The 72089-nt window shown below is 34.7% G+C and overlaps 2 protein-coding genes across 2 annotated transcripts; both read right to left on the minus strand.

The window, feature by feature from the left end:
* Window positions 1-4673: 4673 nt before the first annotated feature.
* On the minus strand, window positions 4674-5536 carry LOC149569623 (uncharacterized). The gene is made up of 2 exons (XM_089816957.1): window positions 4826-5536; window positions 4674-4733 (listed from the first exon to the last, which is right to left on the minus strand). Exons 1-2 carry the CDS (start codon window positions 5534-5536, stop codon window positions 4674-4676), a joined length of 771 nt encoding a protein of 256 aa, XP_089673083.1.
* Window positions 5537-6991: 1455 nt separating this feature from the next.
* LOC149569624 (uncharacterized) lies at window positions 6992-35263 on the minus strand. The gene is made up of 5 exons (XM_089816958.1): window positions 35059-35263; window positions 20413-20556; window positions 20070-20157; window positions 7556-7635; window positions 6992-7246 (listed from the first exon to the last, which is right to left on the minus strand). Exons 1-5 carry the CDS (start codon window positions 35261-35263, stop codon window positions 7194-7196), a joined length of 570 nt encoding a protein of 189 aa, XP_089673084.1. The 3' UTR covers window positions 6992-7193.
* Window positions 35264-72089: the final 36826 nt, after the last annotated feature.

A 72089-nucleotide genomic window follows, 5' to 3' on the forward strand; every position in this document is an offset into this window, starting at 1 on the left:
CCATTTTTAACTACCTCTACCTTTGTCTTCTGCTTTATAAATATTATTCTTATAAATATAAGAATAAATGTATCTATCAAATTAAGGCCATATGCAAGTTGGGCAAGTGGCATACACTGGTGATGAGATGTTGTCATGATTTTATAATTGTCATTCACAACTTTGATAGTTCATGCCAATGTTTGTATCTTTTAATTTGTAAGTTATCTGACAAAACCATTTGGAAAGGATTTTAAAAATTAGGATCTCTAAAACATATCCAAAAATCAGCTCAATCCAATAGTCAGATTGAAATATATGCCCCGTGAAATATAACTCATTTTATTATTATTATTTTGTGACTGCCATCGATAATTTTGATAGTGTTGAAGTCAAACATGGGTAACTTTTGATCTATTGAGAATCTAAAAAAAATTCTTTGGAGAGGATTTATAAAACTAGGTTTTCTCAATCATATCCAAAATTTAGCTCAATCCAATGGTGGAGCTAAAATATATGACCCTCATACTAAGACCCCTTTTTCCTATCAAAAAATATGCTATTACAAGTTGTTGCTCTTAAAATCTAGAGAGTTTGAACCTGCGAACTTGAACCTACACCTTCAAATCAATGAACTTGAACTACACTTTGCAATTGTGATTTTTGTAGGAGTTGATGAAATCCAACTACGCAGTCGCCAAGATCACCTACAGTGCAAATAGCTTACCGAAGAGAAACCTAAGGAGTACGAGCTTGAAGGAAACAAAGCAAGAGAAAATATTTCACAATAGGAAAATGAAATTGCTATGTGAATGGATGAATTTACAATGAGAAAGAGACCAAATATAAAGGCCTCATGGAAGCTTATAGAACAAGCTAGAAGGGAACAAACTCCTGTGTTGTCAACAACTAACCACTACAACTATTAAATACTAAATATTAAATAAATGCATTAACTTAAGTAAGCTTAACTAAATAGAATAAATAATTAATAATTAATTATTTACTCTAACAATTTTGAACTTTGAACTTGAACTATATGGTTTAAGGTTCAAGTCCAATGATAACTTGAAGTTGTTGGTCTTGTTTTGATAGGTTTGTACTTAGAGAATAATAATTTTTACATCTAATAAAGGTTTGGCAATCACTTTGGTGACAAGATGGAAAATTTGTCTCTCAAGAACATATTGAAAATGGAGAGAAATACAATGGTCAAATTTGCAAATATTACCCTTGCTTGTCAAGATTGTCATTTTGAAAGTCAAATTTTGAACCTTGAACTTCATAAACCAAGACTGCACCTTTGAACTAAATAACAACACCTTGAATCTGAGCCACTAATTTAGTGTGTTTGAACTTCAAACCTTAATCTTCGAGCTCCAAACCATGCATTTAAAACTTTCAAACTTCAAACTTTAAAGTTTGAATTGAACTCTCGAACCAAAGAATCTGCATTTAGAACTTTAAACCTTAAACCTTTGAACTTTTAGGTTCAAGTTCAAGTTCAACATGAGCATAAGACACTGCTTCTGCATAGTTTGAACTTTACAAAGGTATCATCAGTAACAAAAATCCAACCAAAGATTCATTTATGGGGTTGATATTGAAGTTTGAAAATGAGTGTTGAAAGCATTCTTACACTTCACACGAGCTCAGAGATATGCCCACTCAAAGATCATAGTTTGATGGTGTTTAGAGACCCTTCAAGACATTTTTATTCAGTGTGCTTGATAGCATCTGGGTGGTTTAGTAAAGATCATTGAAGGTCCAATATAAAAGTTATTATACATAATTAATCAAATAAGGTGCAAGAAAGAAGGATCGAGGGGTGTACACCATGAGAAAGCATTGTTGGAGGGTACAAAGTTGATGTAAGGATATACCAACATGTGATCTGCCTTAACAAGGGGTGAGTTTTTGAGTTGATGTTGATTATATATGTTTAATTTAAGGTTTAAATTGAAAGAATTAGTTTTGAAAGCGATGAGAGAGTGAATTTCTAGAAGGCCCTACTTTTTAAGAGCAAGTGGTGAGGATGTAATGGTTGGTAATGTAAACAAGGCCAAGTGGGCTTTAAACCTACTAAATCTATTGTTTTGACACCTAAATAGATATTGTACAAAGTTGGAGACTCAGGGTTTAAGGATAAAGAGTAGTTTCTTTGTAAAAGTGGCATATTTTAAGCCTAAAAAGGGTTGTCATAGTGTGATAGCAAGGACATGGTCCAAAACAACCCTATCCAATATTTTCATATGTTGTAAAGACACCAAATGGGTATCCAAATCTATAATTTATTTACCTGATTTTTTGGGAAATTTGGGAGAAAAATGCAAGAGGAAAGCCATCTAGGTGTCATTAGGCCTATTAGGTGAACTTTATATTTCCCTTGTAAATCCATATAAGTCGAAGATAATTGAATATTTTTTGAAGGAGATGTTATCATCAAACCCATGAAATAGACTTAAAGAACCAAATTTATAATCATAACAATAAATTTTATGCAAAAATTTATAACAATAACAACATATAAAAAATCTACAAAATTTACGTCTCTTATTAGTTTTATATACAAAATTTGGCATCTAAATATGCACATGTTACATCTCTTATCATATTTTTATATAAAGTATGTGTGCTTGATGTTTAAGGTGTTTTCAGTAAATGATTACTTCATGAGTGTGTGTGCTTTCCTAATGCATGCCTTATGTCTGATGTGTTTTTCAACAAGTTATTCCATGTGTTAGTACTCATACCAGTTTCCATGTCCATATTCTTGCTTTCCAATTAAAATAAGGTGCAAACACTTTTTTCTTAATACAAGAAACCTTCTAGATGTGTGTCATGCTTTTAATTCTCATTTTAATGCGTGGAAGCACACCCTTGCGACAATTCAAGGAAGTATCCGTGACATTATGTGAGAGAAAAACTATCTTAATAGTACAAACCTTACAAGTTTTTAATCATTAATTGAGACAGCTCACAATTAAATTAAAGACAAAGATATATGAGATAATATCAAAGTTGCGCAAAATCTAAAAATGTCACAAAGAGATCTAAGAATTAGTTAAGCAACCCTCAAATGGAAGGATTTGGATATCACTAACATTGCTTGAGGACAAGTAATTTTGGGAAGGGAGGCATGTAAAGTCCCCTTTTTGAAATAGGATTTAATAATAAAATTGAAGAATAAAAGTACAAATGATAAATTATAAACAATAAAATTAAACATAGCATAACTACAAGTTGGTTAAGGAACCGTCAAAAGACATAAGATGAAAAGTTGTCACTCCCTCAAACATGAGATATAAAAGGGAGAAGGCAGCTTCATTTGGAAGGGGGAGAGGAACAAAGAGAAAAGGGAAGGTGTGAATCAACAAAGAATTAATAGAGAAGAATATAAGAAGTAACTCCTTCAAAAGGAAAACGTTATGAACGGTCACAACTCTTTCAAAGGGCTGTAACCATGAAAGGTTGTGACTCTCTCAAAGAGGAGGAATGATGAAGGGTTGTGACTCTTAAGAGTGCTAACTGTGGAAGGTTGTGACTCTTTCCAAGGGGCATACATGATGGAGAGGTGTGACTTCTCCCTTGCATTGGAAGATATAAAGGGGAGAAGGTTGCATTTGAGGATGATGCAAGGGAGATTAGTTCGGGGGAATAATATATTATTCTCAATGGCAACAACAAAAACTGATGACTTGATTCTCATGAAAGGTGGTGACTCTTTCACCAATAAAGTACTAAGGAGCAATAATTTTAACCTAAGTCACAGTATTTGCCAAATTTCATCCATTAAGTTCAAATTTTGGCGAATTTTTTTCGTTTTCGAATTTCATCCGAATTTTGTGGAGTGTAGTATAATATTATTATTTATAAGAATATTATTTTATTTTAAAATAATATTGAGCTATTTAGTTTAACTATTTAGCAATGTCGAACTATTTTGACAATTTTGTGGATTTATTACTTATATTTATAAATAAATAAATTTATATAAGTTAAATTTAATGTCGATTTTTTTTCCAAATTTTTACCCTTTTCAAATTTCGTCCAAATTTTATGATTGACGGACTCAAATTCGAATTCGAACTTTGTGACTTAGATTTTAACCATTCAAGGGACTTAACTATCGTCACTCGCCAATACATCAAATCAGCACTCATTCAATCATCACTCTATGACTTCCCATTTATTCAGTTGTCATTCACTAATATATCAAATCATCAAATCAGAGGAAATAATTGAATCATCCATCAAACATCTGTTGGGAGTCAAGCAAACAGAGAAACAATTTCATCAATTCAACCAGTCTATATTGATCATTCAAACATTTACCAAATCAGACCATCGAAGAAAGCATTAGATCAATCAACACTTCATCTCAATACAATCTGAAAACACTATTAATCTGATATTTTGGTAGAAAGCAGAGTGCATTGCATTATAAATTGGTTAATTTGTTAAATTTCTTCATTTGATAAATACAGATATCCCATTGCCTCAGATATATGCACAATCAGTAATATAGTAGAAATGTATAATGATGATAAAGATTCCATGGCAAGTAGTATAAGGTCCATTTGAGTAGTGGTGACCTAAGAGCGACAAGAGACTGAATGGCAAGTGTCATTCCGTGCTACTGGGCTTGATGGGCAGGCTCGAGGCATCTTATGTGAGACATGGGATTGTCCTAATTATATATTTGGGCCTTTAATTGAAAACAACGATCCTTTTGCAGGTAACAAAGGCATGGGCTGATGCACAATTGCAATTCATAGACAAAAGATGTAAAGGAAAATATTAACTTGACAATGAGGAGATATATGAAGAAAGAAATGGGCAATACCTGATCACAAAAACTTAAATTAGCTATATGCACAAGACGGAAACTGCAACCGGAAACCTTCTTGCATTCTTTCTCTAAGACGTTTGCAACAATTGACACATTTTCAAAAGATCTGCTCCCTGTCCGTGCGAGAAGCGTCAAATTAACAACTTGGATCCCATCGATAAAGCGCTGTCCTCCAGAAGCACTACAGAATTTCGGTACCTTGCAGCGAATCAGATCAAACAACAAAATTCTTTTATCTGAGGACAAACGGCCAATTCCTTGACACATTACTACAGCCTTTTCAAAGCAAACAGGCCCATCACCATATTCTAAGGAATCTACTTCTACATGGCGACCCAAGGAAGCATCCATGATATTTGAAACCCAGGAGCCCATGGTCTTGACAAGCTCTCCCCAATGATAAAGAACAAATCTTTCTGGTGATGCACATTCATTTTCTTTGTACCAATTTACAAAACCTATTAATGCTGTTAAGCTGTGCCAGGGATTTAAGTAATCATAATAGTTGTCAGATACAAATGTCAGACCAGGAAGTAAAGTTGAATTGATTGGCAATTGCATCTTCCAGGCAAATCCATAGGAATTTTGGGTACCATCATGAGCATTCCTTCCCTGAAGACAAAGAATTCTGTCATCGGAGATATCTGATGGAAAGGAAAAAAACTCAAGTTTTCCATCATCATTTATTACTCTTAAAGTGCTCATGAACCAGGTGTGCTCAGAATCCGTAGCTTACTTAGATGTACCTCGTTATAAGATATGTGAAACACATATATTTTTATTGGATTGAACATAGAAACATGAGATAAGAACACAGTTTATCGTTAAAACTAATCAACCATATCAAGGTTAAAAGGGCATAGCCTCTAATTTCATACATATTATCTTACCTTCTAATGCGGTGAATGTGTTAACTCTTGAAAAACACAAGGACAATATTTTTAAGTAGATTGCTTCCCCTCTTCACTTTGATCTCCTTTTATGTGTGCACCATTCAAACTGTTTTCATCTATCTTGGCCTTTACAATTTATACTTTCGTTTGCAGATGTATGCTGTTGACTAGTGCCCAATTAACCGATTTATGTTCACATTGGTTGCATATAATTTGATCCTCTGATCTCCTCTCCAATTTGATGGTTCACTATCTGGAGTTGTACTAGAAATATTAGTCTGTCCATTTCCAACCTTCCCACCTCTTGAAGATCGATTGGCCTTGTCATCCATTCTCTCCTTCAATCTAATACACATCTCAAACCCTTCCGCCGCAGAGGAAAATCCAGCAATATCAACATTCTCAGTACTAAAGCTAAAACCGTCCATAGAATGTCGTCCTCTAATTCTGATATTTTTTTCACCGTCAAATTCCACTTGCAAATCTTCTTTTTCGTAACCGACAGCAAACAAACCACTATAATTAACATATCATAAATTCCAAATAAATTAATGGGGTGAACTGAAATAAACCTGAGAGTGTTAGGCCGAGGTCATAGGCATCTCTTTTGTCCACCGCTGCATTGGAGAGGAGAACTCCGGCATTGTCTGAACTAACAATAAAAGCGCGAGATACATGTTGTGGCTGCCAAATCTGAGATTTTGAATGCGATTTCTGTGGGCCATTCTTAAACATTACATATTAAGGAAGATATTAAACTTAAAATAACTTAATTTTAACTATTTAATACATTTAGTCGAGGATTCAAGCCTTAACATATGATGTTTAAGCTGTCTTATTCTTGTAGATACAAAGAACAAATGAATGAAGAAAAACTAAGAATACAAGTGAAAGAAGAGGTAGAAACTTATTTCTGAAGATGAAATGGAAATATTCAGTAGAAGAAGAAAAATGTCACAGATTTCTGTAGCTTACTTCAGCATCATGCTCGAAGACTTCCTTCTCAATTTTTCCTTCCTGATTGCTACAATTTTGATGTAGAGCCGCAACAAGAAAATTTAAAAGTATGTTGAGACTAGAGTGCCTTTCTGCAAATTTCCTGAGAAAAGCTTTTCTCAAGCACTGAGTTTCTGTATCAGTTAATTCTAATTTATTATTTGGCACACATTTCACTGAAATATCATGCACATCACTGCTTGCTAACCAATTATTTTCATTGGCATTTTCAAAATGATGGGATGATGGATAATTTCATTCAACTGATCCCTTTTCATATGCCCAAAGCTGGAGGAGTATGAGAACCAATATACAAGAGGTTATGTGAACATAATGGTTCTTAGAAGTTTTCTTGACAAATGGTTTTGCAATTGCCCTTAAGCAGCTAGTGTATTCCATATTGCCTCCTTGTACAAGAAGAAATTATCAGACTTCTTCTATATGCCTTCTTTAGTTGGCATCTGTTCCCAACATCAAATTATGAGCCTGCTGCATGCTCTTTGCAGTTGGCACATGTTTTGAATCACTGCACAGAAAATGAAAATGTAACTCAAGTCAGAAAATCTTGTATTGCTTCCTCTCAATGTTGTTCCGAAATGAAAATATCCCACAAAAGCAATCAGGTATCCCACAAAAGCTGCCATTACAGCATTTTGCTTCATTCAGTTTGTTGCAAATATTTCCAATAGCCAAAATCAAAAAACAAGATTGGTCAAAGAGAACAATTTGGCGTAGAGGACTGAATTAACTAAGCAGATAAGGTTACCAAAGCAACTCACCTACTTAGAAGTAAGCTGCTTTTTCAATAATGTAGCTAAAAAATAATTTCCATTACCCGGTGATTCTCTTTCTTTATGCAAGACTTCGAAGAGGTCTATTCGCTCTTGCTGCTTTATTTCTGGAAGTAAACAATATCTGTGGTAGTACTAGCACTATTCATTTTAGATTCTAGAAATGAAGTTGCACTAAGCAAGTTAAATCTTAGTAATTTGGTAAAAATAGCAAATCTAGCAATGTTAATCTAAGCTATCAGATTTCCACAATCCATGTAAATTGTTCTATTAGTTTTCTAGGAATGATTGTGTAAGTTTTTTTGTCATCAATGTTTCGGATCATACTACATGATCCATCATCAAGATGAGTTTTTTTGTCATCAACGTTTCGGATCATACTACATGATCCATCATTAGGATGCAAGAGAGTCAAGGAAAAAATGAAAAAAAATGATGATGATGAGAGTCAAGGAGTTTTTTTTCATTTTTCCCTTGATTCTCTTGCATCATGATGATGGATCATGTAGTATGATCCGAAACGTTGATGAAAAAAAAACTTACAAAATCATTCCCAGAAAACTAATAGAACAATGTTAATCTAGCCATAGCTTATCCAAAAAGATGCATTGAAGTTCAACTTTGCATAAGAGTTGTTAATTCAAACATAAATCAAATTATAACATCCACTAGTGGCTAAAGTGGCAGATAGAGCCATAGAAGGTACACCAAACAAAAATGTATAATATAAGTGTCTAATCATAATGTATCACCCACGGAATAGTAATGTCTAAAGATATGTAACAAAGGCAGCTGAAAAGAAATACAATAAACCATGAGAAAAACCAAACAAGTGAAAAGAGTAGAAGATAAAATGGATTGTAGTAAGAAAAAGGCTCTCAAAGTATTATCCAACAAAGATTTCTCGAATAAAGCATCAGCATCCTTGGATTTCATCTGTTTGCCTGATTAATTGTGGCAATGTGTTCCACATAACAATAGTTGTATCCAAGTGCTCAATGTGAAACAACTCATGAGAGACATACAAGCATAAATAACTATTAACCATATTTGCCTCCCCACCAAATATTTGAATTCAAATGATAGGTCCACCCAATGGTCACATCCCACTTTTTTTTAAATAATGCCAATGCAAATACGAAAATAAATGAAATAAAAACCTTATTATATTTCCATATATTCCTAAGTTTATTTCCCACGAGCCCGCAATTTCCTCTTTGTCGGATATTTTCACGATCCAGGGTCATTGCTTTGATGCTTTGTAGAAGTGCTTGTTCTTTATTTGAAGCAACAAAGCGACATCGCACCGCATGTATGTGTGGGTCCAAATTTCTTCAATGGGTCGTCTTTTGACTGTGCTGATGAGTCGGACTGAGTTGGCATACAAAAGGCTTTTGGTTGGTCAAAGTACTAACAGTTTTAAAGGTGACCCACATGTTTCATCCACTATCAAATCCTCCTGGATCAAAGATAATCTACGGTCGTCATTTTTTCGCTATGCAAAGCTACAAGCACTTTAATTAATGTGACATAGCGATGACTCAAAGCATGTATTTCAGTGGACCCCTCCCTGTCAAAGCCACTGGGCAGTTGTCAGAGCATGTTGGCAATTTGTTGGTTTCTCATTGGTTAAGGTATGACTGTGCAAGGTTTGGGCCAGTTCCTTTAGTGCATTTTACTCATTGTCAGATCTTTTCATGATCCACGGTTGTTGGTTTGTCACTTTGTGGAGTTGTACATTCTTTATTTCATGTGACAAAGCAACATCGCGCCACATGTCTATGTGGGTCCAAGTTTCTTTAGTGGGTCAAACACGTGAGACTCTGTGAGGTGGCGAAAAGAAATAATGCTATTGGTCCACAAGGCTCATCTTGGTTGCAGGACTTAGTTAACTTGATTGACCTTGCTGATTCGCAAGCTAGAAATGAAGGAAGATTGGGTTTTCTTGCACAATCTGATCTTCCTAATCAACCCCAACTACTCCAAGTTAATGCTAGGTTTTAATAGCATAAAGGACACTCTTCCCACTATCTGATCATCCATTTTGGGGAGTTTTAGCATTGATTGGTGTCGTTTCCATCACTTCAGGGTTTGCTCTAGTCAGGTTTTCATGATTTTCATGCCTTTGCAAGTGTACCAAGTCAGATCTTTTGTTTTGGATTGCCTTGATTGTTCTCTGAGCAATTAATGGCAGTAGTTGTGGAGTAACTTCAATTAGAAGTACCTCATTTATGCCTGAGCTATAAAGGTAAATTTTGTAATCTTTGTAAGGGTTGATCTTTATCTGATTCTCTACTATTGCTTCCATGTGTACTACTATAATTTCTCATGTCTTTGAGCCATTGTAATCCTTTGCTGAGTCTCTTTTAGCCATTGACACATTGTGCAAGTTCTCTTTTGTTACATTCTAAAATTTTGACCTAATTTTAAAACTTGCTCATAACTGTTGGATTTAACAAATTCTTCTTTCATGATCATGCGAAATAGGTAGTTATTTATATACATTGTATTAATTGTTAATGAACATGGTCGTTAACCATTAACTGTTATTTGATTTTAGCAGTTGCTTGATTTTGAAATTATGATTAGTAATTTAAAGTCTTTTAAAAATGTTTATATGAAATTATTATAGAATTGTTATTATGGTGGAAGTGTTTTTATAAGTGATTGTAGGAGAAGATGAAGGGGCGGGGGGGGGGGGGGCAAGCATTGTTAAATGGGATCATCGGAATGGGATGCTCACTTAGTTCAATCATCAGAATTGGCAGGTATGACCTTAAACTTCTTTGGTAAGGACCCGACGACTTGAACACAGGATACATTAGTGGGACCCACATGAGCTATTAAGAAAATAATCTAAGAAAACATAAAATAATCTAATTAAAATATAAAGCATACCTCAAGGGATTTTAGTTGATCTTTCATCATATTATTATAATATATATATACCCATACATATAAATATAAAAATGAAATGGCACCATTATATTATAATAACTTAATAAAATGATGTCACCCCATTGCTACATTTACATGAACATACGTATATAAATATTATAAAAATAAAATCGAATTATAATTTTTCCAACTCTTTCTTCCAACCTTGTATTTTTCCTTTCTTTTCAACCAATTTAACACTTGGCAATTTGAATTGACAAATAATCTTTTACGTTATGGAAGCCAAGAAGTCCCGATCACTCTCCATATATGGAAGCCGTGAAAGAGAGACAAATAACACATATTCCATATACCCGATGTTTGTTCTACTGTTACGTTTTTCAGAAATCTCTTTGCCTCCATAACACCTGACTTCTACATATTTACCAATAATTACTTCCGTAGATTCCCTGCAATATCGATTGTTAAGCCTTGTTCAGCAGTACGTTTTCTACTCCTTGCCGTGCAAGTATTTTGGCCTAGAATCAAAGATTTTATGCATTGAAGTGACGTCTCAAGCAACTAGAGGGAACTAAAAAATTTGCAAGCTCTTCAAACAATACTGAATTCTTATCAGGTCATGAATTACCATTCCATTGTTTTAAATACAATTTCTACAATAGACGGCTAGGCACTGGAATTTCTTTTTTATATCTATGATCACGTTATTTAGCTTGCTAAATAACCCTTGTCATTTATAATGAATTTTCTTCTTACTTTCATAGCTTCCATAATCATCATAAAGAGTTGAATAGTATCTCTTAAGGAAGAGTTTCCAAGTGTAATAAGGACTTGGATGAATGATACTAATCTCAAGAACATGTTTTATTTTGTCACAATTCATGATAAAAGATATAAACAATGATCAAGAGTAGAATGCTCATAACTTTCCAAACACCTGGGATTCACCAGCAATGTAGCCATGAATTGGTGAAGAGGTGCAAAGAGTAGAATGCTCATAATCTTCCAAAACACCTGGGATTCACCGGCTGTGTAGCCATAAATGGTGAAGAGGTGGAATAAATCTGCAAGAAAGCAGAAGAGAAATTAGACATGAATAAATTAAACAAAATATACTTAATAGCTCATGCTCATCCCTATAATGGAACCTGTTGTCAAGTCCAGCAGTGGTGATCGAGTCAATGAACCCATCTAAAATCCTTGGCCAAGATAGTTTAAGGCATGGTTGCCATCTAATGATCACTTGATGTCAATGGCACCAGTTATGCAAGCATGTCCGTTTTATAGATATGTAGACATTCTAAACACTAAGATGCTCAAGTGGATGGACTAAGAACATCCCAAGCCTGATCCCAAAGTAAGGAGGGCCATTCTAATTTAATAGAAAGTGTGGGGATAAGTATGGTCCCAGATTGGGAGGTTAAGCCTATGTCAATGATTCTCCTCTCACCAAAGCCGAGGCTTGCACAACCTACTAAAGATCCTCCAAATGAATCTTGTATTTTCTTTCCTTTTTTACTTGTTAAGCATTTACTTACTTGTATGACGAAAGGATAGTTTTCTTATTATTTCAGTTGATCATAAATGCAGTTATTTTCAGTTGATCGTTAAATTAGTTATTTCAGCTGATCATAAATACAGTTATTTTCAGTTGATCATTGAATTAGTTATTTCAGTTGATCATGAATATAGTTATGTTTTGTTAATCGTTAATCTAGTTTTTTCAGATAATTATGGATACAGTTATCTTCAATTAATCATTAAACTAATTATTTTCAGATGAACACTGATATGGTTATGGTTATTTCAGTTAATTGTTAAAAATAGTTAATGTTATATGAAAAGGATTTCAGTTGTCTATTTATGAATGTTGGAAATTCTTTGTTTAAACTATCTTTGTTTTCGATATGAAAAACCATTTGTTACATCTTTGCCTTTGGTTAAAGTTTCTGTCTATATTCTACAATTTGCTTGATTGTATCTACTTTTGACATTATTCAGTGGACTCTTCCTATATAGCATTCTTTTGTTGTCTAATCCACATGTGGTTGTTGAACTAAGTAAAGTTTGAATCTGTATTATTTGAGATTATAACTGTTTAATTGTGCATTTATGGGCAGAGATAAGGTCAAACACTATTTTGGTGCATCACTCTTAGGTTAGAGTAGGTAGATTTGTTTTCTATGCATTCCTTCTCCCTTTTCCTCTCCAAGAGTAATTAGGTGCACCTTGATAGTAAAAGAAGCTGGCCTTCTTCGGAGACTCAACCTCACAATTCAAATCCCACAACTTGGAGGTTGTTTCCATGTTTTACAAGGTTTTCCTTAGGTAAAAACTTTGTACAAGGGTGCAAACTTTTGTGACAACAATAACCAATGGCTTCTTCACAACTATTCAACAACTTATTCCTTTTAACTTCATCATTGGTTGGTTCAACATCAAGCCCATGAAAAATCCTATACAACCTCTTGATTCTTGGCAATTTGTTCATTTCAAATTTCCATTTAGAGTTATTGTATGCTGTTACATTGGAATTCAAGATTGCTCTATAATGAAACAAGAGGAAGAAACAATTCAAGAGAAATGCAACCACAACTGTAAGAAGATTTCCCCCTATATTCACTAAATCAATGTCCCCTCAACAATATACGATCTTGGCAGTTTATACTTGATGAAATTTAGGATGCCACAAAAAATAGTTAAGTGGTCAATTTTTTGACAAAATGAGATCAATCTGATCACACCATTGCAAAATACAAGAACAGTTATGCACTTATAGGAAACAATACAACAACAAAAAAGTTATTGTGTGTAGGAGTCCAAACGGAACCTAGAAGTTTCCAAAACAAGAATTGAATAGCTTCACTTTTGAAATTTTTTTAATTTCTATGAAAGCTAGACACTTAAAACAAGAACTAGCAACACTTCTGCAAAGTGTCCAAAATTTTGCCCCAAATAAAAAAAATTGCTCACAAAAAGGAGGTTGGATGATTAAGTTATGGCCTTCCAAAGTCTAACTTCTAAAAACAAGACTATGTTGAAGACAACAAGCCAAATTGGGGTTATAAACTGATGATGTCATGCTAACATTAGCATGAGATTAGCTGTAATATTCAGCTGCTTACACAAATATACCTCATTTTCTAAAAAGACCCAATTGTTTTCACAAAATTGCCTTCAATTTGTCGAAGTTGTCAATCATCGACGAAAAATCACCTTTTGGTGGTGACAAACCACTTAGTAGTGGGAAAAAAGTTGTTTTTGATTTGTGGGCTATTTTGTGGTTTTAAAAAAAAAAATTGAAGTAGAAATTTGTCAATTATAATCATCAGTTACAAGTAGGTGAGGTCATAGATACCACTACAATTGCAAGGCCACATGGTGCCCACAAAGGCAAGGGCATACCTTGGCGGTTTATGAATTATGCAAGATATGACCTTCGTTGTGTTATTTTTTTTTTTTTTAATTAAAAATTAAGTACATTATTTTACAAGTTTTTTAATGTACCTATTATATGACCTAAACAAGTACATCATAGGGCATCTTTTGCACAAGCATTGAGTAGGGTATATTTTTTGGATGTTTTTCTACTATGATCCATACGACTTTGGGGGGGAGAATGTTTCCTTCATGGCCCGAGGCAAAAGTGTCTAATTTGTTGAATTGACTATTGATCTTTAGGTTCTTGGGTCTTTTAGATCCCTGAATCCTCCAAAATTGTAATTAGCTTCTTAATCTAGTGATCCAACTTCAAACCCTTGTAGTTTGGCCTTAAATGTCTAATTTGGACAAGTCAAAAAGTTAAATTGAACTTTTTTGCTAAGTTACCGATTTGGATGCGAATTCTGAAGCAAATACGAGATGCGGGGATTTTTTTTGGATGCGGATGCGGGAGGAAATGTGTATATATATAATATAATATATATTTAAATATATATATATATATATATATATATATATATATACTTAAAAATATATAGGCTACATTCTATAGAAGTGGGGTATCAAAATGTGCCAGGATGGACTACTATAGTTGCAGATCGGGTATTATATATTATTGGAGAAAAACCTTCCTCAACGATGCTAGGTAATTTGATTTTAATCGGGCCCCAAGAAAGTTCCATTTGATAACCTAAGTATTGAGCTAGAAGTTTTTCCAAAGGGAAACCATTTATGTTTTCCCATGGGACATAAGGTAATGTTAGCCATTCTAGTTTCGTTTTTATTGCCGACTTGTCTTATGTTCAAGTTTCCTCCATAAGCTATGACAAGTCATTATTCCAACTTGAACGGTGAATGCTTGAATGGTAATAACAATGGTAAATGTTATTCAAGATGCCAACTCAGATCCATCTTCCTTGGATTACTGACCTGATCTGCAACTGCAAAATGATGTTTTATACTTTGTTTTCTTTTTTGTTGATGTATTGTTAATGGTTGCAGTCAGGCGACCTCTGCATGCACTGGGAAAAAGGGTATATTGATGAAGACCCCGGCACCATCTCATCTATAAGATAGTTTGTTGGTTACCTGGCTTCCAGATGCATCCAAAAGCCTATAGCTGGCTTCCGGCCAACTTCCTAGGGCTTCTAGTCGCATCCAGAATCCGTCCGCATCGACTGCAGAAGCCTAGCTCATTCTAGATGCATCAGTATCCTAGCTTTTTTGGCACCTTCAATTCAATGGTGAACTTGGATTTGTACCAACATGCTCCAATATAAACCAGCAATACAAAACCACAAAGAGGATCCCCCAAAATCTAGTATTTCTATAAGACTTTTTCTCTCCAAGTCAAAGAGCATACTTGATTTTTCAAGAAAATACAAGAATTGCACTCCTAGATCTCCCAAAATGACTAACCAAAGGCACTATACCATTTAAGATTATGCTATGGTGATAGCCACCCAAGATCTAGACGTCTAATATAAAGCACAATAAAATGAGAAGACCAATATGACAATCATAAACTATGTTTTTCTCAAGGATGCAAATAGAATGATCATATAGAATACAAGTAATGTATGGGAGGCCTGTTGATGTTAGTTTTGTACCACTACATAACATATAGCAATTGAATTCCTGATATGGAATATCAGACACTCAATCCCTCTCTTGAAAAGTAAATACTCATGAAGACATGAGAATAACTCCAATGTTCCTTACACCTATGGATACTAACTTAGTTATATTAATGTGATTTGCTAGTTAATCACATAGGCGGCCTTACGTTGTTCATTCAAGGATAACTTGGACTTTTGGTGTGATGGTGATGAATCTAGCTTTGTAAAATATATGAGCACCAAATGATGTTGATGGTGATGGGGGTGTGTCTTCCAATGGTGTTTCTCTTTTTCTAACTTTCTAAGAATGAACTCCAATTACTAAATTACTTGTTGCTCTACTCCTACTCCTATGAATGGAAAGATTAGCAAATGGATAGAGATCAAATCTAATGAAAGCTTACCAACGGCTCTACCTCCATAGATGCAATGATTTGAGGGGAAAAGACTAGATTACCACACAAGGTTTCCTAACAAGTCACTAGGATGCTAGTTTATAGATCTCTATCAAACATCCACTAATATCACCATGCAACTATCCATCTACTCTTACTCTTAACAACTTTTTTGAAATAAAATCTACTTTAACAACTTCAATGAAATCTAACTTTAACTATTGGAAGTAGAAACCATGCAATAACACAAAATGTTCTCAATCACCATGCAAGTCGCAACAATGATGAAGAGAAGCAATTTTGGTATTATCTTAGCAACAATTTTCTTCAACCCTTTACAAATGAGAGCAAATGGCCTTATATAGGGGCCAAAATTACAAACAAAGGTAGAGATTAAGAGGCAAAACCAACAATCCTGATTAGATCCTAAAAACCCTAATTAGGGTTGCCACTCCATTAGTCAATGAGAAAATGCCACCTCATCAATGAAAATGAAAAAAAAAAAGAAGTGGCAACCAATGAGAGGGCACCAAAAAGGTAGCTAATCAGAATCAGGCACCTATCCTACCCAAGAAGAAGAAATTGCCACTTGGGCTTACATCAAATGATCTTCTAATATAATTCTTCCATTTTCTTTCATCTTCTTAGCCAAAGCAATGAACTTGAATAGCCTATCGTTAACTTCCTCCATGGGAGGGCAAAGAGTGTGCTTCATCTTGAGCTCAACTCAATTCATCATGTTGCTCACCGCTTGCAGTGTCTTCTCATGATCCTTCTCATACTCTTTCACATATCCAATAAAGGCATTGAGAGAGGCAAGGGTGCCCAAATGCTTCTTCTTGATGGCAACCTTCCCTAACTCATCCAATCTTGATCCAAATTCTATCTCATTGACATTCTCCTCTTTTTGATATCTTCAACATCGCTCATCATGGTTGAAATGGAAGTGTCAATGCCTGGGCTGTATTGTGCAATCTCACTCCGTATCTCTTCAAGTATCCTCAATCTGATGGTCAAGGCAAAAGACCAAGACTCCACTGTACTCATTCCTCCTTCATCTACCAACTTGGCTTTCTCCAAATATCTTTCCAATAGCTTGATAAATACCTATAGCCTGGGAATCGCTAAGTCCTTGATTGGAAGGAAATCCTTCCACTCACCTTCAAATGTACTAAATTTATCTCTAATAGCCACTAATGACCTGAATGTCAAGACAAAAGAAGACAAGAAATTTCACCCATCTTGAATTGTATCATGGATCCAATCCTTGACTTCGTGCAGTTGAGCCGATACGTCTTCTATGTTGCTCCCGTTGTCTTGTGGAAGGGCTACTTGATGCAACTGTTGGATAGGCTAGCAATATCTCCAATACTTGTTTTCAGCCTCCAACTTCACAATCCTCTCGTTTTCCTTCCTCAACCTTTCTCTAATTGAAACCATGCCTTCTTAGATCTCCTCACATTCCATGTCATCCGTGATTTTTCCCAAGTTATGCTCTACTATCTCATACTCTTGAGTTACAATCTCATCCACTTCCTTGCTAACCTTTGGTATAGTATTCTGAACCTTTCGGTGACCCTCATCATCGTTCTTGATTACTTTTGCCACCGTTTTTTCAATTTGTTTATGTTTCTCGCTATCCCTCTTTTCCACTAACCCTTGAAAATCTTCACCTATTCGGGCAGTCACCACCTCACCTATTGGCATAAGCATTTGCCTTAACCATAGTGGTGCAGTGCATCTCCCCAAATCTAGATTTAGTTCAACTAACAAAGCATCACCAACGGCCTCAAGCGCCTAGCTTATTTCCTCAATATCAATTGGCCTATCCTCTTCTTCACTAGTGACCATCACATCATCTCCATGTTGGTTCTCCAAGAGAGGAGAGTACTCAATATTGTCATTGTAACCACTTGATTCTGAATCAAAGCTCACCTCTGCTGAGACCCTTTGTCCACTTGTATTAATCTCTTGGCTTCTAGCCTCAATTATGCTTTCCCTTGACGATGATGCATTCCATCTCTTTGCTGGAGGTTTCTGATGTTTTTTTCTTTTCTCAACCTCCAAACCTCTTTTCTTGCTCTTAACTACTCTTTGTTGTTGGCTACTACCCTCAACTTCCTGTCTGATTGACTCCTCTAGACCTTCCTTCAGTTTCATCTTCTCATAAGCAAGGCGTACCTTCTAATTTTGTAATTGCCTTAACTTCCCATTGTACCACGACTTGGTGTGTAGATCAACTATCCTTGTAACTGCCTCTAAGGAAGGATCCTGATGATCATCCCAATCCACTAGACTCAACTTCATTCCATCGACTGTATCATAATCTCCCCTTAGCACATTTTCATCATCTTCCAGGTTATTGGGAATATCAAAGCCTCTCCATCTGATTGCCCTCATCATGCCCACTGACAACCTTGAGAAAGCTAGCTTCCTCACATGAAAGTCATCCTATGCATTGGCCCAAAAATCTTCTGTAGTAGGAATATGCTTGAATGTGTTTTCATGAGGCCTTGATAAGACCATTAGGATCGAATCCTCGTCTTGCTCTATACCATCCTAGATGATACCATTTTAATTCTTTCTTCATAGCTGCAAAGGCGACAGGATTTGGGCAAGTATCATTGCCTATTCCAAATGAGCAGGTAATCCCTGTCTCACCTTTAAGTTTCATCATCTTGTCATAATGCTCAAGTTGCCTAGCCAACTCCATCAAAACTATCTTGTCAGGTGAGTACCTTGGAAGTCTCTTGGGACAAACTGTACTTCCTACCACTCTAATATATGTGAATTTCAGAAATTGGATGAACCAACTCTAGTACTTCTTTACTTTTCCTTTGGCTTCCGTTGAGAGTCTCCTGGCAAGTGTCCCTTGTAATATCCTTACCGTCTTCATGGCAAAGGCATCATAAAAATCTTATAATCTTTGGTGTTGTGCAAATGAAGCTGTGGATAACACTCATGCACCAAACATTGCCCCGACCCATTGCCAATCACTCCTAAGGCCTTAAGTCTAGGATTTTCATATAGTCTCACAATCAGATAGAAAAGATAGGATCCCATATAGAATTGCTTTTGATTTTGCATTTTTCTAAGTTGTAACTCTAAATTTTCGCTTATAATTCTAGCCCAATCAAATTTTCTCTTTCCATTTTCAATTTCATCAATAAAGAAGTACATTCAATTCTCGAATTGCATACCCTTAGCCACGCCCATGATTCAGCTAAGAAACACAAATAGATCGCTATACTCTGATTTGAAATCTGACCTGGTGAGCTTTGATGACCTAATAACTCCCTTCTTTCCTTCGTGTAATCAATTCTGCTTTAGATGAATGAAGGAAGCCTCCTGATTATCCTGAAATAACTTGGCCGCCTGATCCATCATTACCACTATCATGCCTTTATACTGGAGAATATTAAATACTTCTTCGACCACTTGTCTGGCGATGTTAGCTAACACTCTTTTCCCTTCATAAAAAATGATGGACTCAGTAACAATATGAAACCGGGATGCACACTCCGTTACCAATTCTAGACAAGGAAAAGTAGGAGGGAAGGCCGCCGAGTGTACAATTCCGCTCTTGTAGATCTTCTTCGCCATGAGGGATTGTCCTTCCTTCAATCTATCCTTCAACTGTATCATGTTCACTGTACCAATATTGGTATCACTTATTTGCGTCACTTTTGAGAAGAAGGTGGTCTTACGCATCATGTCTTCCTTGTCCTTTTTGGTATTTGCTCCCTTTGGGTTCTTGCTTGCACTAACATCTACCTTCCTAAAAATTTATTTCTACCCCTTCATTCTAAATGATATGGACTACACTTATCAATCTCCAACCTTCTTTCTATCGATGGAATCTAGCTTATTTCTACCTCTCCAAGTCCTATCTCTACACTTATCAATCTCCAACCTTATTTCGTAGGGATGGGACTACACTTATTTTTGCCTCTTCATTACCTTAGGATGAACTACACTTATATCTCCCAACTTCAATCCTAGAATGGTCTAGCTTATTTCTGCCTCTCCAAGTGTCCTATCATGAAATCTACACTTATATCTCCCAACTTCAGCCTATCAATGGAATGATGAAGTGGTGGATGATGAGTGCAAGAAGAAAATAAGGGAAATGAACCAAGCAAGACCAAGAAATAGAATATGCCTTTAAAACCAATCTTTACCTCTAAAAATGAGTAGAATTTTACCTTAAATCTGCCTTTACCAATAACCGGATCCTCTTCAAGTTTGGATCAAATCTTAAGAATTTCAATCCTCCTTGCAAATAATGATGCCCTAGCAAAAATCAGAATTTTGACTTCCTTGAGATTGCCCACACTTGCCAAAATCAAACTTTGAATCATATAACCTCTTCACCAAATAAAATCACCCAATTTTGAAAGGAGAAATCGCTACCAAAGATGGAGAAATCAAACCCAGCAAAAATCGCCCAAGTTGGAAAAAAATCAGATTTGCTCCAAAATCGCCCGAGGGCAAAAATTCATCCAAGCAAGAAGGAGGAAATGCCGCCAAAAAAGGAAAAAAATCTACCTCTCCAAAAAATCGCCCAAGCAAAAAATTTGCCTCTAGAGGAAAATTGCACATCCAAGGAGAAGGAAAAAGGAATGAGAAAATAAGAGAAGGGGAAGCCCCTCTTATACCACACTTTTTGCCTCTCCAAGTGCGCCGACTTGCCTAGAGGGAAAACAAAATTAAATTAGCCCTTAATTAATGGCCCAAATTTAAATGCAACATTAAAATTACTTAGCCCATGTGAAATTGGCCCATTTAATTGCGTTTTGATAAAAAATTGCAAAATAGAAACAAGGTAAGCCTAGGAGATGTCAAAATTTTCATTTAATAACGTTTTGGCAATTAAAATATCATTAAAATTGAATTTAGCAAGCTAAAATCAATTTTCAATTCCAATTTACCAATTTCCTTTAACATTTTTAAAATCTTCTAGGCAATATTTCAACCAAATTAATGTGATTTTGCAATTTAATCTAATTTTGATTTTGTAATACAATTTTTATTTTTTTATTTTTTTAACAAAATAAATCCTTTTCCTAGCAATCAAAATTCAAACTCCAGTTTCAATTTCATTAACAAAAAATTTCCTTTTTCACCAAAAAATTCAAGATTTTTCGAAATGACTAAATCTAACAAATTCATTTTGAAAATGCTCAAGCTTATACAATTATTTCAAATTTTCAAAAAATCATCTAAGTCCAAAAATTTGCAATTTTATCCTGTCAGTTATTCGTTTTAAACATCGAAAAAATGTTGTTTTTTTTTGCTTTTTGTTTGGCCTAAGGATAAAATTATATATTCCAAAAAAATCAAGTTTACCTCCAAGTGAAAAATAAACCAAATCAAATCCCTCCTGGCCTGAAGGTGTCCAAGGTGTAAAATTTTCAATCAAAAATCTCTAGACAACTCCAAAAAATTTGCCAAGGCAACCGAAAGAAAGGGGGTCCTCAAAAATTTTGGGGCAATGATGTGAAAACCTCACAACAAGGCCCTTGGTTAATAATGGTTATATAGGCCAAGGAAAGGCATATGATAACATAAGATTATAACAAGTGTATTGATCCTCTGATATATTGCATAGAGTGATAAGCATCCTATGTGTACCCTAAGTAAACTATACTAATGGGCATAGGACTTAAGGTAAACCAGTTAGGTAATATCCATGTTCACACCAACAACAATGCATCTCCAAACTTAGGTTTTGTTCAATATTGAGGATAGTGGATAACAATTTTGAGATCCAACAGTTGAAACCAAACCTTAGCTAGTAATTGCAAACTTGAGTAATCCAAGTCTCTAGAGCATAAAAGACTTCTGATCTTTAAACAAGCCAATACAAAGACGTTATGCATGTTGACACCTTGTTTTTGGTCAATCAATAGCCTGCTTAAAGTGTGACAAAACCTTGAGCAATATGAAGCAGCATGCAAAATCAAGGGTTTGGATGAATACAAGAGCTGAATTTTAAAACCAAAATCCCTAGCCGCTGCTAACCTAAAAATGTGAATTTTTTGGAAGATAAAACCTTGTTGTACGCACTGGAAATCACTTGAAACCAATGAGCAAACCTTCCAAATCAGTCACATCTGTTATAATACTAGAGATTTTGAGCTAAACGTGCCGTCTCAAAAGATGACTGTAATAGTCAAGATAAAGATCACTGATGAAATGGCAGAGACTGATGTAAAACCCTCTATTAAAAGACAAAGATCTCTGATGTGATGAAAAGTCCTGCTGTTTTACTCAAGGGTGAACTCTATATGTTGCATATGCACAAACTGAAATTAAAATCCAATCAATGCATACAAAGGTACCCGAATATTAAAAGGAGGTTTCCCTTTTGTTTTCAAAAGAAATGTCCCTCAACAGATAGGTGCCCCCTATGGATGGGTACCAATTTCATTTTTCAAAGTCCTCTTTTCACATTCTAAGGTGCATGCCATCGGTAGACTTGTGCAGCAAGCTCTCCATTTTTCAAAATATGTGTTTCCTTCTGAATGATGTGTGCTTAATGATGGCATTTTGTTCAAAGTTTTGTTTTTCCTCTTTTTGACATTACCTTGAGATCTTGACAACTCAAACCTTGCTAATCCATTGAAAGTAGCTCACTTGTGAATAAGATTGCATCTTTTTGTTGGTTGGCAATATGTTTGTGTTCAATAGGGTGTACAATAGAAAGTTTTTAACTTTATATTTTCTAATTCTCCTGTCAATTGGGTGTTATTCTATGTCACACAGATTTCTCACTTCAAAAATCAGCATTTACTCTCTTCTGGGAAAAAAATTGTTTGCAGTTTTAATACTTAACAGAATAAGGCAGTTTTAAAGTGATTGCAGAAGTAATTGTTATTTTCTTCTGGAAAAAGAATACTTACTTTGTAATATTATATAGCTGTCACAATCTAAAAGTAGCGAGAAGGAAAGGGTTTTTCCTTCAAATTTAAAATGCATCTCTTCATTGTTCCCTTCAGTGATCATTCTGTCAAGTTTTCATTAAAGGGAACCCAGAGTTAAAGTCCCTGGTTCTTGAACAGTCTTTGACGATCTCTTTGGTTTCCTTTGCATGGGCAGAAATACTAAAACACAATCTATCTCCTGTAATGTTTTGCAAGAAATACAAATTGATTTTTGTTTTCTACTGAAGCTCCTCACGCAGATTAATTTCATTTAACATCTACATAAACCAAATATGCCCCAATGATCTGCAAAATTAACGAAGGTGATAAGCATTACATGTGTAAAAGCAACTTCAAACAAAATCAGTGAAAATAAAACCCAAAATCAGGAACCTTAACCTGCAGTGTATGATTTGTAAATTATCTGCAACATCAAACTCCGTTATTAAGTGAAATATGGTCTGATTCGAAATGTTCATACAAGTAAATTACACACAATTTTCCCAAAACTTTTTACAGAAGTCTACTGAAACAATCAAATTCTAACCAACCATCATCTAAATCAGAATAAACGAGTCTCGTGAAAGAAATTTGCAGAATAGAGAAAGGTTTGCTTACCTCAAATGCCAGAAGAATGCCATTGCTGCTATAAAGTTGGCGTCGATGTTGTTAAAAGCATCCTATCGAATCTGAATAGGACTTGAAAATCGCCCATCAACATTATTTGAAAAAAAAAAAATTGCACTTCCACCCACAGTATGCATGGAATGTGGTGTTCATCACTTTCAGTCTCAATTTTCAACAATACTCTAACACGTGGAGTTTGACCCGAGGATCATCCGAAGTAGGTAAGCATTGACCATTGGCCACTACTAAATTTTAAAATATTCAAAAATAACTAAATAAAAACCTAAAATATTCCGCCATTGCTGTTTAACTGTATCGTACCGATTACAAAATTTTAAAATATTAAAAAGTACATCGATTCCGTGTGCGTTTCAAACTGTAGTATTTTTTTCATTGAAAAGTTATCCATCCGAAAGGAGCTTCCCTGTGCATTTCACATGATTCCGAACATAGTTGAATAAAAAATTGTTTTGTCTCGTGTGCGAGAAAGTGAAAGCCACGACAATATTAGAGTAATTTCCGAACTATATCTACCGGAATGAAACAAGAGACTTATCTACCAGAATGAAACAAGAGACGCAATGCTCATAGTCCCTGCCTAAAGCATAATGGTTCTAGAGTTGTAGATGAGTGAGAATCTAAATTAATATTATCAATGCATTAATTTTTGCGTAGAAATGCACTAGTGATCTGATAGGATTGCTCATATTTTATAGTTAAAATAAAATCATGGTTATAGTAAAAAATTAAAATATATTATATTTTAATTAATGAAATTAAGAGTTTAATTTTTATATTAAAACTCACATTTATATAAGAAAAAATGAAATGTATGTAATATAAAAATATTTTATAAGTAAAATAATTGTTTAATTTTACACAATTAGAGAAGGTTTACTATTTAATATTTTGTATTTCCAATTTTTTCATAAAATTAAGTAATTTTTAATTATAAAATAATATCTATATAATTTAATATGTACATTTGTAAATAATAAATAGATGTAATACATATAAATTTGATGTTGATGAATAAATATGTTGTAATAAATAAAAAATAAAATATAATTATTTAATTTTAATACATAGTTTATAAAAATCTAGTAATAATTTATGTATCTTTTAAAATTGAATTATTTCTATTTTGTGGTTATTTCTTTAGTATGTTTTTTGATATAAAATATAATTACTAATTTAATATTTAAATATATATTTAAATTTTAAATGTATTTAAACTAAATGATAAATTGTTTAAATAAAAAATATTAATAATAAAAAATAAAAAATTGTAACACTTATCAATTATACATATTACAAATACTATTATAAAATATAATTAAAAAATAATATTGTTTAATTTATTTTTATAAAAGTAAAATAATAGTAATAATTTAACTATTTTTATTAAAAAACTAAAATTTAAAAAAAATTAAAAATTCAAATACAAAGATATAACATATTGAAATTATATTAAAAAGACATATTTATTATATATATATATATATATATAATTTGAACTTATGTATTATATGAAGATTTAGGAACAAGTTATATCAAATAGTCAAAAATAAACATCAATGTAAAACTAATAATAAATATATTTAAAATAAGAAACTAAAAATATTAAATAGATTATGATAATTAATATTGATTATACATGTTGTGTGAGGTGGAAGATAAAATGATTGAAAAAAAAAATCTTATCAACTTGTCACAAATGTGGAAAAGATAAAGTTATAATTAATACATTCATTAATGTAAGATGAAGTTGTTAGAAAATATTTGTATTTTTGTTTGAAGAAAATTAATTTTCTCCCCCACCAAAAATAGTATGGACCAATAGAACGGATGAAAAATTTAATTTATAAAATAATGAAAAATTAGAAAAAGATATAAACATTTGAAATCTCATATAATCTTTTAAATTCTTGGATTTTATTAGTTAGTGTTAATGTCATATTTGGATTGACATGAATGCATAAGTATTCCTCCCTTGGCAGGAAATAATAATGATGCATTTTCAAAGAGTAACAAGATCACATCTTTGAAATGCCCTCATGATCAAAATCACATCCCAATTGAGGTCTTAACAGGTCTGTCCACAGAATTTTTTCTTTTTGCAAAATTAGAATCCATAAAGCATACTTTTTTGGTTCTGCAGTCATACTTGCAATTTATGACACTGCTGCTTGTTTTATTCTCTCAAATGTGGTCTTGGAAATCAGCGCTCCTTGGCGCTTCTCCACATATTTTATCCCACATTTGTAGACATGTTATCAAATGTTTTTGATAACTTCGTTGCAATGTTGTTATAGAAATTCAAATGATATGTACAAATTTCTCTACTCAATTGCTAAATCCAAAAGCAATGGAGATCCTACCAATTGATGCTTGTGTTGTTTATTATTATTATTATGTATATTGTATCACTATTGCTGGGATACTTTTTCTAGCTTTTTCTAGCTAATTGTCTATGTTTCTCATTTCATATATCTCAACATTTGTATCTTGAAGTTCTTTTAGCTGTAATTATTATATGTCATCAGCTCTTCATGTGAAAATTCCTATTGGAGTCACTGAGTATTGATCTCTTATTATAAACGATTATTAAACTGTTAAAAATAAATTCTTAGCTAACATCAAAAAATAACACAATTGTAACTTCACCAATAAACTCTGAAAAGAAATTCACAATACAAATAACACAATATTTTTGGACAAATCATTCTTGGAAAAACCCCTAAGGGAAAACCAGTTTTATAGATGAGCAATTATATTAACTTCAGCAAATCAAGAGATACAAAATTCCTTGCCTCTCATTGGGAGAATTCAGACAACCTCCTAATTTCTCCTACTGATATTCCCCACTGCTATCCCAAAAGCTATCATTGTGCTCTTGCTAACATTGCAAGATTGTTTGTTATCACTGCAAACTCATTTGCTAACGTTGCAAATGCTTCTACAACTTCTTCTTTTTCTCTGTTTCATTTTGTTCTCCAAATACCTCCATTGACCCCATTTTATACTACTTAATCAAAAGGTTTCTAGTTGCTTCTTGATCAAGACAACTCAACCAAAAAGTTTCTAGTTACTTCCTAACCAAGAAGTTTCTAGTTGCTTCTTTATTAAAACAACCTAACTAATAGGTTAGTAGTGGCTTCTAGAATGAGTCAATTAATTAACAAATATTTGTCGTAACTCTAACAATTATTTGCCAATCAATCATATATGGACAAAGAGTTGTCCAAGCCACCTAAACCTAACACTCCCTCTTAGCGAGGAAGTTGTTTTGCATGAGACCCAACTTATCTCTAAAGAAGATGAATTTTTCCTTCCCCAATGCCTTTTTCAAAATGTCTGCTACCTGCTCCTCTATAGGTATTTATTGTAGCTGAACAACCCCTCATTGTACACAATCTTTGATGAAGTGATATCTGATGTCTATATGTTTAGACCTATCATGAAATACTAGATTCTTAGACAACTTGATGCAACTCTAATTGTCGTAGTGTATCACAATAGTCTCAACCTTCTGACCAAAAAAGGCTATTAACAACTTTCGAAACCATATAACTTCACATGTCACCATGCTAGTTGCTATGTATTTTGCTTCTGCTGAACTCAAAGCCACAGATTTTTGCTTCCTATTGAACCAAGATACAACTCCTGTTCTCAAACTGAAACAACACCCTGAAGTGCTTTTTTTGTCTGTTGTACTTACTGCCCAATCTACATCAGTATAGCCCATCAACCTGATACCTTCACCTCAAATATATTTGATCCCATACTCAATTGTACCATGCAAGTAATGCAATACATGCTTGGTCATTGTCCAATGCATTCTCTTTGGTTCAACCATGAACTGACTAAGAGAGTTTACTGCAAATGTTATATTTGGCCCAGTGTTGACCAAATACATAAGTGAACCAATCAACTGTCTATATAAGGTGGGATCTACATCCTTCTCCTTAGATGTATCTACTATCCTATAATTTGTGTTCATGGGTGTAGACATGGCTTTGTAATCCTCCATTCTGAATCTCTTCAATATTTCAGTGCAATATTTCCTCTACCAAGGAAAATCTCTCCATCTATCTACCACACCTCCATGCCTAGGAAGTAGTGCATAAGTCCTAAGTCCTTCATCTCAAACTCTTCTAGAAGGTCCCTCTTGCAGTCTTCTATGAGCCCTAGTGAACCTATAAGAAATAAGGCATCCACATAAAGAACAAGAATGAGAATATCACCACCAACCACCAAGTAGTAGAGGTTAGCATCCACTTCACTCTTCACAAAGTCCATTTCCTGCGAGTAAGTGTCAATGCGCTTATACCATGCATTGTGAGCCTACTTGAGTCTGTACAATGTTCTCTTCAATTTGCACTCATGGGTCTCTTGTTGTGTGCTACAAAGCCTTTTGGTTGCTATATGTATACCTCCTCCTTTAACTCACCATTAAGGAATGTTGTCTTGACATCCATTGGATCTATTATCCCATTTGTGCTACGAATGAGATCATAGCTCTTATAGAAGCATACCTAGCCACTGGAGAAAATGTCTCCTCGTAGTCTATTCCCTCCTTCTAAGAGAACCCCTTGGCCACAAACCTTGCCTTGTATTTCTCGATGCTACCATCTGCATCGTGTTTTATCTTATAGATCTAGCATGATCCAACTACTCCTTTATCTATTGGTCTAGGAACTACCTCCCACACATCATTCTGCATTATTGAGGAATACTCCTCAACCATAGCATCTCGCCATACCTGATGCTCTATAGCCTCCTGATAGCTTGAATTTTCACTATCTACCAACTAACTAACTAATGCCACATAGTCATTCAACTTTACTAGTTCTCTTCACTCTCTAGTACTCCTTCTAGGAGCTCCCATAAACTCCTAAGTATACCTTTGTGTCTCTTGAACCTCATGATTCCTGCTGCCAACTATAGAGGATGAAATATCAACCTCTAAGTCTTCTATATGCATTTCCTGTTGCACCTATTGCTCCATGCTCTGTGAAACTTCACAACCCGAGCCTCCACTTGTATTGGTAACTGTACTTGTGCTTTGTTGCCCTTGACTAGGCCTTGGAGCTTTTGTTGGCTACTCACTCTGATCATATGCTAGCAAATCTTTGGACCTTCTAAATACCTTGTCCTCCATGAAATTTACATCATGTCTGATAATAATTCTTTTGGTCCCAAGGATAAAAATCCTATATGCCTTTGAGGTTTCACTGTACCCAACAAAGTACCCCCTCTCTGTACTCTAATCTAACTTGGTACATGTATCACCTGGAATATGACAATATACCAAACTCCCAAATATTCTAAAATGACTAACATCAAGCTTCTTTCCTCTCAACAACTCCATTTTGTTGTGGATTGTAAGGAACAATCCACTCTCTCTTGATTCCTTCCCTGGAACAGAACTCCTAGAAGTTATTTCCTTTGTACTCGCCTCCATTATCTGACCGAAGAATGTGTATCTTCCTTCATGTCAAGTTCTCCACTAGAGCCTTGAACTCTTGGAACTGATTGAAAACCTCATTCTTGGTCTTCAAGAAGTATATCCAGGTCTTTTTGGACAAAATCATTGATAAAAGTAACATAGTACTCATATCCTTTAATAAACTTTATCGACATTGATCCACATACATCTAAATGTAATAGATTAAGAACACCTTCAGATCTGGTGTCACTCCTTAGAAAAGATGCATTCGTGAACTTCCCCAACATGCAACCCTTACATACATCATCATGCTCTGTGCTCACTTGGGGAACACTTGTCACCATCTCACGAAGCAATTTGAGTGCTCCATGATGAATATGGTCCATCCTCCAATGTCATAGCTCTCCAAGATCTCTAGGAATATTGCTACTCATGAGTACCTTAGGAGTATCAAACTGCAACCTATAAAGGTGATTCTGCTCCTAACTCCAATAGCTATGGGTGATTTCCAATCCTTCTACTTAATCAACATATGTCCCTCTAAACAGTACATTATACCCCCTATCCTGAAGAACAGATACAGAAATCAAATTCATAACTAATACTGGAAGATGCAACACATCATGAACTAGAATTATCTTTCCATTCTCCTTTTGAAATTGAATCGTCTCTTTCCCAACTAGGTTGAGTTTGGACAAGTTTCCCATAGAAATCTAGATATTGGTGTTCTCCTCCTTATAACTGGAGAAGTACTCTCTAACTCTTGTCATATGAAATGATGCCCCGCTATCTATATACCAAATAGTCTGTTAGCTTGAGCTCACCATACAAGCTATAAGTGCAAACTCATCTTCTAGTCTACTGGAGAGTTCTTTTGCACTTGCTGAAGCTATCGCCCGCTTCTTTGCCTTCTTCATTTTTGGCCAATCAGTAATGTAGTGACCATAATCATGACAATCAAAGCACTTGACCTTAGAAAGGTCCTTCTTCTTCTTCTCACTTTGACAAGACTTAGTCTAAACTCCTCCTAGGTTAAATTAGTCCATAGTTTATCCCAACTAAATAAGGTATCTCGTCGACTGACATCTTGAACAAAGGCACTCCACCATTTAGAAAACTCATTTAGGGCTATTCTCACTAGCTCAGCATCCCTGGGACTATCTCCAATAGTTGGTAACTCGTCCTTGACAAGTCTAGGCCTGGTGAGGTAACCTCTAATGTCTTCTCCCTAGTTCATCCAAGTATTCTTTATCTTCTCTCTGAGAATCATCTTCCTATTGGTGGTAGCATTTTGGTACAAATTTAAAATGGCATCCCACATCTTCTTCATCGTATCTAGCTCCACGATATGTGGAACAATATGATCCTTGACACCATCAAGGAAATCCTCCTCGCCTTGGCATTGTCCTTCTTATATGCTACAAGTTGTGTTGCATCCATTGGTACAAGTACAACACTAGTAGCATAATCCTTGATACTATTCTCTTCCAACAATAAAGAAATTTTGGTCTTCTAGACACCAAAATTCAAGGCACCATCCAATCTATCCTGATCTCTCAAATTAGCTAAAGCCATCTTAAGGGATTAAAGCAATAATAAATCTAAAGAGATCGATCTAGATTTTATAAACCCTCAGTTTCTTTCCTAAAGAAAAACTCTTCTACCCTCAACACTACTCTAATACCATGTGAAAATTCTTATTGTACTCACTGATTACTAATCTCCTATTGTAAATGATTATTAAACTGCTAAAAATAAATTCCCAGCTAATATCAAAAAATAACACAACCGCAACTTCACTAATAAAATATAAAATAAATTCACAACACAAAGAACACAATGGTTTTGGACAAATCATCCCTGGAAAAACCCCTAAGGGAAAACTAGTTCTCCAGATGAGAAATTATATTAACTTTAGCAAATCAAGAGATACAAAACTCCTTGCCTCTCACTAGTAGAATTCAAACAACCTCCTAATTTCTCCTGTTGATATTCCCCACTGCTATCCCAACACTATCATTGCACTCTTGCTAACACTGCAAGATTGTTTGCTATCACTGCAAACTCATTTGCTAACACTACAAATGCTTCTACAACTTCTATTGTTCTCTATTCCATTTTTTCTCCAAATGCCTCCCTTGACCCCCTTTTATATGACTTAACCAATAGGTTTCTAGTTGCTTCTTGATCAAGACAACTCAGCAAAGATGTTTTTAGTTGCTTCTCAATTAAAACAACCTAACCAATAGGTCACTAGTGGCTTCTAGAAGGAGTCAATTAATTAACAAATATTTGTTGTAACTCTAAGAATTATTTGCCAATTAATCACATATGGATGAACAACTGTCCAAGCTACCTAAAAATAACAATTCATGATTTAGCTGCTGTAAATCACATCTTTGCAGTAGGGTAAAGATGTTTACTTTTGGCCATCGTGGAAGATGGGCATTGGATTTTTCATAATCCAGATTTGAATTTTTTTTGTCTTTGTTTCAAAGTTGTCAAAATGGAATTGGAATATCATATTTCTAATTTTGTTTCAAAAACTAGGCTATAAGACATCCCACTAGCAACTAGGAATTGAAAATCAAAACTTAATTATGTTCTTTGAGGAGTGTAAAAAAATTATATTGGACTATTTTTTGGAGCTTTCCTTCAACTCCAAGAATATGCATAAAAATATATCTTTCCATTCATCTTCGAAGTGAAACAAACAATACAAGTAAAATCTCAAAAATAGGAATGAAGATTTGCAAAACCTTAATTTTGCTAAATCAAGATTTGTAGAATCTTGATTTGTACAATGCCACGAACCAAATAGACCCTTTAGAGGTGTGTTTTTAGTGCACTAATGAGAATAGCAAGACTTTAAATATTGTTGTTTCTGAATGAGCTTTCCAGGATTGATCCTAGTCAATAAAAAAGGGATAATTTTGTTCGGATTCCAATTCTTGATAGGTGAATGTAAGTGAATTTTGATGGTCCTTTTTTGTTGTGTTGCAAGAGATAGTGTATCGTACATACTTGCAATCGAAACCATACTTGCAAAAGTAAAAATTTTCTTCAAGTACCCCAACCACCCCAATATTTGACAGATTTGTGGCCTCTCTAAACACGTGTAACCTCAAACTCATCTACTTCATCTTACAAGGTTTAGATTTGTCTTATATGTATATTTAGGTACCACGCATCCAATTCTCCTTTAACAATGTCATTTACCACAATCTGTGAATCACCTTTGAAATGAGTCTTATGGACCCCAACTTAATCCCTTTAGAATTCCTTCTATTATGATCAAACACTCTATTGCATTGTTAGTTATATTTACTAAATGCTTAGCTCGCATGACCAAAAATTTACCAGCATCATAATGCTCAACCCCACCAATACTCGAAGGTCTAGGTTGTCTTTTTAGTTGGCATACTCACTCCACACTATTAAGGAGAAAAATCATGTTCACTTGAGTCATTCTATGAGAATTTTGCATCCTTCAATTAACAATCTTAATCACATTCATAGGGATTCTAAAACAAGATATGGAAAAAAAATTGCATTATAGAAATGATTGTCTTCAGTATGAGAAGTTGACTAGCCAAAGTAAGTTGTTGCCTCTTCCATCCATCCATAGGAGAGAAGCATCCATTAACCAACTCTTTCCAATCCTTTGTCTTACTTGCACTTTGAAATAAGGGTGTATTGAATGCCAAAAAACCTAGTTATAGCCCATTGGGAACTGGTCGCTATCTTGAATAAAAGTAGCTCTGATTTGTTCCAATTCACGCATTTCCCAAACACAAAACTATAAGAGTCCAGAACAATTTTCATCACCCTTGCTTTAACCATCAAAGAAACCCTAAAAATGCAAGTCTCATCAGAAAATTGAGTGTGTTGTGGCCTCAACTCCCCTAGCAATAAGGATGTATTTCCACTAACTAAGCTCCCTTTTCCTAAAAATAGATTGACCCAATACTTTATCTAGCATTATAAAAGAAAAAGAAAAAATGAGATTGTTTTGGTGTATACACAAAGTAAACCTAGGGAATATTGTTGACTAAAATAGAGGCATGATATTTTGAGATCATCCATGCAATCCAACTGATCCATCATTCACCAAACCTAAACCTTCTCATTATCTCTATGAGGAAAATTCTATCCACTTTGTCATATGCCTTCCTAATATCCAACTTTAACATTATTCTTCTTTGTTTACTGGCCTTAGCAGAATGAATTGCCTCATAATCCACTATCCCATCTAATATATTTGTGTACTTGGAACAAAAACACTTTGTTCTAGAGAGATTAGTTTATTAAGAATAATATTTAACCTGTTCACAACCACTTTTGAGATAATTTTATAAATTGTATTACAAAGAGAGATCAAATAGATTTAATCAAAAGTTAATGGTTTCTCCCATTTCATAATTAAGGCCACAAAAGTGTTGTTAAAATCTTATAGAATGACACCATTAATCCTTGACTCCGCAACTAACCCAATAAGTTGATCTATTTTAATCACTTCCCAAAATTTATGATTGAAAAAGCTTAGAATCCATCTAGTTTAGGGACCTTATCACCTCTAAGACCAAAAATTCAAGCTTTAAGCTTGCTAAATGAAACTAATGCCATAAGCATTTGATTGTCACAAAGACACTAGACATGGAATGAAATCTAAAATTTCATCTTGAGCTAGTGCACTTAGAATAAGACAAGTACAAATTTTTAGGTTCTAACCTAAAATATAGGAAGAAAAGTGCAGAGGATGAATGGAATGAGGCTCTTAAGAAATCCACCAGATGACAAGTAGCAACTTATCTGTTCTTAGGGATGTTGCAAAGTTGCCAAGAATAACTTAATCAATCTCCTTCAATGTATGGACTATACAGATTAAATTTAGACCAATGCGACTCTACAACCAGCTCATAGAATTAAGGGTTGATAGGACCATGGAAGAAGCAGCTAAAGATGCAATGGAATTTAGAAAAGGGTAGAAAGAAGAAAAAACAAACCTAAACTATTACCCTAACCTTAACCTTTGCCTGACCATAATTAAAACTATGATATAAATCTTAAACATAACTTTAATTTTATAGTAAATTGTGATCCTAATCCTGAACAAGATCTTATCCCAAACTCTAAATACAATCCTAACCCTAATCATGCCTATCCATCTTCTCTTTAGACCATAAGTTGGTAAAAAAACCAACCACTTCTGTATTCATGACTTGTAGATCTTCTGAGACTAAGTCATCTGGTAGATTAATTGATAGAACTTAATTGATGCTTCTTTAAGTCTTGGCTGAGCTATGAAAAAATTTAGTGTTACAATCCCCTACTCTGAGCCAATTCACCCTAGACTTTTGCTTCCAATATATCTCCTCCCTCTAGATAATTTCCCCATGTCAACTTAACAAATCTTTGTCTATTGTAGAGTACATTCCATCAGCCAACACCTTACTATTCAAAACAATTAATTGTCCTTTCAACGCTCTTTTTTCAGCAAAGATATTCACAATATGCACTCGATTCTAGACTTTGAGATTTTGTTTAATAAATTATAGCTTTTAGAAAAAATGGAATGTCATCTTCTTTTGGAGCATTCAACCACCACTTGATTCCCATATCCATAAATCCTAGATCCCAAAACCACATAGGCTCCATTTTGAAAGGACACCTTGTTGGAACCTCATCTTGCTACACGAGTAGTGGGACAGGATGATGGTCTAAGCTTGAAATCCACATTACACTTGCATTAAAAATAAAGGGTAGGGAGTTTTGATTCCCTACTTGAAAAAACTTATCAACTTTTTTGGCTATATTTAAGAAACAAGATCTCTTATTTGTCCATGTAGATTAACCACCCTTTACCTTCACCTCCCACATACCATTCCCAATCATGAAATCCTAAAAATTATATTGCACCCTACTCATTACACTAGTGCTGGCCCTCTTTTCAGATGTTGTCAAAGTTGCATTAAAATCCCTCACCACAATAATCATTGGTGAAGGAAGGGGACCAAGACACTTGGAGTTTCCACCCAGACCATTTTATTTGGTCCATTTTAACTAGACCATAAACATTTACAAAAATAATAGAGAAACCCAAAGAAAGAGACCTAAATTTAACCAATTGTTAGTAGCTTACTTTTAGCACTGCCTTAATCTTCACTACCCTTAGGTTCCACAAGATACCAAACGCTCTAGACGCTCCAACATCTTCCTCAAAGAAACCCAAGCACTGAGAATGAACACCAAAAACTCTTACAACATTCTTTACATCCATCTTAGTTTCTTGCACACAAACCAAATCCACTTTCACCTTAGCAAGACCTCCCTTGACCAGTCTCCTCTTGTTAGAGCCATTGAGGCCCCTAACATTCCATGTAAGGAACTTCATGGTTGTCCCTCTATATTGCCAGCATCTCGTAACAGTTTTTGAATGGACCTTCTACCCCAAGACCTCTAACTCCTAAGGTTATCCTTGATTGATATAGCCTTAGACTACTAGATAAATATATAGTCCTATATACATATTTCCTCCAAGAACTCAAATAGATCCTCTCTTTGGCAAGTCTTAGTCTATGTCATTGCATCTCTATTGAAAGACCCTACATGGGAGGGAGACACATGAATATCCTTACAACAAGCCTCCTCCACATCCAAATCAAGAGCCATTTGTGTGTCCTCAGATGAGATGATATCCATTCAATTAAAAGCCTCAACCTTTTTAGGTAAACCACAACTCTGAAGGCCCAAGATCTTGGTATGAACAACCACAAGTTCTAAATTCCTAATAATGATACTTCCTCTGATGACTTTTCTTAGTCAATCTCAATTACTTCAAGAGTTAATTGTTGATCAAAGCTTCTTAGAAGAGCCCAAAAAGTATTATGCAATATATCACTATTTTGAAAGATGAGACCTTCACACATCCAAATTTAATTCACAACCAATGTCGATGCTTAACAATCCAAAGTAGAGTCTTCCACTAGATCAACATTCTTGAGAAGTAAGGGCAAACCAACTCCCAATGGAACCTCAATTCCTTAGAAAGGGCTCACATCCATAGACTGAGGGAAGTCCTTGAGATTGACAACACCATAAAAGTTTTGCCAATTTCTCTTCCAACACCTTATCCACCTTGTCTTTCCATGTCTAAAAAATTAAACAATATGACTCCTTATGACCCATTACAAGCCTTGTGAATTCCTCTTTTATGATGGCCTCATCCAAGTTAATAAACTTGTCAAGCTATTTTTTATCCCTTGAAACATCTCCTCACTCAAGTATTCATGCAGGAGGTTATACATCCTAATCCAAATAGGGACTTCATCAATAGGAAATTTCTTTAGGGGTAAACTAGGAACCTAATCTTTAATGTAGGAGCCAATCTAATTATTCAAAAAAGGACCATTGTACTTGATCCGAGATTTCTCTTGCCCAAACCCCATAATAACCAAAAAGAAATGTTGGTTAGCATTTTGAGGGAAACTTGAGGTCCTCAATCCTCATTCACCCACTTTATAATATTCTAAAAATTCATTCATCCACCACCTCACTTCATGAAAAAAGATCTTTCTCTTAACATTTTGACCAAATCCTTCCATACCTCTTCTCCACCCATAAGTCCAAAACCTTATCGTATGTCATTGAGGGGAACTCCTCTATCAATGATTACTTATATGGCTCTTATCTAGGCCACTATTCTATCTTTTCTAAGGGTTTAAAAACACCTTTTACACATGACGAGATTCGTGACTAGCGCCATTGGTTACGGGTTGGGCTCTATCATTTCTTAGAAAACCCTCCTACTAGCCTCATTGCTTCAAAGTCCCACATGTTGAATCCAACTCTCAGGGGTACCTAGGGTTGTTGCAGACCCAAAAAACACTCAAGGAAGCCTAGATACTATCTCCATTTCACCCACCACAAAACCATAATCATCTATGTCACTCCATCAACATGGTGCATATATTATTCACAAAAAAACTCTCAAATATGCTCTGGTAGAGTACTCCCTCTCTACCAAACATCATATTTGTTGGAGAATACCCAGGTGCTTTATAAAGAAGATGTCTTCTTCAAAAGGAATCTTATACAAGCTATTAAGATTTTCAACTAGCCATCCAAATTGAACCATGGTGATGGTTGACCTCAGTGCTTCTTGGAAACCTTTTTAAACTAGTCTCATATCAGAACAACTGGAAATTGTTACATAATCAAATCCAAAAACAAAAAGGTGCAAATAGACTATATATTCTCTCTTCATCCTTACCTTCTTTTTTGTGTTCCTTGGGTCCTTCACTTATCCCCTTGGTTCATTCCTCCCATTGCATTATTTTGGCTTCTCCATCCCTTACATTTTTCTCTTGTGGCTTCTGCACATTTTGCAAATATTTTGTTGTTTATGTGTGCTTAGGTGGTGATCTTCTAGTGCATTGGTTTCTTGTCTTTTTTTTGATGTTTTTATTTTTATTATTTTATTATTTCTTATTATTATATTGGAGCTTGATTTTCTTGTGTTTTCTTAATCTTGCCTATCTCTAGGCGAAGACTATTGTTTTCGCATCACATTTTTGGTATTAATTTACATCGAAGTTTCCATTTAAAGGAATATCAAAATTGAAATATTAACTAGAGGGGTGAATAAAAAAATGGTGCTTTTCTTGGAATATCAACAACCACACAATGACCAAATTATCAACAATCAAGAGCAAGAAAAATAAATAATTTTTTTTGCCTAAACTAATGTCACAACCTACCTTGCGACTTTCATTGTTTTTGCCTATGCGGCAATTATGTGGCAACCTTGTTGATTTCAACTTGGTCAAACCTTGATTTAACTTGGATTTAAGTAATGATTAAGTTGACTGCTGCTTTATGATGTGATTAAATGGATGATTAATGTATTGGAAGTTTTTGGTTATATCTTTCTATGTTAAATATGATTAGGCTTATAACATTATTTTATGATGAAGTAATGGATTTCTAGATGATGATGTTATAAGTTATGTTTCATGATGATGATGCATTTTAGATATTGATGTATGTATTATTACATTGTTATTATTATGCTTATGATGTCTATTAGTTATCTCTTAACATATATTTACTCAATTTTGTTTGTGAGTGTTTGAGTGGATGCAGGATCGATGGGATGAGAGTGTGGTTGAGGTGGAGGGGTTAGCCTCTTAGAAGGGGATGCATTGAATGGTTTTGCAGCCACACACACATATACATTTAGTTTTCATGATGATTTGATTTATTTTGACATGTTATTTATTTAAAAGTTTCTTACTACAAGATCAGATGGGAGCAAATTCTAATTATTTGTTTATGAAAGGTGTATTTAAAATGTGAAGGTTTACCGTATTCTTTTGTTGATATATAATGTTCAATAAATAATTATGCAAAGGTACAAAAATATATCTTTATTTAATTTTTTTGTTGATAAATTAATACATGTTGGTAGTAAGAATTTCTAAATTTCCACTCCTATATCATTATTTATTTTCATTCATTACTATGACTTTAACGATATTGAGTTACCACTAACAGAGAAGGGAGAAGGAAGAGGAGGAAATTTAGGGGGCTTTGGTGAAGTAGTTATGAAGGGGGTAGTGGAAGAGATGATTATTAATGGGGGGGAAATGGGAATGAGAAAATGCATGGCAACATTGGGAAGTTGAGGAGAAAGATTGGGATTGTAGGAGACAACAGCAGGTGGAAAAGAGATCATCAATGGCTAGGGTTGGAAAAACAGTGCAAGGTATCCTTGAATAGGGTCAACAATCCAGGTGCCTTTTTTTTTTGTTCCTATTCCATGCAAAAGTTATGAACTTGTAGTATTTTAGTGTGGAAATTAAGAAATGGTGCATGTTCTTTCAATGTTTCTACAACTCAACCATAGAAAATGTAAGTCTTTTAGCACCCAATCCAACCGCATAATCTAGAATATTATTCTTTTGGTAAACTCTTCCTTCACCCATTATTTGACAATATTTGTAAAATTGTGGGCATCCTAATGTGGAAATGTGTAAACTTGAAACTCCCAATTATCAATTGTCTCTTAAAATCAAATAGAACTATGGAAAAACTACTCTGTTGTGCAACCCAATGATTGTTGAGTTCTTCCTTGCAAGATTTTAATAGGGATGTAGAATGGAATTACCCTAATCTCAAATCTTTTGAAGAAAATAAAATTTCAAACTGAATAACTCAAAATCCCATTTTTTATGTTTTTTTCAATGTCTTCAGCCTACATTAAGAGCAATAGAACCAATTTTTTCATACAAAAGGTCAGTTTTAAATAATAAGGAGATTAGAGGTGTGTGTGTTGGCCCCAACTTTTTCATTTCATTCTTAGTTTTCTTTCCCATGAAAATAATGTAAAATTGATTGGACTAGGAAAAGGGAGACAATGATGTGCATAATGTTCTTTCTTGTTTTAAAAACAGACTCATATCAAATACTATAATAGAGACTATCGATTCTTGAGATTTCATAACTAGTGGAATGTTGTTGATTATTTTATTACAGCCTTAAAATGGTTTGAAATGGTGTGTTGGAGTCCCTATCTCATTTTTTGCCTATTATCAAATACTTGGGTTTTATAAAATTGAGTTATTGTGAGATAACTTGTCCTATTGTGATCATATGTCAAATATAGACATATCTTTTGTCTTGTAGGCATTGCACTATGTGGCAAGATTTTGAGTTTTGAATAGCTTCTCATGAATTTTTGTGTATTGCAAATAGCTAGTAACATGGACTATTGTTGTTGTAGCTTGACTTATATACAATTTAAAATAAATATTGTTAGGAATGTTTGTAACAGTTAAGAAACCTTGAGTTAACACCTAGCAATGGAGGATAGTTATAAAAATATGTAGATGTTGGAGTGATGTTGTGTGGTGTGCTAGAAGTTTTATCACATTAAATTATGGGTTATAGATTGGCTATTCATTTTTGAAATGAAGCCTTTAAACTTATTTGATGTTTCTAAGAACACCAATTACAGTATTTTCAAGCACATCTACTTTTCCAGCAATGTTGGTGCTCCATTGTATGTAGGAAATAGTTATTTAACATTATTATTATGATCTGAAAAACAATGAGTACATTAATTATGTTGTCACAGAACTACGTGGTCCTTTTTGAAACTTGTTCTCCTTGAGGGTGTGTGGGTTTTATCTTCCTTATGGTTGGGTGTAATGTGGCATCAAGGAGGGTGGAGATGGATGCACTATGTTTTGCTCCTCCTAGCCAGTTACAATTATGAAAAGTAGGATTCATGATGTTTTGTCTCTTCTTTTTAGTAATGTTGAGGAATTAAGTACTTGACCAAGCCATTTATTACTTGCATTTAAGTATGATGTTCTGACACGTAGCATATGTGTGTTACTATGCTCAAATTATCTTGCATATGTTTAGATATACTTTATTTTAATAGAAATGTACATGTGGGTAGATATGTTACAATTTTTCTTTGACTACATATGAGTAGAATGTGTAGTGTTCTTTTCTTTTCTCTACCACATTTCGTGATTAGGCTACTAGGAACATAGATGCATGTAGCATGTTTCATGGCTAGACTAGATCCATTTGATCCATCTTGTTCCAAGAAGCTAGGATCCTCATGCTAGGGTTGGAGCATTCTTCATTGTTAGGAAGAATCCCAGGGAGTAAACACTTTGTGGTCAATGAGCTAAAAGTGCCTACACCACACTCCCATCTTAGGTAGTAGAAGGATGATGCTCAATGGCTTTGAAGACCGGATACACATTTAGGACAATCGTCAAGTTTCAGAATCTATCTTGGTCTTGCATCTTCATCTTGGTGATGATGTTTGATATCATTCAATTTATGTAATCTTGATTTATATATGGTGTAAACTTAAAAATTGGAATGGATTATTATTCATAGTTATGATGGAAAATGTGATGTACATACTTTGTATTTCAGTACCACAGTTCATATGATGTATGTTCTTGCGATATAATATTATATTGAATTGTTGATAAACTTATTGTATCTTTTAATCAGTTAATTGTTAACGAATGAGATTTAACTTTTCAGCGTTGACATGATTGGTTTCCTTTCCACATTTTTCATTCTCTTGTGATGTGGCATCTTTAATTAGGATTTGGTTCTTACATATGATATCAGAGCCTGTGTTTAAACCCTAGGCCTTGGGGTACTGTGCTAACATGCGCCAATGTGTGTCAAGTGTTTGAGTTATCATCATGGCTACAAGAACTAACTATAGAGGTAGGTCCAATAGTGGTGCACGAGCTAAGGAACCTAAGGAGAGGTTGGATCAAATATTGGTACTGTTGACCCAACAAGGGGCTTTGTTATAGGAACAAGGCCAAAGGATGGATAACCTAGAACATGAGACTCGAGGTAGGCATGTTGATGAAGAGGCAAGGAAGCATGAAGAATATTAGCACGCTAAAGCCTTGTGTAAACAAGAAGAAGAATTGAGAAAAAAATGTGAGGATGAGCAGTTGGCTTAGGCTCTTAGAAGATTTGAGGTAGATCAAAAGATGAAAGGTGACCATCGGGTTTCTCTCATTAACATTAACTAGCTACAGATAGCAACTGATTTGAGCAAAGATCTGAAGAAAGTTACACCATTCGCATTCCATGTTAGAGCTTCTAGGGAAGATGTTGAAGCATGGATTACCAATATGGAGAAGTATTTTCTAGTATAAAATTATACGGGGAAATCTAGAGCAACTTGGGAAACATTTTGGCTATTGGTTGAGGCAACTACTTGGTGGGAAAATGTGATGGCCAAAAAGAAATTTCAGCATGGAGAGGTAACTTGGGAAGAATTTTTGCATCTTTTTCACAAATGATGGTTACCATAGTTATTCTATGATAAGAAATCATTAGATTTCAATAAGCTAGTTCAAGGGAACATGAATATCACATAGTATCATGAGTGCTTTTGTCATTTGGTGAAGTATGTTCCTCAACATCAGTATGATGAATTGTTTAGAACCCAAAAATTTGTGATGGGTTTGAAATTTGAGATTTACAGTGAGGTAGAAATGCAGGAACCTGAGACCATGGATTTTGTGTTGCATAAGGCCCTTTAGCAAGAACAAAGACTGAAGGATATTCCTCATCTAAATCTTCCAACCAGAATTATAAAATGAAGTTCCAAGATAAAAAGTCATATAATGATAATAGGGGTTATCAAGATGACAAACAAAAGGGAAATGGAAAGAAACAACAAATCAAAAACATGAAGGATAAGGATTAGGTGAATTCTGATAGGAATAAGAACAAAGGACATTGGAACAACAAAAAGAACCAAAATAATAGAAATGGAAATGGAAGGAATGGAAACAACAAGGGTGATCAAAAATAGGAATGATGACAGGAGAAGCCCTATGACAAAAAAAATCGTATGTGGCAATAAGCATTTTGTTGTTAAGTGCCCAAAATGATCTGACAAGAGGGAGTTTCCACCACAGCACCACATTCATGCTACAATTGATCATAGGCAAGTAGAGTATCAAGCCACTCCTATACAGATGATTGGTACACTTTTTGGTTACCCTATTTCTATTCTTATAGATACTAGTGCTATTGAATGCTTTGTAGATCCTAAGCTAGTCGCTAAGATACATGTTAAGGTTGGTTTTATGGCTGAACCTTGGACTGTAGAGTATGGTAATAGGGTTGAATGCTGGCTAGAGTAATGCTTATTTTGTAGTGAGTTGGAACTCCCTAGCTTTCGAATAGAGATCAACCTATATGTAGCACCTTTGGGCTCATACGATGTCATCCTAGGTATCAATTGGTTAAGTAAGCATAAAGCTTTAGTAAACTATCAGTATAAGGTGATTGAATGCCTCGATGACATAAGTCACTTAGTGATTGTAAATGGTGTCAAACGACCCTTGGAATTAAGGCCAATATCGGCAATGAAATTGAAGAAGGCCAAGAGGAAGGGTTGCTAGTTATATGTTTCTCATGTCAAGAATTTGGAAGACATTCCACCTCATTTATAGGATCATCATGAATTTTGAGATGTGTTTCTAGATGATTTTCCTAAGCTACCCCAATAAGAGGGAGTTTGATTTCTCCATAGATCTTGTGCCAAGAGTAGAACCCCAATAAAAGGTTCCCTACAATATGAATTCCACATAAATGCATGAATTAAACACTTAGTTACAAGAAATCTTAGATAAATATTTCATTTGACCTAGTGTATCATCATGGGGAGCTCCTGTAATATTTGTCAAGAAGAAGGATGGTACCTTAAGAATGTGCATTGATTACCATATACGAAATAATATAAAATTAATTTGAGATCTGAATTTTACCAACTTTGCATTGGAGATGAAGACATACCTAAGATAGCATTTAGATCAAGGTATGAGCATAATGAGTTTGTAGTCTTACCTTTTGGACTAACAAATGCACCTACCGCTTTCATGAACCTGATGAATAGTGTAGTTAGAGACCATCTTGATAAATTCATGGAGATATTTATTGATGATATTTTAATATACTCCAAGAATTTAGTAGAGCATGAAGAGCATTTGTGCATAGTTCTACAACATTTGAGAGAGAGAGAGAGGAAGTTGTATGGGAAACTCTCCAAGTGCTCATTTTTTCAAAAAGAGATCCACTACCGAGGGAACATTTTATCAGTTGATGGCATAGCAGCGGACCCTGCAAAGATTCAAGCTATCCTTGAATGGCCAGCTCTAAAGGTCGCAAGTGAAGTTGGGAGTTTTATGGGTCTTGCTGGGTATTATAGGAAATTTATTGAGGGATTATCCAACATAGCAGCATTGATCACATCTCTTTAGCATAAGGGTAAAAGGTTTGAGTGGAAAGAAGCATGTGAGAAATCCCATCAGTTGCTTAAGAAAAAGCTTACTACCGCTCCTATCTTGGTTATACCTTATCTTAAGGGATATTTTGCTGTTACAATGGATGCTTCAGGAGATGGGCTTGGGGGTGTATTAATGCAGGATGGTAAGGTTTTTGCCTATGAGTTTAGGAAGCTCGAATTGCATGAAGTAAATTATGTTCTTCATTATTTAGAGTTGGTTGTGATAGTTCATGCTTTGATTATGTAGTAGCATTACTTATTGGGAAAGCCATTTGAGCTTAAAATTGATCATATGGGGTTGAGATACATTTTCACTCAACCTAACCTGAATGATAGACAGATATGGTGGCTTGAATTCCTCAGTGAATATGATTTTAGCATAGATTATATTAAAGGCAAAGATAATAGGATAGCAACTACACTTACTCACAAAAGGCATATCATTGCTATCACTACATCTCGAACTTGTATGAGAGAGTACATTCTTCAATACATTCTTGGAGATACCCATTATGAATAGGTGAAGTCATTTTTGGACATTGATGCCTCTGATTCACATTTTGATGATTACTCTTTTGATGATGATGGTGTGCTTAAGTACAAGAACATGATTTATGTTCCCAACCATGAAGGGTTGTAGAAAGTTATTCTTGAGGAGATGCATTACACTCCATTTTCAGGGTACCTAGGGGTAAACAAGATGATGGCTAATTTGAGACCTTTATATTTTTGGTTGGGACTCAAATGGGAAGTGACAGAGTATGTTACCCAGTATTTGGAATGTCAGTGTGTCAAGGTTGAGCATGTCCATTTGACAATTCTTCCGTAACCACATGAGATTCTTTAGTATAAATGGAAAGTTCTTAGCATGGAATTTGTAGAGGGTTTACCCATGACTTAATGCAAGCATGATGTCGTCTTGGTTGTAGTTAACTAATTGACTAAAATTACCCACTTCATTCCTAGCAGTTTGAAGGATGGATCTGTAGTTTTGGCAAGAAAGTTTGTCTAAGAGATATTTTGACTGCATGGCATTTCAAAAGCCATCATCTCTAACAACAATACCCAAATGACTTCAAGGTTTTGGACAACCTTGAACTCTGCTTTGGGTACATGCCTAAATTTCAACACAACTTACCACCCTGAGATTGATGGATAGACCAAGAGGGTGAATCAGGTGCTTGAAAATTTGTTACACATGTACTACATGGATCAACAATACAAATGGGAGGAGTATCTTCCATTGGTGGAGTTTTCCTATAACAGTTCCTATCATTCTTCTTTGGGTATGGTTCCATTTGAGGCTCTTGTGTCAAGCTCCTATTAGTTGGGATAGAGTTGAGGACAAGGTTATTGTGGGTCTTGACATGCTAAAAGAGATGGAAGAGTAGGTGATCTTAATCTGCAATCAACTAAAAGAGGCAGTACATCATCAGAAGAGTAACATTGATAGGAAACATGCTTTCTAACAGTTCCAGACTAGGTATAAGGTGTTTCTGAGGGTTTGATTATTAGAAACAATAGTCCACCAAGATAACTAAGAGTGGGAGGGGGGGCTGAATCAGTTATTCTCAGTAATCTGACAATTAAAATGTTGATCTTCTTTAAAAAAACTTAACTATTCAATCAAAGTAAAAAATAACCATAATGAAATGCACATAAACAAATACACTAGATATGTTGACTAGGGAAACCCTTGATCAGAGGGAAAACCCCAGTGGGAACAATACCCAGAAGATGATATACTAATATAAATATTCCTTGTTATATCATGGACCTTGTAAGGAGTTTATTACAACATTTAGTACATAGAGTCCCTATTAGGAGACTTTGAATCCCTGTTAGGAGATTCTGACCCTATTAGGAGTTGTGGTACAATGTATGCAAGATGAGCTCACTGCCAAAACATGCAATTTAAACTACAAGAAGAGCTCACTACTCAAACATGTAATTTACTGTTATGTTATTCTTTCCTTTGTTTTTTTAACTAAACCAATCACTATCAGACCTTGTAGACCAAGTCATGAACCTCAGATCCAAATATCAAACCTCGGATCACTCAACAAAACCTTGGCAATGAAGCTTCCTGCACTTTCACATTTCTCTACCTAACGTTGCACTTTGATGTCTCTCTACTTACAAAATCTTCACATAAATATAATTCTTTTTTCTTTCATACTTGATAAAGGAAAATGTCCTTCTTTTATACCAAGTCCTCAAAATAATTCCTTGAGCCGGTTGTTAGACCTTCTCAATTAATTATTATAGGACTTCATTTAGAACATGTTACACTTGAACATATCATGGTGCTCCCGTCTAGCTCTGCTGTGGTGACTAGGGTTTTCTCATCTTCCTCTTAGTGTGTTGGCGATCATTATCGATTGGATGTTTCCCCTCTAGCTCAGCACGAAAATGATAAGGAAAATGGTGGTTTGAGGATCCTGCAGGGAAAGGGGAATGGTTTTAATGGAAAGATAGGCACAGAGCACATTTCCTCTATAGTCGGTGGCATTGTTCCTCTTGCAAACTAGTCTTCCCTCTAGGTCAATGGATCTAGGAGCTTGGACAAAGGCGTGCCAGGGGTTTGTGAAGCAAAAACATGGCTTGGATGGAAAAAATAGGGCATCATAGGGAACAAAGGAAGTTCATAGTTGAAGCTATAGGAACATCAACAACGATGGTAGCAGATGTTTTGGAAAGGCAAGGAGTTTTGGTGGAGGCAGCTATAAAAATGGAAGAGTTTACAGTGGCAAAGGTGTTAAGGGTGCCACTACTGAGGACCCTACTAGTGGAGGCAATGTAGAGGATGGGTTTGTTGGGGTTGAAAGTCTTGAAGGCCATGGTGGAGGCAACAGCGATCATTTTGTGTGTTGGGAGGACCAAAATGTCCTTATGCTGAAACCATGGCACCCAAATTTTAGACTTGATTCAAAAAGTTTTAAGAAGATCCCTATTTGGGTAAGGCTCCCCTACTTTCCTTTACACTCATGGTTTAATTCTTTTTTGGAATCTATTGGGAATTTGTTAGGTGAATTTTTAATGGTAGATGAAGGTTCTTCAAACCTTTTACACTCCACCTATGCTTAGGTTTTAGTTGAAATGAATATTTCACTTGGGCTACCAGCAAAAATTGAGATCAAAACTTCATAGGGTTGTTGGGTTCAACCCTTAGATTATGAATGCATTCCATTTAGGTGCAGGAGATGTCACCAAGTAGGACATGTGGCTTCAGATTTCTCAAAAGTGAGAATCCAGTGGGAAGCATCTTGGTGGAAAGATAGAAAGGTTTAGCACTACACGGTTTTGAAGAATGTGGATAGGGGTGAGAAACATAAAATTTTCTCCCAAATTGTTATAGAATCCCCACAAAGGATATCTCTAGAAGCAACGAATGAGCCTCCAAAATAAAATAGTAACTTTTCAACAAAAGGTGGAAAATGTTTGCTACAAGCTAATGAAGGCACAGATACACATGAAGGACAAGATAAGCGAAAGAATTATGCACATGTCATAACACAAGTACTAAGAAATGATAATGAAGTGGATTCTCCAACACATAAGGAGTCAGATTGGCAAATGAAAGTAGCAAAGGTAGAAGATGGATGGTAGGTTGTGAAGAGAAAAAATGTGAAACAGGGGGCAAAAGAGCCTTTTGAGATGATCCTCCAATCTCAATCTCAGGGTAAAGGAAAGAAATAGTTCCTAACCCTTTTGTTAGATATAGATTCTCCCTTTTGTATTGACTTTCTTTAGGTTGGTTGTATCACCCTTTTATGTTATTGGTTCAGGCCAAGGTTAACCTGGTTATTATTTTAATAATACGAAACACCTATTATCGATCAAAAAAAAGAAAAAAAGAAGAAGAACATGTTACACATAGCAATAACATTGATCTTTTGCCTTGCAATTTGAATATCTTTCCATACATGAAATATTATGATGAGCAAGCTTGGCCACATCATCATCAGCATGTCTTCTTCACATCCTCAACCTCAATTCTAAGAATATCAACTCAGCTAAGAGATATAACAAGTTTACCATAACATGCCTCTGTAAACTCTATCTCAGAACAAACATCGCCAAAACCTACATAACTTCTTCTAGACTTATCATTTCTTCTTTTGACATTAACTGCATATACCAAATACTCAAAATTATCTCCCATAACCTTGGATGGTTAGAATACTCAAGTGGTCATCCATACCAACTTGATCTATCCATTGTTCTTTTTTTAGATACCATAGAAAATTGTTATGTTGACATCAATGACAAACTCATTCATGAATGTAAAATATCATCATATTAATATATCTATAATACTCCCCTATAGGAATATCATCAGCATTCATGCTTGCAACAATCTCCCCCTTTGGCATTGATGGCAACATAGCTGGAAAGCATCTAGTTCGAAGAATACCAAAAAAGATTGTTCATCTTTTCAATGTGTTTTTTGTCAAACTATCATTCCATGTGATACTCATGTCAAACTTCTCCAACTATCATGCATATTTCTTTACCATGCTATTTTTCATGCCAAAGATCTCCCCCATTGACATCAATGTCATAGGTTTTAGCAACCAACTCTACTGAATCAAATTCTGCAACAACTGATCCTTACTCAACTTGAGTGTCAAAAGACACTGTTCAAAACAACATCCAACAAGAGTCTTTGATGACTCTATCCATCACACCTACTCCCCCATATAGGAAACATCATCATTTAGTCCAAACAACAATGGTACTCTATTACATTGGACTAATGCACTCTTGCATCTTCTACTCTGATGTAGGAAGAGGCGTAACCCCACACATACCTCACAAATACTCAAAAGTCTCTTTGGGAAGAGGCTTAGTGAATATATCTACAATCTTCTCTTTAGTGCTCACAAAGTACAATTTGGTTTCCTTTTCTACAACTTTCTCTCTCAACATATGATAATATAAATGTGCTTAGTCTTGGAATGAAACATTGGATTCTTAGACATATTTACCGTGCTTGTGTTGTCGCAATGTATGACAATAGGTTCATTGATTTCTATCCTTATATCCTTTAGCATCTGCCTTATCTAGATGACTTGATTGCAATTATTTTTTGTTGCAACATACTCTACTTCCATTGTACTTTTTGATGTACAATCTTGCTTCTTTCTTAACCAATAAACAAATCTTCCTCTAAGAAAGAAGGCTCCACCACTAGTGCTTTTTCTATCATCCATACTTCCTACCCAATCTACATAAGTATAAGAACTTAGAGTGAAATTATTAGATCTGTCATACCACAATCCAAACTCAGATGTTCCTTTCAGATATCTAAATATCCTTTTGAGTGCTGCATAATGTGATTCTTTGAGATTGGATTGGAATCTTGCAAAAATTCCAACTACATTTGCTATATCTGGCCTTGTGTGAGTCATATATTCCAATCCTCTGATCATAGATCTATTCTTCTTCTGCTTAACAGTAGGTGTCTCATCCTTTGTAGATAACTTGTCTAGTTACCATACGTGTTCCAACGGATTTACATGTTTCCAAACCAAACCTTTTTAGTAAATTCTTCAAGTACTTAGTTTGAGAGATAGAGATTCCTTCTTTATTCTATATAATCTGCAATCCTAGGAAATATTTCATCTCTCCTATCATACTCATTTCAAATTCTTTCTTCATCTCCTCAGCAAACTTTTCACTTTCTTCATCATTTCCTCCAAATATGATATCATCAACAAATATTACTAAAATCATCAAACCATCATCAATTTCTTTCCAATACAGATTACTGTCTACCATACCTTTGCTATATCCAACTTTTGTCAAATGTTTGTCCAACCTTGTATACCAAGTTTTGGGTGCTTGCTTCAATCCATACAATACTTTCCTTAGTATACATACTATGTCCTTGTCATCTATCAAAGGACATCCTTTAGGCTACTTAATGTGTACTTCTTCTTCAATTTATCCCTTCAAAAATGCTGACTTGACATCCATCTGATATACATTGAATTTCTTTTGTGCTGCATAGGCTAAGAATAATCTTACTGCTTCTATTCTAGCCATTGGAGCATAAGTATCCTCATAATCTATCCCTTCTTGTTGTGAGTAACCTTTACATACCAATCTTGCTTTGTTTCTTAAAACTTTTCCTTGTTTATTTATTATTTTTCTAAATACCCATTTAGTTCCTATTACATTCTTGTCTGCTGGTCTGGGGACCAATTCCCATGTCTCATTCTTTACTATTTAATCCAATTCCTCTTTCATGGCTTATTTCCAATAACCATCTTTACATGCCTCATCTTCATTCTTAGGCTCGAGATATTAAGCATAATTCTTCATTTACTCTACTTCTTGTCATCACACCTTTGTCCTTGCTTCCGATGATCTACTCAGATGGATGATTCTTTATGATATTCTTTCCTGAAGTAGGAGTTGCTATCTCAACTCTTGGTTCTACTAAAAGTTTTGAGCTTTGCCTTGGCTCTCCTTCATTTTGCAAATCATTGTTAGTCTCAAGAAATACCTCATCATTCCTTAACTTAGTAATAACATCATCATTTGAATTGTAATAAACTATTCTTTATTGTATCTTGAATTTTTCACCAATTCTCACATTTGCACTTTCCATAATATTCTTAGTTCTTTGATTATAACATCTCTAAGCTTTGTTTTTTGATGAATAACCAAGAAAAAAACCTTCATCACTTCTAGCATCAAACTTACCAATATCATCATCTCTTTTGATATAACACTTACTCCAAAAAATTTTGAAATACTTAACTGTAGGCGAGACACCAAACCACAGTTCATAAGGTGTCTTTTTTGTGTCTTTCCTGACTTGCACTTTTTTCATAGTGTAGACTATTGTATTCACAACTTCTCTGCAAAATGTTTTGGATACATCAATCTCTGCTAACATAGCTTTTGCAGCTTCCATAAATGACTTGTTCCTTCTCTCTGCAATGTCATTCTATTCAGGGGTTTTCGGAGCTGATCACTGTCTTTTAATTCCATTTTCTTCACAAAACATGTTAAACTCATTCAAAGTAAATTTTTCTCCTCTATCTGATCTTAAACATTTAATCTTCATACCAAATTCATTCTTAACCCTATTCTTGAATATGTTAAACTTATCAAATGCCTTAGATTTCTCTTTAAGAAATGCAACCCATATCATTCTAAAAAAATCATCAACTAGAATCATAAAATACCTTTCACCATAGAATCCTTTAGTCTTTATAGGACCATTGAGATCTACGTGTACAATATCCAACTTTGCAGTAGTGGTAAACTTCTTGCTGGGAAAAGAAGTTCTATTATGCTTAGCCAAAATACACTCCTTGCAAATTGTGTTAGTAGGCTTTACAATCTTCGGCAAATATCTAACTGCAAACATTCTACTAGTCTTCGCAATATTGTCAAAGTTTATATGAAAAAATCTCTTATGCCATAACCAACTATCATCTACCTCTACAACCAAACATGTCATTTCAATAGGATTCAACTAAAATAAGTTGCCTTTAGATCTAATTCTTGTTCCAATTACCTTTTTGTCTTTATCTTTGATCATGCATGTCTTTTCTATGAACTACAATTGATAACCTTTGTATACTAATTGTCCAACACTCAAAATATTGTTCTTTAAACCATCAACAAAGTATACATCCTCAGTGTTAGTTTTACCATCAAGATTTATAGATCCAATACCTTTAACTTGACATGTTGCATTGTTTCCAACTCTAACAATGCCTCCATCTTGACTTTTGAAGTCAACAAACTTGTTTGTGTCACCAGTCATATGATGTGAACAACCACTGCCAATTATCCAATTAGATTTCTTCTAAACCTATGACACCAAAGCTACATTTTATGGACTTTCTTCTTTAATTTCCACAAATCCAATTTCATCATCACTAGCCCTTAATGCTTGCTCATTAGAATCATTATCTTCTTTTGCATACAAACACTCTCTATATTTTCTAGTCTTGTAATTTCACTTTTTCTCTCTTTTAGGACACTTAGATGCATAATGGCCATATTCATCACAAGTCCAACATTTAAAAATTTTGTTACCTCCTTTTTCTCTTTTTACCACAAGGGCTACTCCTTCTTCAATATTCCTATCCTCCTTAGATCTGCTACTACTAGAAAAATCTCCTCTAGTACTTGTGCTTCTTGATAGACTAGGTCGAATACTCAGGGTACTGAAAGCTATCTCTTTACTGGTCAATTTTTCAAAATGTCTGAGCTCATTCTCAACTACTTCAAGTCTTCCAAGCAATGACTCCGTTGTGAAACTTTTGGTATAAGATATCAACAACTATATCATCTGAACTATTGACTTAAATGGTGGTGTTAGAGTCTTCAATATCTTCCATATAACCTCATCATCTTCTTTGGTTCCTCCTTGAGCTTTGATACCTGTAGTAATTTCTAATATCTTGCCTATATATGTTCTTACATATTCATCTTCCATTATATTAGCATCTTGAAATGCACAAATCCAACTTTGTAGTCTCAACTTCTTAGAATGTGCATATCCTTTTAAACTATTTTCAAAAGCTGTCCAAATCAAATGTGAAGTAGGAAGCGATTTTACTTGATTGTACTGAATTTCAGGGAGTGCAGTCAATAGTGCTTCTCTAGCTGTCATATCACACATGAAAAGATCTCTTTCTACCTCAGTGCAAATTTCCAAATCCTTTTCAACAATGATTGTCTTCTTTGATTTCGTCAAGATCCAATATCTCAGACCCATACACAACAAATGTGTCTTCATCTTTTCTTTCCAGCCGTCATAATTTGTTCCATTAAACTTCAGATTGTCTTTCCTCAACATATCCACCATTGATCTCCAAAACTTGTTAAACTTTATCTTCAAAGACCTAATGCTCTAATACCAATTGTTAGAAACAATTGTCCACCAAGATAATTGAGAAGGGGGGGGGGGGGGGGGGGGATGGGGGGGGGCGGTGAATCAATTATCTAAAAATTAAAACATTTATCTTCTTTAAATAAACTTAACCATTCAAAGTAAACAACAACCATAAAAAAATTCACATAGATAATTATACCAAATATGTTGACTAGGCAAACCCTTGATCAGAGGGAAAACCCCAGTGGGAATGATGCTCACAAGATGATGTACTAATGTAAATATTTCTTATTAGAGGATGGACCCTATTAGGAGTCTATTATAACATTTTGTACATAGAGTCTCTATTAGGAGACTTTGAATCTCTGTTAGGAGTTGTGGTACAATGTATGCAAGATAAGGCCATTGCCCAAACATGCAATTTCAACTACAAGAAGAGCTCACTACTCAAACATGTAATTTACTATTATGTTATTTCCTTTTTTCTGTGAACTAAACCAATCACTATCAGACCTTAGATCCTAATATCAAACCTTAGATCACTTAGCAAAACCTTGGCAATGAAGTTTCCTTCACTTTCACACTTCTCTACTTAACTTTGCACTCTATTGTCTCTCTACTTACAAACTCTTCGTATCAATATAATTATTTTTTCTTTCATACTTGATAAAGGAAAATGTCCTTACTTTATACCAAGTCCTCAAAAAAATTCCTTGAGTCAGATGTTAGACCTTCTCAATTAATTATTATTGGACTACATTAAGAACATGTTACACTTAGTGATAACATTAATCTTCTGCCTTACAACTTGAATATCTTTTCCTAAACAAAATATTATGATGAGCGAGCTTAGCCACATCATCATCAACATGTCTTCTTCATGTCCTCAACCTCAATTCTTATAATATCAACTCGGCTAAGAGATATAACAAGTTTACTAGAACATGCCTCTGTAAACTCTATATCTCATAACAGACATCACCGAAACTTACATAACTTCTTCTAGACTTATCATTTCTTCTTCTGATGTCAACTACATATACCAAATACTCAGAAGTATCTCCGATAACCTTAGATGGTTAGAATACTCAACTAGTCATCTGTACCAACTTGATCTATCCATTGTTCTTCTATCAGATACCACAAAAAACTATCATGTTGACATCAATGACAAACTCAGTCATGAATTAAACATATCATCATAGTAGTTCATATCTACAATACTCCCCCATAGGAATATCATCAACATTCATTCTTACAACATAGACCGCATAAGAGTTCAATCTCGTTTGGAAAGAGCTCAAAGCTTGCCCCGAGATTTGTTGGGTCGTTCAAGGTTTTAGAAGTTATCAATGCAGTTACTTATCGACTTGCTCTATTGCTTGCTTTAGCCCACATTCATAGAATCTTCTATGTTTCTTTACTTAAGCTATATCATCCAAAGATATCTCATGTGCTTGATTAGCATGTATTGTAGGTATAGGATCCAGGGGTGATGGAAGTTCAACCCACCTGACTTATTGAGCAACGTACCATCAGGGTACAAGATAGGGACATCCTCTAGTACAAGGTCCAATGTGACCAATTTGATGTGGATAGTGCCACTCGAGAGGATGTGAAGGATTTAAAAAAATCCTTTCCCCATCTTTTTGTATAGCTTGTTTTGTTTCAATCATATCTCAATTTTTGGGTTTGTGTATGCTATTTTTGTTGTAATTGACATCGCGACAATGTCTCTTCCTATAGGGGAGGGATGTCATAACCCGTCTTGTGACTTTTTATTTTTTTACCTATGTGTTGATTATGTGGCAACCTTATTGATTTCAAATTGGTCAAACCTTGATTTAACGTGGATTTAAGTAATGATTCAGTTGACTATTGCTTTATGATGTGATTATTAGTTTGATTGAATGGATGATTAATGCATTGGAAGTTTTGGTTATATCTTTCTATGTTAAATATGATTAGGCTTATAACATTATTTTATGATGAAGTAATGGATTTCTGGATGATGATGTTATAAGTTATGTTTCATGATGATGATGCATTGTGGATACTGATGCATGTATTATTACATTGTTATTATGATGCTTACAATGTTTATTAGTTATCTCTTTAACATATATTAATCAATTTATATTAACTCAATTTTGTTTGCGAGTGTTTGAGTGGATGCAAGATTGTCGAGATGAGAGTGTGGTTGAGATACAAGGGGTTAGCGTCTTGGAAGGGGATGCATCAAATGGTTTTGCAACCACACACACATATACACTTAGTTTTCATGATGATTTGATTTATTTTGACTCTTTATTTGTTTAAAAGTCTCTTACTATAGGATCATATGGAAGCAAATTCTAATTATTTATTTATGAAAGGCATATTTAAAATGTGAAGGTTTACGATATTCTTTTATTGATATATAATGTTCAATAAATAATTATGAAAAGGTACAAAACATATATTTATTTAATTATTTTGTTGATAAATTAATACATATTGGTAGTAAGCTTTTCTAACTTTCTATTCCTATATCATGATTTATTTTCATTCATAACTATGACTTTAACGACATTGAGTTACTACTAATGGAGAAGGGAGAAGGATGAGGAGGGAATTTAGGGGGTTTCAGTGAAGTAGTTACAAAGGGGGGAGTGGAAGAGATTATTATTAATGGGGAAAATAGGAATGAGAACACACATGACAACATTGGGAAGCTGAGGAGAAAGACTGGGACTGTAGGAGACAAGAACAGGTGGAAAAGAGATCATTAACGACTAGGATTGGAAAAATGGTGTAGGGCATCCTTGAATAGGGTCAACAATCTAGATTCCTTTTATTTTTTGTTCCTATTTCACATAGAGGTGAAGAACTTGTAGTAATTTAGTGTGGAAATTAAGAAATGGTGTATGCTCTTTCAATGTTTCTATGACTCAACTATAGAAAACATTTAAGTCTTTTAGCACCCAAACCAACTACATAATTTGAAATATTTTTTCTTTTGGTAAACTCTTCCTTCATCCATTATTTGACCATATTAGTAAAACCATGGGCATCTTGATGTGGAAATGTGTGAACTCAAAAATCCCAATTATCAATTATCTCTTAAAATCAAATAGAACTGTGGAAAAATTGCTCTGTCGTGCAACCCAATGATTGTTGAGTTCTTCCTTGCAAGATTTTAATAGGGATGTAGAACAAAATTACCCTTATCTCAATTCTTTTGGAGAAAACAAAATTTCAAATCGAATAACTCAAAATCCCATCTTTTACTTATTTTTCAATGTCTTCAGCCTGCGTTAAGAGAAGTAGAATTGATTTTTCATACAAAAGCTCAATTTTAAAATAATAAAGCAATTAGGGGTGTGTGCATTGGCCCCAACTTTTTCATTTCATTCTTAGTTTTTTTCCTGTGACAATAATGTACAATCAATTAGACTAGGAAAAGGGAGACATGGATGTGCATAATGTTCTTTCTTATTTTAAAAGCACACTCTTATCAAATACTTTAATAGAGACTATTGATTCTTGAATTTTCATAACTAATGGAATGCTATTGATTATTTAATTAGAGCCTTATAATGGTTCAAAATGGTGTGTATGAGTCCCTATCTCATTTTTCCCTTGTTATCAAATACTCGAGTTTTATAAAATTAAGTTGTTGTGAGATAACTTGTCCTACTATAATCATATGTCAAATATAGACATATCTTTAGTCTTGTAGGCATTTCACTATGTGGCAAAATTTCAAGTTTTAAATAACTTCTCATGTAGTTTTCTGCATTGAAAATAGCTAGCAACTTAGACTATCACTGTTGTATCTTGACTTATATTCAATTTAAAATTAACATTGTTAGGAATATCTGAAACAATTAAGAAACCTCAAGTTAACACCTAGTAGTGGAGCATAGTCATAAAAATATGTAGATGTTGGATTGATGTTGTGTGGTGTGCTGGAAGTTTTATCACAGTAACTTATGGGTTATAGATTGGTTATTCATTTTGAAATGAAGCCTTTAAACTTATTTGTTTTTCTAAGAGCACCAATTACACTATTTTCAGGCACATCTACTTTTCCAACAACACTGATGCTCCACTATATGTAGGAAATAGTTATTTCACATTTTTTTTTCATCTAAACAACAATGAGTACATTAATTATGTTGTCAAAGAACTACATGGTCCTTTTTGAAACTTGTTCTCCTTGAGGGTGTGTGGGTTTTATCTTCCTTAATGTTGGGTGTAATGTGGCATCAAGGAGGATGGGGATGGATGCATTATGTTTTGCTTCTCCCAGCCTGTCACAATTCAAAAAAGTAGGATTCATGATGTTTTGTCTCTTTTTAGTAATGTTGACGAATTAAGTGCTTGGCTAAGCCATTTATTACTTGCATTTAAGTATGATGTTCTGGCATGTAGCATATGTGTGTTACTATGCTATAATTATCTTGCATACATGTAGATATGCTTTATTTTAAAAGAAATGTACATGTGGGTAGATATGTTACAATTTTTCTTTCACTACATATGAGTAGAATGTGTAGTGTTATTTTCTTTTTCTTGCAACATTCCATGATTAGGTTGCTAGGCACATGGATGCATGTAGTATATTTCACAATTGCATTGGATCCGTTAGATTCATTTTGTTCTGGGAAGCTAAGCTTCTTGTGCTAGGGTTGGTGCATTCTTCATTGTCAAGAAGAATCTGAGTGGAGTAAACACTCTGTGGTTGGTGAGGTAAAAGCACTTGGGCCACACTCTAATCTCAAGTAACAGACAGACAATGTTCAATGACTTTGGAGATGAGATACATGTATTGGACACCTATCAAGTTTCAAATTTGTCTTGGTCTTGCATCTTCATCTTGGTGATGATGTTCGGTATCATTCAATTTATGTAATCTTGATTTATGGATGGTGTAAACTTAAAAGTTGGAATGGATTATTATTCGTATTTATGATGAGCAATGTGATGTACATACTTTGTATTTCAGCACCACAATTCATATGATGTATGTTCTTGCGACATAGTCAACAAATTAATATTATGTTGAATTGTTTATAAACTTATTGTATCTTTTATCAGTTAATGGTTAATGAATGAGACTTGACTTTTCAATTTTGATGTGATTGATTTCCTTTCTGCATTTTTCATTCTCTTGTGATGTGGCATCTCTAATTAGGACTTGGTTCTTATAAATAAGTATGCGAACAACCATGGGATATTAAACTCCTTAGTTCCATGTTCAAAAAGATTTAATATATTGGCAACAAGAAGTTCTATATATACAACAAAATTGCATGCCAGGCAAAAAAATGGGAAGCCAATTCAAAATTTTATGTCACCAAAAAGAGAACTTGATAAAGATCTAGGGAAAATCCTAGCAAATAAAAGTCAAGCACAAAAATCATGGTTAACTCAAATCCAAATCTGAATGAAGACTCGATATGGATCCAAGTAAGATAAAAATGAATAAGCAACAAGATTTTTTCTCCAAAACAAAAATGGAAAGAAATAGAATACATTACAAATAGGCTATTGTCCACTTCAATGGTCAACTCAATTTATTTGATAAATTTTGCGTCAATGTTATTAAAATCTATAGGGCCCATTTGTCGTTGCACCAAAAGCCATGACTGTTAGTGAACATGGAACACCACATAATTAACCACTTGTGGGCAGGGAAGCGCATCGCATCACCCAACAATCTCCCCCTCAACACACATACCAAGTGCTTACACGGGTCGGGAAGGCACCGAGGAGATTTGAACCCATAACCAGGCCAAAACCAAGCTCTGATACCAATTGTTAGGATAAACCACGGACAAAAATTAAAAACTACATGCAAATATAACCAATAACAAAAAATAATAGAACACACAAAAATGAACACAAGGCACCAAGATTTAACGTGGTTCACCCAATCCCTGGGCTACGTCCACCAAACAACAAGTCCGATCTTATTACAATCCAGTGATTACAACCTGATTACAATCTGTAATCCCTTACAGCTCAATACCGCCGCAAAAACCAATTTTGTATCACAACATTATGAAAAATACCCAACCCTAAGCCCTTTTATACAAGTATGTACATTACTTTCTTGATCAGTCACCACAATCTAACAATCTCCCACTTGGGGACTGATCAGGCTCCACACTAAACAACAATCTCCCACTTGGAGACTGATCCTGTAGCAATACCACTACCACATGGGGCTCCCACTGGATCAAACCATCCTGGACTCTACTGTCCTTTTATTCATGTTTAGTCTAAAAGACCAACCGAAGCTGAAGAGGAGTTCAGCTTCTCCCTTGTTACAACCTTTGTCAACATATCTGTTGGATTGTCATTGGTATGTATCTTCTCCAGCTTTAACTGTCCATCCTCCAAAATTGACCGAATGAAATGGTACCGCAACTGTATGTGTTTGGTCTTAGAATGCAGAGCTGAATTCATAGCAAGATGAATGGCACACTGACTATCTGTGAACAAATAATTATCCTTCTGAGGATGTCCCAATTCTTCCAAGAAGAACTAAAACCATATCATCTCTTTGGCTACCTCTATAGCAGCAACATACTCTGCCTCTGTAGTGGAGAGAGCATTAATCTTTTGTAACCTAGAAACCCAGCTCACGGCTGCCCCACCAATAGTAAAGACATAACCTGTAGTACTCCGCCTGGTATCAATATCCCCAGCCAAATTTGAGTCAACATAGCCCTGTAAATCAGTAGTAGAGCCCCCAAAGTGTAAACACTTATTGGATGTTCCTCTCAAATATCTAAGAATCCACTTGACAACATTCCAATGCTCAAATCCTGGATGACTCATATACCTGCTAACAACTCCCACTGCATGTGCAATATCTAGCCTAGTGCATACCATAGCATACATCAAACTTCCTACAGCTAAAGCATAGGGTACCTTGGACATCTTATCCTCCTCTTCCTGTGTCTTGGGACACATCTCCTTAGTCAATTTCAAATGACCAAGTAAAGGTGTGCTGACAGCTTTAGCATTCTCCATAGAGAAACGTTGCAACACCTTCTCAACATAATCAACTTGAGATAGCATCAATGTTCTGTTCTTCCTATCTCTGCAAATCTTCATACCAAGGATTTTTTTTGCTGCCCCCAAATCCTTCATAGCAAATGCATGTGCTAATTGGCATTTCAACCCCTTAATATGATCCATGTTAGACCTAGCTACAAGCATATCATCAACATATAAACATAAAATAATGTAGCTATCATCATCCAACCTCTTAAAATAAACACAGTAATCTAAATCACACCTATTATATCCATGCTCATGCATAAAACTGTCAAATTTCAGATACCATTGCCGAGGTGCTTGCTTCAAGCCATATAAACTTTTCTTCAATTTGCACACTAAGTTCTCCTTACCTTTGACCTCAAAACCCTGTGGCTGAGCCATATATATTTCTTCATCCAAATCACCATGAAGAAAGGCTATTTTAACATCCATCTGCTCTAAATGCAAATCTTCAGTAGCCACAAGACTTAAAATAGTACGAATAGAAGTCATTTTAACAACAGGAGAAAATATCTCATCAAAATCAATTCCCTTTTTCTGTGCAAATCCTTTTACAACTAACCTGGCCTTAAATCTTTTCTTACCTCCTTCCTCTTCGTTCAACCTGTAAACCCATTTATTCTGTAAAGCCTTTTTACCTGTAGGCAACTTGCACAAATCCCATGTCTTATTTTTCAACAAAGAGTCCATTTCATCTTTCATTGCAGACTCCCACTGAATCTTAGTATCCGCCTGCATAGCTTCATCATAACTTTCAGGTTCACCAGCATCAGTAAGTAAAATAGAATACAAAGAGGGAGAAAACCTTTGTGGAGGTCTAATTTTCCTTGTTAACCGTCTAACATTTACTGGTGTGTGTGGTATTTATTGTTGCACATCATGAGGAATTGTTGGAACATCAGCTTTTGGAGTATCATCCAGCACTACATAATCATCTTCTTTCTTCTCATGTTGCTGCAACAGATCTTTGTACAACACTTTCTCATTGAATATGACATCCCGACTTCTAATAATTTTAAGATTTTCAAAATCCAAAAGCCTATAACCAAATTAATTAATGCCATATCCAAAAAAGACACATTTCTTTGATTTAGCTTCTAGCTTGGTTCTATTTTCAGAGTCTATATGAGCAAAAGCTTCACAACCGAAGGTCTTGAGAAAAGAGTAACTCACCTTCTTACCAGTCCATGCTTGCTCTGAAATACCACAGCCCAAAGGAGTAGAGGGACCTCTATTAATCAAATATACTACAGTATTGACAGCCTCTACCCACATGTGTAAGGGCAACCCAGCATGCAACCTCATGCTCCTTGCGCGCTCCATTATAGTCCTGTTCATGCTTTCAACCACTCCATTTTCCTATGGAGTCCTTGGAACAGTTTTTTGTCTACGAATACCATTAGTGGAGCAATAATCTTCAAATTCATCACTGCAATACTCGCCACCATTATCAGATCTAAGACATTTTAATTTCTTACCAGTCTCATTTTCAACCAAGCATTTCCATTTCTTAAAAGTTTGAAATACATCAGATTTCTGTCTAAGGAAATAAACCCATACTTTTCTAGTTGCATCATCAATAAATGTAACATAATAATGAGAGCCACCAAGGGAAGATACCTGGGCTAGTCCCCATACATCTGTATGCACAAGCTCTAATTTCTCCTTTTTGTTTTCCTTCCCTGTCTTTACAAAACTCACTCTCTTTTGTTTTCCATACACACAACTTTCACAAAAATTCATATTCACACATTTTAGACCCGGTAAAACTTTCCTTGAATGAAGTACTTTCATACCTTTCTCACTCATGTGCCCAAGTCTATTGTGCCACAGCGCTATATCAGAATCTACAGCAGCTATTTGTTCTCCCTGCTCAACTGTAGTAATTGTTCCTGAATATTCATTTTTCTCTGAAACAATCAAAGTAGAAGGAACAATATGACATGTACAAAGATATAAGGTGCCTACTTTCACACCTTTTGCTACTACAAGGGAACCTTTTGAAATCTTCCAATTTTTATCATTAAAAGTAACTACACAACCCTCATCACCGAGTTGCCCTGCTGAAATTAAATTTCTACTTAGTTTTGGAACATGTCTTACCTCATGTAGTAGACAATGATTCCCATTCTGCAACTTAATCTTAATTTTTCCCTTTCCAACAATCTGACAGGGTTCATTATACCCCAAATAAACAAGTCCAAAATCCCGTTGGACATAATCAATGAAATAACCTCTATGAGGTGTAGCATGAAATGAAGCACCGGAATCTAAAACCCATGAATCATCAACACTCTCTAAAGATAGAAGCAAAGCATCCTCTTTGGATTTGTTACTTACCACATTTGCCTCCTTGTCTCCATCTGATTTATCTCCTTCATTTTTCTTTCGATTCTAGCAGTCTTTCTTTTTGTGCCCTAGTTTCCTATAGTACCATCAATCATTTGGTCCTCTCGATTGAGACCTCCTCCCCTTTGACTTTCCTCTTGATTTCCCACGATTTCTAGAGTTACTTCCTCTTTCAATCGTTCTTCCCCTGCTTTGTGCATTTAAAGAACTTCCTGATGTAGATCCACCTAAGGATTTTCTACGAGTTTCCTCACTTAAAATAACACCGATCACATCATCATATTTTAGGGTACTAGATCCAGGAATAGAATTACTCATCGCCATTACCAAGCCATTCCAGCTTTCAGGAAAAGAACACAAAATCAAGAGAGCCCTAATTTCTTCATCAAAATTGATACCCACAAAAGATAACTGACTAGTAATAGTATTAAACTCATTTAAATGATCTGCAACAAATCCACCTTCTGCCATTTTCATATTAAATAAATGCTTCATGAGAAATACCTTATTTGAAGCGGAGGGCTTTTCATACAGTGTCGCTAGGGTTTTCATCAAATCTTCTGTCATCTTTTCTTTTGTAATATTAAATGCCACCGATGGTGCCAAGCATAACCGAATGCTTCCGAGTGCCTTTCTGTCCAAAAGATCTCATTTAGCCTCTGACATAGTTCCCTGATTCTTGGCTTTTCCTTCTAACAGCTTCCATAAATCCTTCTGATATAAATAGTTTTCCATTTGCATCTTCCATAACTGGAAGTTCTGCCCATTAAACCTGTCAACCCTCAACTTACCCTCATCTGCCATCGCTCCCACTCAATTGTGAGACTCCCACTTAACCGTGATGGGTGAATAGGACTTAATGTTATTCACTAGAAAGAGAATATAGTGATCAACATAATCATAAAACATTACGATTCATTTTGTGGGAAAATATATTGTTAATCATAAAATTTATACTTGCTATAGTTAATCATCTACCTTTCCAATTCTCAGCTGCCCGTGCATCATATTCAGTCATGTAACTTGTTTTAGGTAATAGTTGTAAGGAGAAATAGGTTACATATGAGGAAAATGTGTTTTCATGTTTTTGTGCTTTTATGTTTTTATGTTTTTTATGTTTTTATGTTTTTTATGTTTTTATGTCAAACAATAACTCCTTTATGTGATTATAGGTCATTCAGTGGATCTTACTAATGATTTAAAAGTTCAAGGAAGCATCATTAGGAAGATCACACTCTTGCATGTACTTTTTGTTTTGCTTGCCACCTAAGCAGTATTCATAGTAGCATCTTATGAAGATGCAAGAATACATAGGCGTAAGCAAAGAAGAGCTACTCGTCCTTTCTATAAACATATTATATATTCCAAAGATACAAATTGTCATGACCAAATATGAATGAGTAGAGGAGCTTTCTTCAAGATTTCCAATATTCTAAGGGAGAAAGGGAACATTCAAGATACAATAAATATGAAATTGGAAGAACAATCGGTCATGTTCCTTCATACCCTTGGCCACAATCTAAGGAATCATAAGATTGGCCATAACTTTGGTCACTCAGGAGAGACTGTAAGTCGCTACTTCCATAAGGTCTTGAAGGCTATCATATCACTCCATAGCATTTACTTTTTACCCCCTTCTCCAGCTACTCCTCTAGAAATTGTTAGGAAAGAGCATTTTGATCCATACTTCAAGGTACATCTCCTACTGATATGTATTTTGTTGCTTGAGTCTTAAGTATATTCATATATATTTGACAATAATATTTTATGCACTAGGATTGTATTGGAGCAATTGATGGAACCCATATACCAGTTACCGTTGATGTGGACAAACAGACAAAATATCGTGATAGAAAAGGAAACTTGTCAGAGAATGTACTAGGCATATGTTCGTTTGACAATGAGTTTCAATATGTTCTTGTTGGTTGGGAAGGGTCAGTTGCATATACTCGTGTTCTTTCTTGAGCTCTATCAAGAGTAGATACACTACGAGTTCCCCCAGGTATCTTAAATCCTATAATTAAGCATTATATTGTCATTATTGTAATACATATTTTTTATGTGATTTCTAATCAATAACTTTTCTATCCCTTTGTATAGGAAAATTCTATTTAGTTGATGCTGGCTATCCAAATATTCTTGGATTTCTTGCCCCTTATCGATGTATGCAGTATCACCTAAAGGATTTTTCCAGGGCAAACCCAATCAACAATGCACATGAGTTGTTTAACCATTGACACTCCTCTCTCAAGAATGTAATTGAGTGCACATTTGGTATTTTGAAGCAATGATTCCCTATCCTAAGGCATGCAACATCCTATAATATCACGACTCAAACAAAGATCATGTTAGCATGTTGCATACTAGACAATTTTATTACAATAGAGGATGGGGTTCCACATGATGTGGAAATTAAAGATGAAGATGATTGTGATGGGATAAATGTGCCAATCCTTGACACTTATGGGATGACTCCACAAGATAGAGATGACTAGGGAAAGTTTTGAGATGAAATAGCACAAAGGATGTGGGAGGACTATATTATTTTTCTCATATTGACACTTTTAAATTCAATTTTGAAGAACTAGAATACTTGCATCAACACTTTATATAGACTGTTGATTCATTAACATTGATATATGATTAAAATATTTTGTATTGAGTGACATGAAATTGTCTCGCCATTGATTCATCATGTACATTACTCTGATATGCATTATTGTTTTACTCTGTTTTATTTATAAAATGACTCTAATATGCATTATAACATGATGTATAAGGCTAACTTGTAGCATTCTAGGCAAATGCCTTTGAGTTTTGGTGATGGGATTGCATATTGAAAGGGCTCTGCATTTTTCAACTTTATTGCCTAGGCAGAGTAGGCTCCTGATACTGCTAATATGAATGTTAATGGTGATACTCTTACAACATTGAGATAAAATTGTGGTAGATTATACACTCCTTTACTTTTTCTTGGAAATGGAAAATAGGTAAAACCCTTGAAATGGAAATTGGTGAATAAGTTGGCTAATAATGGCCCCTCCTTGTTAGTGGCAGTCACAAACTAGATTGGAATTAGTAATGCCTTGAAACTAGGCAATTAGCAATGCCCCTTAGGAGTTTAGTTACTCTTGAAATAACACCCTAGGCAGTATTTTCAGATTGAATAGAGTAGCAACAGGCACAAATGTTATGAGAAAACCATTCTCTGAATTCTTCAATGTCGCTTGATTGTTACCAAGCATTACCTACTATTGCTTTCCCCTGAAATATTTGTAGTTCTCAGCTCTTTTGTATACCCATTTCTTGGGGGGGGGGGGAACACCAACCGTTAGAAAATCATAAAATCATGTATTATGAGTTTTGTTCTCTCTCTAGTGTCTACACCCTAACATTACCTAGTCAAAATTTCTCATGCACACAATTAGACTGTAATAATTTCCTCTCACCAATAGAGAAATAGAGTCATTGAAAGTAAAATACAAATTATTGAGCTTCAAGCTCTGCAACTTCCATATCATGTATGCTTGGTATGGAAAGCTATGGAAAACTATGTGCTTTCCTCCCTAAGATCAAAGGATTTATCAACATCCAAATGAAAAATTACACCATCAAAATCAATACGTATAGCTCAGAAACCCAAAACCCTCTACACCCTCTTTAGTACTGAATGGCAGCTACTAATCAAGAGCAATTTTTTAAAAAACCAAAATTTTCCAAATCTAAAATAGCCAAAGGATTGAAAAGCACAAAACAAAAATATAATCTCAAATGATGTCCTCAAAGCTTGAGAAATTCATGCTCTATGCTCTTGATCAGCAACCAACCACCATTAATAGCCCTCCAAACTACATGGGTACATCCATTATCCTTAGGATGGTGACTTACTCAAACCCCAAGATTTTTTCTTGCATCAAAACAAAAATCAGACAAAAAAATAGACCTACAACCAAGACTAGCTATAGAACAAAACTAGAGAAGAGAGCCCCCGTAGCTACATTTAAGTGATATTTGAAAGCCATCTAGGTCTCCTTCCTAGTCACGCTGGCAAAATTTCTATATTTGCATTAACAAACTTCATGCTACTAAACTACTGTATTCACAAAATACTCTTTATGGTTGCCTCCATGCACCTCTAGCTGACATTTTTTTGTCATTCTCGTTGATATTAAATTAATTTTCATGTCAGTTCTAATTTTATAAATTGTTTGAAAGAGGGAAAATCCAATTCAAAGTGGGGGTTTAAAGTTTTATTGAGAAGATCAGGGATTGAAATAAAGTAAAGTGTTTTGAGGTCTATGTTTGAAGAGACGAAAATGCATGTGATTTCAAATCACTGTTTTGCAAACCATAAGGGTGGAGTGGGAAAGACCACTTTAGCTTATCAGGTGTCTTCTGCTGCCCATCCTGGTTGCAAAGTGCTTGTTATTGACACAACTGATGTAAGTATTTTTGAGTCGTTGCTCTTTTTATGTTCAATGATTTGTGAATTGGGCAATAGTTGTTGTTGTATATTGAGTTATGATTGTTGTTGATGGTATTTTGTGGCTCTTCTCTGTTCTTGGCTAAGTTAACAACTTCTTAATTGGACATTATGGCTATTGTAGTAGTATATTGATTTATTATGATTGCTACTAATAGTGCTTAATGGATTTATTCTGTTGGTATATCGAGTTAACATGATTTTTATTGATGATATTTTATGGTTCTTTTCTGTTCTTGGCTACATTAATAACTTGTTAATTGGGCATTGTGTTTGTAGTAGTAGATTTATATTGATTTATTATGTTGCTACTAGTAGTGTTTAATTACTCTCTATTGTTATTAGCTAAGTTTGATGCTGTCTAAATTGGGCAAACCTTTTTTGGTTCATGGATGTCTAAATTGGGCAGAGTTATTGGATTGTTGTTGATGGTGCTTCATGGTTGTGATCTGCTTTTATTAGTGACTTTGGACCTTTGCACATGCACTTCTAAATTTCAGTGGCTATATCGTCCATGTGAATGATCTGTTGTTGTGCACTCTCTCTTTTGGCTTGCAATATGGCATGATTTTTTAATATCCTTTATGCTTTATGCTCATGATTAGGAAAAAGTTTGTAATCTACATGATTTCCTACATTGTTATAAATAGGTGATGACAATGGGAGTGATGACTTATGTGCCAATCCTTACACTAATGGACTTGTTTATATTCATTTTGTTACAGCAATACAACAATTGCTTATCATTGAGGGAAAAATGTCTTTTACTAATCTATTGACAAGCATACATGAGGAGGTTCATATGCCCCTCGTTGCCACCCCCACTTCTACCCCTGTAGGCACCCCTGTTGTTAGTTCATCTAGAAGTTCAAAAGTGGTGTGGAGTAGAGAGATGGAGAGAAAACTATTAGACTTGCTCCTTAAGCAAGTTACTCTAGGAAGGAAAGCTAAAGGTGGTTTCCGTAAAGAAGTGTAGACTGCCATAGAAAGGAGATTCAATGAAGAGCTAAAGTTATATCTTGGAAGAGATAACTTCAAAAATAAGTTGAAAATGTGGAAGTCGGTGTATAGAATAATAAAAGAGTTGTGGAATACAAGTGGGTTCGCTTGGAATGAAACAACTCAATGCATGGATGCCGAGGATAGTGTATAGGATGACCTTTTGAAGGTGATGTTCTCTTCAAAGTTTTTTTCAATTCTAATATCAAACATTTATCTAATTGTTTAATTTTTCCAATGTGTAGAGAAATGAATTAAGGATTGCAAAAGTTTATAGGAGGTAGCCATTCACCTATTTTAACGATCTAGCAGTCATTGTCTAGAATGACATTGCAGAATGAAATGAAGCGACAACACCACAAGATACTGAAGATGGTAACCTTTTTTATGAGGTTGTTGATCTAGATGATGATGAGGGTTTTAATACACCTGTTAACATTGCTACTAATTCAGATGAAGATTTCCTTCAGTCAAATCAATCCACTACATCCACTAGAAACAATCGTTCCACATCTATGACTAGAGGGCCAAATAGGAGGAAGGCAAGCATGGCCACTTCTTTGGATGTGATTTCTGAAAGTACCCAAAAGATAGAGGAGGGAATGAAAATGCCTCACACTATAAGAGTTGACAAAGAGGATATTAAGACAGATGCTTCCAATTTGTTTTCTGCCTTGAAAGCAATCCTCGGACTTAGTCGGGATACTATGACTAGAGCATCTAACACTTTTATGCGTGAACCAACAATGGCTATTTGGTTCTTAGAGATGTATGCAGAGGCAAGAGAAGATTATATCAAATATAAGTTTGGAGGATTATAATATTTTTACTGAAACCAACATTTATGCTAATGTCACTCTTTAACATTTATGCTTATATTTGATGGATCTTCATACAAACAACATTGTGGAATATTTATGCTAATGTCACTCTTTAACATTTATGCTTATATTTGATGGATCTCCATACAAACAACATTGTGGAATATTTGCTGCTATTATTATGTTTGTATATCCAATCCAATTGATGCTTCCCATGAGTTGTCATCTTTACATTTTGTAGTATGCTACAATGATCCTCAATGCACACAATATAATCTTTACTATATCTCATTAATGTGGGTTGAAAACCACTGGAATTTCATCATTGTAATGTGTCTAGAAAATATTTTAGCGGTCACTGGAAATGTTTTGCATTAGCAGCATTTCAATATAATTTAGAAAACAATGAATGGATAAGTGTTTTTTTTAAACCTCAACGATTAAATTCAGCTAAATGGCTTTTGATTTAATAATTTGCAGTGGTATTGGATTCTATTGTGTTATATCAATACTTGTGACTGGTTTCAGCTAAAGATGAAAGGATTAAAAAAGTCTCACTTTGTAGCACCTATGAGTGCACAAATTACTTGTTGAATGGTGTCTTAAAATTGAATAGTGTCATAGTTCTTAATTTTCCTATAACCTACTACAGCAGGAATGATGACTTATGTGCCAATCCTTACACTTCTTATCATTTATGTGACTTATTTTCTATTTTTTTAGGCATTGATTACTTGAGGTATTATAAAAGATTCTAATGAAATCTGAATAGTTGTTAATACATTGCAATTTTATGAGTGAATTTTTCTCATATGGTGATCTGAAAATATCTTATTTTTTTATAATCTTGTCTAGCATCTATAAATATTGTAGATGGTTAATGGTTTGAAATATGGAGTAACATTGATGTCTGCTAGTTTTGGTTTTTTAATGTATGTGTAAAATTATATCATCTTCATAATTGAATGTAATTTTTAATGTTTTATATGTTCATTATTTATATAGGGTTGATGGATTTAAATTTACCAATATGTGACTGTGGCGCTAGCCCTGTAGTACTCAAGACTTCGCACACAATGAATAATCCAGAAAATAAATTCTTGTGTTGTCCAAATGCCAGAAAGGTGGTTACTAATTTTATTCTAGGTTTACATTTTATGTAACAACTAATTATTGTGGCAACTACTAATTTAGATTTTGTATTGTAGGGGGAAAGTGGCTGTAATTACTTTCAGTGGGTTGATGATGTCCTGTTGGCATCAATTGTAGCGAAATCTATAACACATGAAAGTAATGATTGCAAGCTGTGCAAATTATGAGAGGGTGAAAACATGTTTCTTCGAAGCATGTTGTGTATTATAATTGTTTCAATCTTACTAGCATATTGGGACCATGTGCACAAATGAAGTTAAAAGTCAGAGCGACTATGTAGACTATAACTTTTTCTATGATTTTTTGTAGAAACGATGGACATATTTAACAATGATTTGTCTATTTTTTTGTTTACAACTTATTTATGATCATGGTAACTAATTTATGATTGTGGTTTGTAGAAATAATGAATATATTCTATGACCATGAATTTTTGTCATGTTTTGTCTAATTTTTTTAATAAATAAAATTCAAAAAATTTAGCTTCACTCCATAAAAAAAAAAAATTGAAAAAAAAAAAACTCAATAAATGTAAGGGAAAGAATATTATATTTAAAAGTTATATTATAAAAAAACGTACTCCAACTCCTGTTGTGCACAACCAAACATAGAATAAACGTATTCCCAATCAAATTCTTGATGACCCAAACATAGAATAGGAATACGTATTCCCATTTTCTATTTTTGGAATAACAAATCTGGAATACATATTCCTATTCTTGTATTCCTATTCCTGCCACCAAAGGAGCCCTACGAATACAAAGATTGAAGAGGGAGAAGGAAAAGACATATGACTGATAGATTTCATACTCGAAAAGAAAATTTTGTACTACCACCCACAATATTCATAGAATACAGAGTTCACCATTGCTAGTCTCAGTTTTCAACAATACTGTAATGCGTGGAATTGTAGGTAAGCATTGACCTTTGCCCACTACTAACTAAATTAATAATTTAAATATTCAACTATTGTTGTTTATTGTATCGTACATCGATTCTATGTGCATTTGAAACTGTAGTGTTTTTTTCCATTGAAAAGTTTCAAACTGCAGTTTATTGTATCGGCCATCCATAAAGTGCTTCCCTATACACTCATTTCATTCGATCTTATCAAACACTTTTTAAGTCTAAAAAGCTGGCAATGCTCTATTTAATAAAAGTACAGGTTTTGTCCTCAATCTCATTTTACTCTACTTTCTACCAGCCCGTAGAGAATGCTTTTTTGGTTCTGCAGTCATGCTCGCAATTTATGACACTGTTGCCTGTTTGTATTCTCTCAACTATGGTCTTGGAATCAACTCTCCTTGGCACTTCTCCACATATTTTATCCCACATTTGTAGACATGTTATAAAATGTTTCTAAAAACTCCGTTGCAGTGCTGTTATAGAAATTCAATTGACATATACAAATTTGTCTACTCAATTGCTAAATCTAAAAGCAATGGAGATCCTACCAATTGATGCTTATGCTATTTATTACTATTATTATTATGTATATTATATCACTATTGCTGGGATACTTTTTCTAGCTGTTCGCAAATTGTTGCTTTTTCTAGCTTATTGTCTCTGTTTCTCATTTCATATATCTCAATGTTTGTATCTTGAAGTTCTATTAGATCTTTCCATGAGGATGAAGGCCTGATACTCATGGAAAGAGTTAATCTAACATGTATGATATATTACTGACCAAGCACGTGCAGGATTAAACAAGATAGAGATTCTACCAGAACAAGGGGTCTATTTGTTGATTGGAGACATTAAACAATGTACATGTGAAGGTGAATTCATTGTTAGTTGGGATTAGAAGTGTGTGTAATCAAGTGATTGAGAAAGTCCTAGTTCAAGAGTAAGAAGTGCTAGGAGGAGTCTGCCATATGGTTCCTTTTTAAATTGTATTGTTTGTTATTTTATTGTCATTATTATGATTGCTCCTCATCATATGGTTATCAGAGCAGAGCAAAAGGTTTGGGAAGAAAATCTAGGATTTGGAAGATTGAAGGTCCCTTGTTGATGCTTGGAGTTGAACTATCCTCCGAGAGTGTTCCAAGGTGGTGGCTAGATATCTAACGAACCCTAGATTGGTGAGAAGAGATGGCTTTGACAAGGAGTGAAAGAGAAATAATTAAGGCATTGAAGTTGTACTTGTACGGGGATAAGAAGGAGAGAGAAGAAAGAGAAAGAAAGAAGAAGCAAGAAAGAAAGAAATAGAATGGATGAGACAAGAGGAGTTAAGAAGCCTAAGAATGGTTTTGGAAGAACAAGAAAAAAAGTTGTTGATGAAGACAAGGATCAAGAAGTGGCACACATTCCATTGAAAGGGCACAGATAGTAGATGAATGCTGGTGTAGAGAGTGAGAGTGAGAGTGAACAACAAAAGGTTGTTGTTGAACCTTGTGAGGAAAAGGTTCTTGCAGATGAAGGAGAGTTGGTGACAGGTATGGTCAAAGAAATTATTTGCCCGGATGATGGAGATGTTGGCACAAATGATTAGGAAGGAAAAGATGTAGTGCAAAGATTAGATGTTGAAGAGAAGACTATTGATGACAGGGATGTAGTATTTGTTGATGAATGTGATGCTCTAGAGATTTACAAACAGGGAGAAGATCATATTGTGGATCCAATTGATTGGTATGCAGG

This window comes from Cupressus sempervirens, chromosome 3 (assembly GCF_028749045.1).
Source record: "Cupressus sempervirens isolate cs-2001-9-10 chromosome 3, ASM2874904v1, whole genome shotgun sequence".
Classification (NCBI taxonomy): Eukaryota; Viridiplantae; Streptophyta; class Pinopsida; order Cupressales; family Cupressaceae; genus Cupressus; species Cupressus sempervirens.

What these genes read in the sequence shown, in the direction of transcription:
- LOC149569623 (XM_089816957.1), bottom strand. Translation starts at nt 5,536, where the DNA reads ATGAGCACTTTAAGAGTAATAAATGATGATGGAAAACTTGAGTTTTTT. An exon ending in ATTTAAGTTTTTGTGATCAG is followed by an intron (nt 4,734 to 4,825) that starts GTATTGCCCATT and finishes ATTGTGCATCAG; the next exon opens with CCCATGCCTTTGTTACCTGC.
- LOC149569624 (XM_089816958.1), bottom strand. Translation starts at nt 35,263, where the DNA reads ATGAAGTTCCTTACATGGAATGTTAGGGGCCTCAATGGCTCTAACAAG. An exon ending in TTGGGCGATTTTTTGGAGAG is followed by an intron (nt 20,158 to 20,412) that starts GTAGATTTTTTT and finishes GATTTTTGCTAG; the next exon opens with GGCATCATTATTTGCAAGGA. An exon ending in TTGGTAAAGGCAGATTTAAG is followed by an intron (nt 7,636 to 20,069) that starts GTAAAATTCTAC and finishes GTACTACCACAG; the next exon opens with ATATTGTTTACTTCCAGAAA.